Source organism: Gossypium raimondii, chromosome 3, assembly GCF_025698545.1.
Source record: "Gossypium raimondii isolate GPD5lz chromosome 3, ASM2569854v1, whole genome shotgun sequence".
NCBI lineage: Eukaryota > Viridiplantae > Streptophyta > Magnoliopsida > Malvales > Malvaceae > Gossypium > Gossypium raimondii.
In genome coordinates, this window is record NC_068567.1 from 45376244 (window position 1) to 45448332 (window position 72089).

Consider the following 72089-nt stretch of genomic DNA (forward strand, 5'->3'; position numbering starts at 1 on the left):
TGATGATGAGGTTTCGTTGAGGTCATTTGAGGTAAGTTCTGGTATGGAAATAGATTAGATATAAATGCCAAATGAATGATCAATTATGCATATGTTTTGGGTGAATTTGATGAATTGTGTTTGAGGTGCTTTAATGGCATATTGAAAGTGGTCTTATTATGCATATTTTGGTATGTTTTGGTGCTTTGTTCATAGATGCTTTTGGCTTGTAGGTTCAAGATTGATTTGGGTGAAAGGAATGGTTTGAAATTAGTCCATTTCTTGTCCACACAGCCTAAGACACAGGCGAGTGTCTCAGCCGTGTGTCACACACGGCTATGTGACCCTTGTAGTATGAATTTTCCTATCTTTTTCCATGAAGTTCTAAATGTTTTCGATTTAGTCTCGAATAGTTTCTAAGTGTTTTTAAGGCCTTGAGGGCTCGAAAAAGGGACACTATGCATGTGTTTGAATGGAATATGATGTGTTTTATAAATGATTGTAATCGAATGTTTTAAGTTAAAAGTTTCTAGTAATGCTCAGTAATCTTATTCCGGCAATGGATACGGGTTAGGGGTGTTACATCCTAGATCTGTTTATGGATATATTCACTTATGATGTTCATTGTCTGGCATACCTTAACCCTAAGGAGGTGATGGACTATGCATGCTTAACATGTATAATTCGATGTAAACGAAAGCTTGAGTTCAAATAGATAGGGAATCGAAAGTTGGTACATTGGGTATACGATTTTTACATGATGCAACATCACTCCACAATAGTGGAACTCATAACCCAATAAAGGGTAAATGATATTCTCTTATCGTCATTACATGAAAGATGAAAAGTAATGTGGCCAAAAGTTATTTGTCTTAGAGATAAATGATTGGATTAGTATTTGTTAATAATTGGCTTTTTATGAAAGAAGATGTAATGGTTACCATGAGATAAACTAGGATCATAATGGGAGAACAAATTTATCCCAAAAAGATTAAGGATATCTTATGAGGGTAACATGCTTATAACAAGAACATTGGACTAGCACTTGATAAATAGCCTTTGTAATGGTATATAATAAAGGAGAGTTCAGTGGTGATACTTTAGTAGAATGGTATATAATAAGCCAGAATTGAATTAATCACTTCGTACAAAGTACAAGTATAATTTCAATTAAGGGTTTATTGTTGTAAATAAAACAAAAGCTTGGTTTTAAGAAAATTTTTGAATTTCCACTATGCCTAAAGATACTATTTTCTAAACCTATTTTTCCAACACTAAATCGACTAAGCCACTTTTCACCTTTTTCTCTATAGAACACATCATATTCACCGCTATAACCATTATCTAAGATGAAATAAATAAATAACTAAAACTAGACATGTTTACCATTACCAACCATTATATAAAATTAACTAAAAATAGGCATAGGGACATACCATTAAACTTGTCACTAAAAAAAATGCATGAAGTTGAACCAATTTTTAACACTCCCCTTAGTGTGAACTTTTCGATAAATAACTAAAACTTAGGCTTTACCAAAGCCTTAGTGAAAATATTAACCACTTTATCATTGGTGTGAATACTTAATAACTTAACCTTTTCACTTAAAACTTTTTTCATAAACAAAGTGATATCGAACCTTATATGTTTTGTTCATGTATGAAAGAAAAGGATTTGATGCAAGTTTGATGATACTTTTATTATTACACTTGATTTGCACAACATAGTGAACTTTGCACAAGTATCCAATCAACCTCTTCAACCAAAGGCATTCTTGTACAACCATAGTTGTTGCCACATATTCAACTTCAGTGCTAAACAAAGCAATAATGTCTTGCTTTTTGCTACACCAAGAAACCTGTAACACCCAAAATAGGGCTTAGGAGTTTTAGGGGTATTTTAGGAATTTTAGTCTTAAAGTGTTCAAAATTTTGCGACACAGTTTATGGATAATATTTTTTACTATGGTTTTTAGAAAATTAAATTAATTTCTGAAAATGAGTTTTAAAGACTTTCAATTTTGAAAATAAGACTGATTTGAAAAAGGGTCAAAGTTGTGAGTTTTTAAGAGGCAAACTCTCCTTCGAATGACATGTAAATTAGATTATTTCATTATTAAAACTCTTTACCCCCTTCATACAAGTCTTTTAGGGAGACCCTGATTTATGGCAGAGACAAACTCTCCTTCGAAGATGTGAAGGGTCATTTGTTGAGTAGAGACAAACTCGACAATGAGTTTGGCTTGGATAGCAAGGCAGATAGACAAGCTTTCGTTTTGGTAGCATCAAATAACCGAGACAAAAGATGTCGCTATTGTAAAAAGTTAGGTCACGTCAAAGCAGATTGTTATAAACTACGAAATAAAATAGCTGCTGAGAGTAACGAGGAAGATGTAGCTAATGCTAATTTGACCGATGAAAGCTGTGATGATTTCTTGTTAGTGTCAATGAGAGATAACTCCAAGCTCACGTCCGAGTGGATCCTAGATTCGAGATGTTCTTTCCACATGTGTCCGAATAGAGAATGGTTCTCCACATACAGTTCGGTTGAAGGTGGAGTTGTGCGCATGGGAAACGATTCATCTAGTAAGGTAATTGGTATTGGTACTGTTAAAATTAGGATACACGATGGAACGATTAGGACACTCTCAGATGTCAGATATGTACCTGATTTACGAAAGAATCTCCTCTCCTTGAGTATTTTAGACTTGAAAAGATGCATAATCAACATCGAGTCGAGCGGCATTAAAGTATCTCATGGAGCTCTCGTTTTGTTAAAAGGTTAAAGAACCGACAATCTTTATATTCTGGAAGGTTCTACAGTGACCGGTGAAATCGGACGCCCCTCGTCTGTTATGGAGTCGAAGTCAACTCGTTTGGAGCGGAGGCAACTTGGTCATAGGAGGGAAAAAAGTATGACCGTTTCATTGAAGAGAGGTTCTTTTTTGGATGCAAGTTTTGAAAAGTTAGGGCACTGTGTTCGTGAAAATCAAACTCGGATTAGTTTTAATTTGGCAGTGTACAAGTCGAAGGCTAGAAGTCTTCCAGTTTCTAAGCACAGATTCGACTTAGTTAATTCCCTGTATAGTTCAAGATAGGCCCGTGGCGGGCTTTGGCAAAGATGGCATTGTGGAAATATGAGTCAAGGTGGAGATTTGTTGAGTGTGACTCCTATTTGAGAAATAATCTTTCAGTTCAACTCTGTTTATTTGTTTCAATCAAATTCTGATTAGTCTAGATTATTTTTTTTATTTGACCTATGAATTTAGCCTATAAATGGCTCTTTTACAACCTTAGAAAATACACCCATTAGAGATTATAACTCATAACACGTTTAGAGAATTTTGTGTTTATGTTTTGAGGGTTCTTTGTTTTCGAGTTTTCGGGGTTTAGTTTTTATCTCCATCTTTTATACTTTTCGTTCTTTTGCCATTATAGTAAACTTATCTTTGCCCATGATTTTTTATCCTCTTTGGAGGGGTTTTTCCACGTTAAATTTGTGTGTTCAATTTCTCAATTTCTCAATTTAATCGGGTTGATCCCAACACTAGCAAATGCCTCAAAGGTGCAGTCATTGATTCTCCCGAGAGGCCACACTTACCGTGAGCAAACACATTAATTTAATGACGAGGAGTGCATTTTTTCTATGCTACTAATACTTGTACTTGCTCTGCTATTCTACCCAAGCCTAGCTGAGGAAGAGTTATGGGGCGTAAAACAAAAAAAAAATATGCTTATTTTATTTTGTTTTGGCCAGTAATTCTATATATAAATATAAACTAGAAAAGTAAATATACGATAAATAATAAATAAAAGGCCACTCCATTTCGACAAAAGACCCACGCCCAAGTTCCATAGCTTTGGGTCCACTATCTCGATCATGATTTTCCTACCCTAGAGGGAAAGGTCCTTCCCTTTTGGGCCGCTTGTGGGCGAGGAGGGGTTCAAACCCCCGACACCATGGTTCGTAGCAACATGGTTCTATATTTTTTTAATTTTTAATTTTTTTTACTTTTTATTATTTTAAAAGCATTTGTAATTAAGCACATTTAAATCACCACACGGGCTAATAATGTTGACCGTTAATTAACTAATGGTCACAACAACAATTCTGTAAAAAAAAAACAAAAGATCAATTTGATTAAAATTGGAACAATGAGGGCTAAAGTACTTTAAAAAAAAAAAAAGAATAAGGGGCACAACTATTAATCAGCCAGATATTTTTGGTATTATGCAATAAGTTTCAACCTTTTTCTGGCAGATTACGAAGGAGTTATCATCAATTCTGAGGAGTCCTCAATGTCATCATTGCTAAATGCTAATGGACTCTATTTTCAATACCCAAATCAATATATTGTTACTGATTTCTTTACATTCACTGCCCACGATTCATCTTAATTTCATCTATAAATTAAAATTTCCCACAATTATTATTTAATATTTATATGTGTTGTTAAATTTTCATTTAATTTAAATTTTTGTGTTAAATAAAATAAATAGGTAGTTATGTTGAAAATTTTAAATTGTTATTTGATAAATTAAAACTTCCATCATTTGTTTCTTTATTATATATTATTTAAAATATTAATTTTCAATAGCATATGTCTAAGTTGACTATATTCAAAATAAACTAGCTATTTAGTTTTGTTAAAATTAATTATTTTATATAATTTTATTCCAAAATGATCTAAAGTAATATAAAATATTAATAAAATGAAAACAATAAAATAAATAAAATATATTATTTTTATAACATAAAATCTTTTTGTACTTAGAAATGCTATGAGAATAATTGTTGTATCAAAGGTCCCAACAAAGCCAGCGATATTAGTATTATCTTAATAATAAATTAGGAGTCTCATCAAATTGATTTGAATAATGTGGCCGTTTATATCCTTTTCATTATTGCAATGTTGATTTGAGGACATACAAAGAAATAATAATCATCATAATTTAATTGTTAAATCACTGCCTTAATCAACACCTCTCTCAGCAAAAGTCCTTGTCAAAACAAAACTAATGCAAGAAAATTCGTGGAGCAAAGGGAAGAAAATTAATTCTATTCAAATACCACAATAATTCCGATTCCAATGATTAATCACTTCCATTTAATTCAGTGGAAATTAGGGTAGGTACGAATCAATTATTAAACCATTTAATCATAAAATTAATTGTTTTATTTTATTTTATTTTTGATGTTGTTTAATTTCGAAATAAGATTACAATTTTAGATTCTCAAACTTATAATTTTGTAATTTCATTATTTCTTAAATTATTTAAAAGATTTAGTTCCTTTTGCTAAAAAAATAATTATAATTAAAATCCAGTTTTTTCTCTTCTCATTTTCTCTCCTTTGAAAATAAAAATCTCTAGCTTATTGCTACTTTTAATTTCAGCTCTCACCTCTCTTAAATGTTGTGAAGAGATTAGATTTAAACATCCATAATAAAAGATTAAGAGATTTTTTTATTTTTAAGATGAAAATGATAATATTTTAAATCAAAATTCTCGATTAAATTTAATATCGTACAAATGTGACACTAACGAAAGAAAAAAATTATCAAATTAAAGTGATTATATAACAAAGGCATGTCTTTTAAAATTTTAAAATTGAGTTTCCTAATATTCAATCGAATCAAGCTATGAACTTTTATTCAACCCTTCTAATGTTTTTACTTTATTTTAAAATTAAAATTATGTGAATCAAATTTAGAAATATTGATTTATAGTGGTCTACAGCAATATACCATGCTTAACAATAATTTATTTATCTGTTTATACTCTACTTAAAAGCTATGTCAAATGTTTGGGACAATAGAATTTTAAATTTGATTATTGTTAGCCACTTTGCATGATAAAACTTACACCACTTCTTAAATCTAATTTTAGTACATGCCATTTCTGTGGAATGAATGAAAAATATTATCAAATATATACAAGTGAGTAAATTGAATTTTAATTTGGTTAACATTGATTATTGTTGCCTATATAAGAGAATGAGAGTTTAAATGCGCTAAAACACATTTATCATCCTATTGAAAGATTGGGAAGGGATTATAAATAGTTGTAGGTGTTTGTATAAAAAAATATACACCAATAAAATCAAATTTACAAATAAAAAGAACCCAATCAATTAAGAAAAAAAAACTCAATTTTCTTAGACTTGTTCTCAAACCGCATTAAATAGAACAGAAAAATTGAAGGCTTATATCATGAATTTTAATTTCACTTCTCTTTAATATTAAAAGCAAATCAAATTCTCTAAAATAAACGGTAAATAAACCATATAAATAAATTATCATAATTAAGTTTCATGGTTGTTCAATCCAGGTGAAATAAAATAATTTTTTAGGTTGCTATAAATTTATGAGAAATTTGAGAATAAAAATGTGAAACTTATAAAGAAAATTCTATAACAGTGATACTTCAGAAAATTTATTTTAGGTAAATTTACATTCCGTAAATCACATATTTAAATTTTACATTTCAACCAAATGAATTAAACAAGATAATTTTATATTCTTGTAATCCCATTATGAAACGTAATTTAAGGGAACATTTGGTTCTTTCCCATGTTATGATTCCAATGGAATGCGATTCTTTAAAATGTGATTGATGAGAATGTCACTGCCAAAAAAGTTATTTTACGATGTTTGATATACTTGCAAAGTATTGATTAAAATCTCAAAGAAATTGCATTAACATATTTGGTACATCAATACCTTCCCTCGAATATAATGGTACATTACAAACTTACCTTTATTAAATAAAAGATAATATTAATATATTTTAACATTTTATTAGTAACAAATATTTGAATTAATCAAAAGATATAATTTGCTCATGTTTTGATCGAATTTGTTACAGGAGTACATTTGAAAAATAATTTATCTATTAACTCAATATAGAGATGCAAAATTTTCCTCATTGCATTGTACACATAACTTGAAATTATCTTGAAACTAAAATTTGATATTGATAAACTAATATGTTTAAATAGTTTTATAACAAAACAGATGCATTCATTTTAAATCTTCAACACAAACAAACAAATCTCAGTGAATGACACAGGCCCCAACGTGTAAACAAACGTCTATACTCTCAAGCTAGGCTTGACATAAACCTATATGAATTTGGTTCGATTATCGTCCAGTCAAGCTTATGAGTGACAAAAGCATTCAGCCGCTAGGCAAAGCGGTGAAGTGCTGAACTCTAGATGGCCATGGCCATAGTCCAATGGCTCTGACCCTAGTAGCATATGACACGGTGCAAGGCTGATTAAACTTTATATGATTACAAATTCAGTTGTTGAAGGAGATTTTGATTTGAGTTGTACAGCATGCTTTCTTGCTCTCTCTCTTTCTTTGATCGTTTCAAACTCCAATATTTGCCCAGCCCAACTTGGATGGCAACAATTAATAGTAATCTTCTCCATCACTTTTCCATGCTCAAGTAGATATGCAAGGAAATCCACATCGATTTTAAAACCTCTGAAGCCGATCACCTCTACCACTTTAAGACTAGGGATGGGTTTTCCGGTAACATTACTCGTATTATGTGCATGATTGTATGTCGAAGATCTCCAAATATTCAACTGCAAAATGATACAACATAATAAGAACAACCGTAAGGGAACAAAAGGGAAAGATAAGTGATCAACTGTGTTTTGTGTGGAAAGGCTGATGTGAACTTTGGTGACTAACGTATATGAAGAAATCGGAAACATTACCTCCAACGAGAGTTTGTTCAAAGAAGGAGATGCATCAATCAAGGAAGTCAAGACAAGAAGATCGTCATCATATCCACCATACGCACTTACTGCTAAGTGCCTAAGATTTGTCAATTCAGGGAAATTCGGAAATGTCATATTATACTGCAAAAGTAATTTATAATGAGAAACTCAAACAGAAACAAAATCAAAAACCGAAGGCGGCGAATATTGCAGCAAACACTTACAGCACTCATCTCCAATGTAAGACTTTTCAGCTGACAAAGATATCCCGAAAGGGGGCAAAAAGCGAAAGCTGGTTCATCATCTAAGTTCCCACCTATAAGCACATCAGTCAGAAGGGGAGCATTTTCGATATGTAATGCCACCTTTTGTCCATAATACAGAAATGACTGTAAATTGGGTGCAGAAATCTCGAGATTTTGCAAAGCGAGGCAAGCTCGTATCTCCAAATATCGCAACCGTAAAGGCGATGAACTAGCCACGTTAAGAGTCACTAAATTTTTTGACCACTCCACAACTAATTTTTCAAGCAGGGGACAATGCAAAAGGAAGTGCTCTAAAACCTCTCCGCTTACTTTTACAAATCTCAAACACAAGGAATCCAACAATCCTATGCAAGATAAACCCTGAGGAGTTCGAATGTAATTGAAACAACTTTTGGTTAAAGAATAGGATCTTAAACCTGGTGGCCAAGTTTCCTCTGCTACTTCTTCAAAGTCCAATTCAAGTTTTCGAACCCTCTTCGATATGGCAAAACAAAACCAACTATCAATATCATGTCTGCAAGTCCAATCCAAATCAAAACAAACCCTAAACTCATTTAGAGTGGAACCTTTATGCGATTCCAGGACGTGGTTAACCCAGTTTATGTACCAAGTTCTCTTTTTTTTCCTTAATCGCCCATTCCTCCGAAGCTCGCCTAATGTATTTGAAGCATCAAAGTTCAAAGCAACAATGTGTGGCCACAAAATTTTCAACCTCCTGGAAAGAAAGCATATGTTTGCTGCCTCTTTAAGGGTCAAAAAGGAAAGAACTATAAATAGAATTTCATCAGTTAATTCACTAATCCGATCCTTAGAATCCTCTTTTCCTTGATCACCCTTCTCCATCTTAATAAAACAAAAAACAAAATCATCAATACACAAATTGCAAAAAATTGTCATAAGCAAAGATCAGCCATAATTAGGCTAACCAAATAGCAACTTGAAGACTTACTTATAACCAAGATTCATGAATCACGATAAGGATGACAGAATTTTAATCCCATGGACTATGGTATTCAAATTTCACGACCAAGAAAACGGATAAAATCATCTTTCCTGAAGAAACAGTGCGAATTTTCATAATTAAAATTCGGCATCATTAGCCATAAAAAAAAAATAAAAAAGTGCATGAGATTTCACAATGAATGGCAAATACAGAAGAAAAGGAAAAGGTAAAAGAGAGAATTAATACCATTTTATTTAATCTGGGTCTGGCTTCTTTCGGTGGAAGAGATCAATAGTAGAAATTACAAAAAGGGAAATAATATATTTTTTAAGCGTGAGTGAAAAATGTAAAGAAGCGAGGTAACTTCTTTTCTGATTTTACATGCTTTCCTTTTAACCAGCAATGGCTTAATACCTATTTTCACCTCTGTTTTATACATCAAATTTCAATTTGATATTTCAACATTTTTTTTATCACTTTAGTCCCTGTATTTTCTTCTATCTATTATATTATCTCAATCCAAATTTTCGTTAAAAGACGTCAAGTAAACCAATAAAATGTTGCCATGTCTCAAAAAATTACTTAAAATTTTTTAAAACTATCACAAAGCAAAAGAATTCACAAAAATCCCCAAAAAGAAAATATCATGATTTTTTTTGGGTCTCCAACTTTACAAAAAAGTCATTTTAGTCTTCTCTTTAATTTTTCACCTCTTTTAACTCTTAAACTTGCATTTTTTTTGTCAAATCACCCCAAATGTATGGATATACACATGAATTGCTATGTGGATGACATGTCTATGTTTAACTAATTTTAAAAATTTTAAAATATTAAAAATATATTTTAACAAATTTTAATTTTTAAAAGTAATTTTATAATTTTTTCAAATTTAAAATTTTAAAAATTAATTAAAGGTTGACGTGTATGTCATGCCAAAAAGTTAAAAAATAACTTTCCATCCATTTTGAGTGATTTGATAAAAACACAAGTTTAAGAGCTAAAAAGGTAAAAAAATTTAAATAGAGGGCTAAAATATTTTTTTACGTTCAAGGCCAAATAAGTTAGTATGCCAACTAAAAACTTTGAAAATTCTAAACAAACTAAAAAAAATTCATAATTTATTTTTAAAAATATGAAAAATATTTTCAAAAATATTAATTATATAAAACTTCATAAAATCCAAAAGAATCATAAAAATAAAAGCCCTATTTGGCAATTGGCTGATAGCTGATAGCTAGTTGTTGATTGTAGTGATTGGTTTAACCAATTGATTTTATTAACTATTTATTTAAAAGTGTATGGTAAAACTTAACTGATAGTTGAAAGCTAATACGTGTAAAATGACAAATAAGGGCATGACACATTTTGTTGTTAAATATTTTTGTTTATAATACTTTTGTGACACTCTATACCCAACTCGGTTTAACGGATTCGAATATAAGATGTCACAATACTTACATAACAAAATTTTACAATCTATAAAAGCCATATTGAATGTACCTTTTATCTATATAAAATCCTTTCTAAGATAATAGGTTTGAATAATACATTTAACGTTTGTCACAAACTTTCTATGGTAAAAAACACCTTACAACAAATTGTTTAATAAAATAGACATATTCGTAGTTTATATTATTACTTGTCATTTGAAAAAAATATTTCTTTAAATGTCCCTTTGTATGCATAATATTGCCCTCGGTCTAGCACTATGCCGCATCCATGGCTTGGTCCCTCCCGGCGCACTGGTTCAGTTATTAAACCTACATACCAAAAGACACATGTAAGTTCAAAGGAAATTAGAGGGTCTCTGACCGCCTCCGGACGTACTAACGTCCAAAGTGTGAATACTGCAACAAAAGTTATATATAAATGAGGCGATATCAGTAAGTATACGGGTTAGGTTGTAATATAGTTACAATGGAGTAGGTGAGTAGTTCGAGGATCGTACCCAAGGGAGGCTAGTGCTAGATCAATTTCAACCTAAACACTAAAAGATCTAATTAGTACTCGAAATAGGTTATATTAAGCAAATACAAATAAAAGAGATTTTTAGGATTTTTATAATAATAAAATATAATAAACAAATAAATATCAAGAGATTAAAAAGTGGAATTAATCAAATTTGATTATGGGTGATTAGCTAGCTTTGAAAATCTTTATCAACTGTCACTTTGGGTCCCTCGTCAATTAACTAGTCGATATTTTAGCAGGATCTTCCGATACGTCCACTAAAATAATGAGTCAGCAAGGACTACTTATCTTCTGACCTCACAGTCTAGACCATACTAATTTTAGGTTAATTCCTACCTTGATGACTTCCTAAGGTTGTCAAGCCTATGGTTTAGGTTCTTCCTTTCCTAAACAGTTGATCCGTTGAGTAACCCTACAAAACAGTTAATAGATCATACCTCCACTCACTAATCCCCCATAGAGAGATTAGTTCCTCATGGTTTTCGTAAATAATATAAAATCGATATAAAGCATAAACATGATAATTGAATCGGAAGTATAAAATTTAAGAAAAAGCCTAGTTTGTATTATAAAGAAGATTGAGTCCACAAATTTTAATTTCATCCACAAATCAGATCTCCCGAGATAAAACAAAGAACAAACTGAAAGTAAATCTAAAACATAAGAAAAGAGAAAAAATTAAACAGAAATTAAAAGAAAGATTCTAAACTAAGTAATTGGTGTCCATAACATGTGACAAATGAGCCTATTTATAGATTTGATGTGAACGTCGTCCTTAACCCTAGGGTAGCTGACGTTCCCGGGCTTTAAGTTGGATTGTGCAAACCAAAATGCCCTCTGGCTCATATTAATTACTGGCCAGAGTCGATGTCACGACACATCAGAACCTGTGTCGCGACATAGAAATCAATATACTTTTCTTTGGGATGTAACACCCCAAAATTTTAATTTTGGGTATTGTGAATGTGTGACACAAACATCTGTTAGCTTTTGTGGTTATGTGTTTTAGGAGTGTTTGGGAGGTCCCAAGTTCAAGCCAGGACTTGGGCAAATTTTGGTATTTTTATGAATAAGCCCTATCTTTGGTCAATAGGCTTTTGAAGTAAAAGTTGACCAATAATTAATAGAATGGGTCTGTTGGTTTGGTGGTTAATTGGATTGTTGGTGTGAGGGAGGTCATGGGTTCGAATCTTTGGGATGGCAAATGTTGTGTTTTTGCTCCTAATTTCAGCAAGAGTTGTGCTGAACTGAGTTTCTGAGTGGTGGATGTGTAGTGGGAAATGAGGGAGCGATTTTAGGAGTGAATTAGGGGATTATGGAGGAAAATATCCAAAATCTGATCATTTTTTCCTTTTTCGAAAAAAAAGAGTCGTTTTTCTCTCCATGTAACAACTCGATTTAGGGCCTAGTCGGAACAGTGGTTTCGGGACCACAAATCTGACGAGAAAAAAATTTCTTATCATTATATTTTTATGGCCTACAATTTCACGGAAAGATTTCATAAAAATTTCGTTCGAAAATTTTGACGTTTGGGCACTCAATTTAGTCAAAAGGACTAAATTGTAAAAAGTACAAAAGTTGAGTTCTACATGTTAGAGGTGTCCAATTGTTATGAAATTTTAAATTGGAGGTCTTTAAATGGAAACTAGACCATTGGTTAAATTGTGGACAAAAATGAACGTGAGATAAGTGAAATAGGATATTTTTAAGTGAAGAGTATTTTAGTCATTTAGTTATTAAAATGAATTAAAAACAAAATTAAAAGCCAATTTTTGTTCATCTTCAAACTAGGGCTGAATTTTACAAGGGGAAATCCATATTTAGGGTTTTCAAGCTTCCATGCTCCATAGTAAGTGATCCCAAGCCCCGTTTTTAATGTTCTTTACGTTTTTAGAGTCCCGGTAACTTGATTTAGCTTATTCTAGCAATAATTTAACCGAGGGTTCATATTTGGAAAAATACCCATAGGTGAAATATGTTTGTTTTGATGTTTTATGGTAGAATATGAAGCTTGGAATTTTCTTAAACAACTTTTCCTAAGCGATTTTAAGTGAAAACGAGTAAAACGTCGTAATCGGTAAAAATACTTAGTGTTCATAAGTAAGTGTTAGAGTGGGAATTTGATGTTACCATAGAAGGGAAAATGTTCAGCATGTCATAAAACATAAGAATAAGAGATGAAGTTTAATTTCCGAGCTTTGGGACAAAAGTGGAAATATGCAAAAGTTTAGGGGTAAAATCGTAATTTTTCCAAAAATTGAGTCGAGGATTGTTTTGATAAATGTGAATATTAAACAAGCTAAATTTGATATTATAGATCAATAAGAACGTGGAATCAACCTCAATCGGGGAAAGGAAAATATCGTAGACTAAATTGCAAAATTACTATATTTTGCACTGAGGTAAGTTTGTATGTGAATAATGCATCATTTTAATTTTATTTAATATATTGTTGAGATATGATTGAATATAGAATAAATATTTGATGTAGATTACAAAAATGTGGTTAAATTTGAAAAAGTTGGTAAAATGTTGTAAAATAAGGTTCCCGATTGAACACTCGGATTAGACTGGGATTCATTGAATGTAAGGGGTTGCTAAGTGCAGATTACCTGAATCACTGATCAAAAAGGGGTTGTTAAGTGCAGATTCCCCTTAAAAATTGATCAAAAAGGGGTTGCTAAGTGCAGATTCCCCAAAACTCTGATAAAAAAGGGGTTGCTAAGTGCTGATTCCCCGAATTATTAATTCTAAAGGTGGTTGCTAAGTGTTGATTCCATTGTATCCTTGATTGTGAAAAGGGTTGTTATGTGCTGATTCCCCGTATCACTGAATATAAGGTGGTTGCTAAGTGCTGATTCTACCGAGTAACGGTTAATATTCCAAAGTGTTCATCGGGGAAATTGGACAAGTGAAAGTACATGTGAAATGGATAAGATTACGTGATGAATATTGGGTTCGATATTTAATCGACCCTTCAGTAAGATGATATGAAGTATTAAAATTATTAAAGAGTAAATTTAGAAATAAAATAGTTTTGAACAACAGCAGTTGTGTAACTTTGAAAAATCACCAAAAATGGTAGAAATTGAATTAGGGGTTTGATGAGATGTGAAATTAAATCTGAATGAGTCTATTTTCACATAAAGGAAATAGAATAAGCAAAACAGTTAAATATTTTGAGATATTTGAATTTTAGTGAGACAGGGTCAGAATGATTTTGAAATCCCCTGTTCCGACTTTGGAAAATAACTAACAATTGTACAAAAATAAATATGGTTTTTAATTTACATTCTTAAATTTATCAATGAGTCTATTTTCAAGAGAAACAAACGGGAACATCATTTGAAATATGTACAAAGAGATAACTAATTTTTAGTGAAGAGGGGTTAGAGCTATTGAGCAGTGAAATAGGGGAAACTTTAAAGAATAAACTGTACTAATTTGCTAAACCAAAAATTCTTAAAATTTTATGGTGAGAACATATATGAGTCTATTTTCAGGAAAAATTTAGGGATCCTAATTTGGAGTTCTGTATCTGCAGATAAAAATAATTTAGTGACTGTGACGCGAATAAACAGCTTGCTGGAACTTGAATAAATAGTGAATTTATGTGTGATTAAAATTATATTATCTATGGAAACATGCTAGAAACTTGTTTATTAATTACATACTTACTTACTAAGCTATATGCTTACTCCTCTTTCTTTTCCCTTGTTTTATAGTGTTACTAGTTCAGCTCGGAATTCGAAAATAGTCGAGAACTCATATACACTATCCACAACTTTTGGTATTTTGTAATCAATATTTCTAAATTATGGCATGTATAGAAGGCTTGATTTTGATGTTATATGTTACAAAGTATTTAGCCTAAATGTTAGTATATGTTATTTGATAAATTATTTTATACAATGCTAATGATGATAGTTAAAATGTTAAGTATGATTTAAATATATTTGAGAATATAAATGTTGGTTGAAACATTGGAATTGACTGGGTTACTATCTAAAAATTTGCAGGTGAGATTACATATTTATAAAAGGGGATTATGTCAAAATTTTCATAAAAAAAAATCTTAGTTGGAACGATAGCAAGTGTTTGTGTTCTAGTAATACCTTATACTCTGTTCCGGCGAGGAACACGGGTACGGGGTGCTACACTCCATCTTTCTGACATTTTCTCTCCCCCATCTCTACTGAATGTTTTTTCTTCCTTGCTTCTTACTCGATTATCTTTTCTTTTATTTCCTCTATTGTCAAAATTCCCTTATTCCCTCTAAACCATTCTTTTCTCTTGATTTCGTAGTGTTAAACAACACTTGTGCAAATTCAGTATGTTATTGGGTATAATTTTAAGAGATTATTTTGTGTTCAATAGTCTAATTTCGAGGTATTGGCAGCAGCATTTCACGAGGATTAAGGCTCTCCTTGTGATTTTCGTAAATATACCGATTTGAAGTTTTTGTGGTAAATGTTCATCGTTTTATGAGTAAGTATTTTAGTTTTGGGATTTTGATTAATCACGAGGTAAGACTGATTATGGTGTTATTTGTTCAATTATAGGCTTTGGAGTGTTCGGGGACTATTTTAGCATCAAACAAAACCAAGTGTGCTCCCGAAACACAAAAATAACGGATTCAGTGAAAAGCCAAAATTGTTTGTTGTTTGGACAGCAGCAATAGACTAACTTTGAAAAATCACCATAAATTGTGGAAATTGAATTAGATGATAAAAAAAATATGGGATTAAATATATTTGAGTCTAGTATCTCATAGAAGAAAGGAAGTAAGCAAAATAATTTCATATTATGAGATACTTGAATTTTAGTGAGACAGAGTTAGAATGATTTTGGAATCCCCTGTTCTGAGTTTGGAAAATTATTAAAATTGTATAAAAATAATTACGGGTTAGAATTTATATTTTAAAATCTTGAATGAGTCTACTTTCAGGAGAAACAAACAAGAACATCATCTGAATTTTGTATGAGAAGATAATTAATTTTTAGTGCAGAAAGGTCAAAAATATTAGACAGCAGAATAGGGGAAAATTTAAAGAATAAACTATACTTATTGGCTAAACAAATAATTCTGAAAATTTTATGGTTAGAAGATATATGAGTCTGGTTTAAGGAAAAATTTGAGGATCTTAATTCGGAATTTTGTAGCTTAAGATACAAATAATTTAGTAACAGTGACTCAGGTATACAGCTTTGAAGGATTATATAAGTAAATAATGGAAACACATATGAATAATTAACTAGCACGAGTTACATTAAAATGGATCACAAGGCCAAGGACAATTTGGGTCATGTGGACCACACGGGCGTTTGGGCCAACACGGGCGAACATCATGGGCTTGTAGGCCCATTTTCACTGTTTGACTGATAAGGTTGCATGGGTCGCCCGAGTCGACTGTGGACCTGCTGTAGGGTCGATAAGCTTACCTAGACCCCTAATTGACTGAAATGACTGTATGACTGATATGATTAAGCCTGATGATGTCCCACTGATTTGATACTGTATGCCCTATTTACATGCATGATATTATGTTATAGCATGTCATATCTGTATATTGCATTGCATTGGGTTGGGGGATTATAATGTTCAGAGGAAGTTTACTGAAAGGCCTTGAGCCTAATTTACTGGCAGCTCAGCTGCAAACTACTGTCTAGTGCCGTATTCGGTACTACTTAGAGTGTAGGGATTGGTGGGTTTATTATATCCCCACATAGAGTGTAGGGTTGGACGGAGATGGTGTGTAGAGGCTGGATGGGTAGGATTTTAGTGACTGCATATCTGTTACTGCTACTGATATTGTGATGGGCTAAAGCCCTACTGCATGACTGTTTTTATACTGAGATGGGCTAAGGCCCAAACTGGATTGATACTGATACTACAAAGGGCTTAAGCCCTAACTGTGATTATCTGTTTACTGTCTGTTCATTTGTATGGGGATTACACACTAAGTTTACGCAAACTCAACCCTTCTGTTTAATTTGTATAGGTAATCCCCAGATTTAGGCGGATCGGTGCGGCAGAGGACTCAGCGGTGGCCACAGGACTTCTTTTACACTGTTTACTACCTATTTATGATTTTACTTTTATTTGGGAGTATTTTGCTGTAATTATGACCTTTACGAATTTTGGTTTAAAATTATGGTTTTATACGATTTTATGATTTAAATCTGCTAGTGTTCGGTAAAACTCGGGTTTTCAAATGAATTTAATGTTTTATCAAAAATACCATGAATAAGCAAACTGTTTAAAAGCTTCCGCAATAAAAATAAAAAAACGTTTTGAAATTGAATAACGATTTGTAAATGAATAATATTTTGAAAACAAGCGACACGATTTGAAGTTAACATAAGATAATAAAAAATGGTTAAATAGAGAAGAGGATTTAGCGACGACATATTTTTCGAAAAGCACTATTATGTGACGTCATCAAATTCGACCATAATGTCTAGGCCGGGCTTGGGGTGTTACATGAGTTATCTTCAAGGGTATGTTGTGACACCCTTAGGCTATGTCGTGATGTTGAAGGCAGTCTCAGAATTTCTTCATTCTACTCTCTATGTTGCGACATTGAACCCTCTGTGTTGCGACATAGTGACCAATATTGGTTTAACACGCCTTCTAATGGTCTCCTGCAGACTTACAAAGTTCATTAGCTCACCCTTAGGCTTCATTCAGTCCTTGAGGTCAATAAAATACTCAATTTGCACATTTTATTGAATTAAGTTAAACTTATTAAAACATAATTATAATGATTGTTTTCAAACTCCTAAAATGCAAAAATTAGTTTATTCTGCTACACCGAATTACGCCAGATCAAACTCCTCCACACTTAATTCATTGCTTGTCCTCAAGAAAAATAAACAAAAACAAAAAATAGAAAAGACAACCCTTAAGAAAATATGATACAAATATTTACTTTGGAGTACATGACTAGGCATTTCATCTTTACGAATAATTTTGTCATGATGAATAATTGATTTACAACTTTTAACTTTAGACATCTAAGTTCAAGACATTACAAAATATACAAGCATTAAGGGTCTTTGATAACACGGAAATTTACACATTTTTACATACCTTTTTAACTTAAAACCATACAGTTTCGATAAAATTCTTGTCAAAAAAATAATTAATTTTTCCAAAATAAATAAAGTGCACTTAAAATATGAACATTTTTAATTTTAGTTAATTTTATAATTAATTTTGATGAATTTTGGTTATTTTTGACAGATTTGCACAAAGGGCGGAAAATGGCTCGGTAGACACTGCTAGAAGCACAAAATCGAGAAGCAATTTGAAGTATCGAGGTGAACTAAATTTCAGCCTAAGACGGTATAAAATTATATATATTAATTCAAAATATAATTAATTTTAATTTATATCCAATTTAATTTGGGTTCATAAATTATTATTAATTAATTATGAAAAAATGGTCCAATTAAACTGAACCGAGTGAACCGAACCGACCAAGAAATGGACAGCCCAAAAATCGTCCCAAGAGCTGACCCAAATAAGCTTATTATCTGATTATTTAAGCTTGCAAATAGTCCCTTGAAGACTTGTTCAAGTTGCATTCAAACCCCTCCACAATTGGTGGCTTTATAGATTTGCCTCAAGCCTAAATTAGCAAAGTTGAAACTATCAACCTTGCCACATGTGTGGCTGGCCAAGGGAGGGCTCTTTGGATAATTTTAGCTATTTTTAGCAGCCCTCCTCAACTATAAAAACCCCCTTAGTCTGGTCATTTGAAAAACACACCTTAAGCATTCACATCTGTCCTCTCTTCTCTCCACTTTCTCTCTTCTTTTCCATTCCAAAATTCTCTTGCTCTCTTGCCAATTTCTCCTTTTGGGAAAGGGACTTTCATCAGCTATTTAGAGTAGTAATTAAGTGTTCATAGCAGCCTTGGTCGACGAAGGACAACGGAGAAGGAAGAACGGACCAACTAGTCAAGCCACTGAAAAACACCGGATTTGATTCTTGTTCCGTATCTCTTTAATATTTGTTGTTGTTATGTTGAACATATCTATGAATATTTATGTTGTTGGAATGGTTAATTTAATCAATTTAGCTTGAATTTAATTCCTGTTAGTTTGATTTCATTTTGTTTGTTAAAATTATTGAAATTGTGTGTATGTTATTATAGGCTTTGGGAAGATGCTTGATTAAGTAAAATCATGACTAAGTTATTCTTGCACTACAATTGTTAGGTAACTAATGAATTAATTATTTAAATGGATTGAAACTGTAATTAATGGACACAGTACTTAATCAGTGTATGTTTAATCATCTAAGGTAGTTGAGGGTTAGATTAGGAACGGTATCTGACGATACATTTGCCTTGCATAACTTGCAAGATTATTGTGATTAAACTGTTTCAAGGTACGGATACTTTGTTACCTCACATAGTCTTTTATGTGCTTATTAAATCGGGTTAATTGTTTGAATTGACATAGGGATATGTAAAAGAGATTATTTCGATTTAATAAGTATGTATGTGCAATAACATATTTGCCTATTAAGATTTGTTTAATCAGTTGAATTGACATAGGGATATAGTCAAGAGATAAATGGATTTTGGTAGGTGAGTATGTTCATAAGTTAGCAAATTCCTGAGTTGCCGTGAACTTATTCGTAACAATATAAACATGAGTTTAATAATTCTAAGTTAAGAAATGTAATTAATCTAACACAATTATGTCATCTTGATTAAAATCGTATTTTGAAATCGTGCATTTGAGATTTATTTATTTAGTTCACTTAGTTTAAAATCTTAGTTTTTAATCACCCTCTTCAAACAAAGTATTTTTTCACCAAAGTATTTTAAATAGCATTCATAAATAATTCTTTTCACAGTCCATGTGGGTACGATAACTCGACATTTACTTGTCACTTTATTACTTGTTGCGATTCTGTACATTTGCACATTTCCGTCATTCCAAGTTTTTGGCGCCATTGCCGGGGACTGTGTTTTAAAAAAGTCATTATTTGTAAAGTTGTTAGGTTTGCATTTTGGTTTCTTTTTCTGTTCAAATTTTAACTTAGTTAATTTTTCTATGGTTATTTCAGGTGTTTATGAGTATTGACCAAATCATCGATTTACTCCCTGCAGACCCTGAGATTGAACGAACTTTTTGACAGCGAAGAAGACAAGCAACTCAGAGAAGGACTGAAGAGATGAACTTCGAAAATCTGAATCAAGAAAACGGAGCAAACCTTGCTGATAATCCTATCCTTATTGCTGATGATAGGGGTATGGCTTTGAGACAGTATGTCGTGCCAGTATTTCATGATCTTAATTCGGGTATTAGGAGACCCAAAATTGTGGCACAACAGTTCGAGTTGAAGCCAGTCATGTTCCATATGCTTCATACAGTGGGCCAATTCAGTGGAATGCCTACTGAAGATCATCACCTACTCTTAAGACTATTTATAGAGGTCAGCGATTCTTTCAAGTTAGCCGGAGCACCCGAAGATGTATTACAATTAAAGTTGTTCCCATATTTATTAAGGGACAGAGCTCGAGCTTGGTTGAACTCATTACCACCAAACTCAATTTCAACATGGCAAGAGTTAGCAAAAAAATTCCTTATGAAGTATTTCTCGCCTAGCAAGAATGCTAAGTTGAGGAACGAGATCACTGCTTTCCAACAAATGGATGATAAGTCATTGTATGAGGTATGGGAAAGGTACAAAGAATCATTACGGAAGTGCCCTCATCACGGAATCCCATATTGCATACAACTTGAGACATTTTATAATGGTCACAATGCTCACACGAGGATGGTAGTGGATGCTTCTACTAATGGTGCTCTCATTTCTAAGTCTTATAATGAGGCTTAGAAATCATTGAGAGGATTGCCAACAACAATTATCAATGGCCAACCAATCGAGCAGCGTCAGGAAGACGAGTCACTGGAATACATGACGCTCTTACTTCACTAGCATCTCAAGTATCACCAATATCCTCAATGTTAAAAAATCTTACTACTAATGGGTGTAATAGTTTTACAGCACAACCACTAAATTAATTTGAAAATGCAGCTTGTGTTTATTGTAGGGAAGGACATTTGTTCGAAGAATGTTCATTGAACCCAGAATCTGTGTATTACATGGGTAACCAAAACCAAAATCAAGGAAGACAAGGGCTGCAATCCAATTCTATAACCCATCATGGCGAAACCTCCCGATTTTTTCTTGGAGTAACCAAGGGGCAGGAACCAGTAACAATCATGTCCAACCTAGATTGACCTAGCCACCTAGTTTTTCCCAACAAGCTCAGAAACCAACCCAAGCTGAACCATCCAATAGCCTAGAGAATCTATTGAAGGCATACATGGTGAAAAATGATGCCTCTCTAAGGAATTTAAGGAATCAAGTGGGCTAGTGATACGGAGAATCTGAGGAATCCAGGGAAGGAGCATCGTAAAGAGTTAACATTGAGAAGCAAAAAGACTTTAGAGCCCAATTCCGTCGAAGTTGAGAATGAGCCAGCTGATGCTCAAGACTCGGAGGAAGTTCACCCGAGTGTTGAAATTCAAGTTTCATCGAAAATTGAATCTGTAAAATCAGACAAGGTAACTTCTGAACTAGCTAATTCTAATCAACTAATAACTCTATTAGATGAAGAATTTCCACAGAAAATGAATCAACCTGTTCCAGTAAAGAAACCTCTACCACCCTACCCTCAAAGACTTTAGGAGAAGAAACAGGAAATTCAATTTAAGAAGTTCCTAGAAGTACTCAAGCAACTTCATATCAACATCTAGTTGGTTGAAGCACTTGAACAAATGCCAAACTACGTCAAATTTATGAAGGATATCCTGTCTAAAAAATGAAGGCTTAGAGAATTTGAGACGATAGCCCTAATGAAGGAATGCAGTGCATATCTTCAAGACAAACTACCCCTAAAATTGAAGGATCCTGGGTGTTTTACCATACCTTTCAATATTGGAGCAACATATTGTGGTAAGGCACTATGTGACTTGGGTGTGAGTATCAACTTGATGCCCATGTCAATATTTAAGAAGTTGGGGATAGGTGAAGTTAGACCTACTACGGTTACACTTCAATTAGCAAATCGATCCTTAGCATATCCAGAAGAAAAAATCGAGGATGTATTGGTACGTGTAGACAAATTTATCTTTCTTGCTGACTTTGAAGCAGACAAAGAGGTGCCAATCATCTTAAGAAAACCATTCTTAGCAATCAGAAGGACCCTTATTGATGTGCAAAAGGGTGAGCTTACTATGTGTGTTGAAGATGATCAAGTAACATTTAACGTTTTTAAGTCCATTCGATTTCCTGACACAATTGATGATTCTTCTACAGTGTCCGATTTGGAGGACTTAATCATGGAGAAGGAATTCAATTATGTTGAGGACCCATTGGAACAAATTTTGACATCAGATCTTACAAATGATGAAGAGGACGATGAATACTTAGCTTTGTTAGAAGCTAATCAAAGGGGATTTAATTCGCAATCCTGCTTTGAATCTTTGGAGTTAGAGAAAAGTGATTATGCCCAACCAAAATCATCAATCGAGGAGCCACCTAAATTAGAACTGAAGGTACTTCCCTCACATTTGAAATAGGTTTATTTAGGTAACTCTTCTACTCTGCCTGTGATTGTTTCAGCAGAATTAACTACTGAGCAAGAAGAGAAACTCATCCTAGTGTTAAACAATTCAAGAAGGCTATCGGATGGACCATACCCGATATCTGTGGAATTAGTCCATCTGTATGCATGCACAAGATTATCTTAGAAGATGGCGAAAAAGGGACGATTGATAGACAACGAAGATTGAACCCCATCATGAAGGATGTAGTTGAGAAAGAAATCATCAAGTGGTTAGATGCGGGTATAATTTACCCCATCTCAGATAGTTTATGAGTAAGTCCGGTCCAGTGCGTGCCAAAGAAAGGAGGTATCATGGTCATTGAAAATGAGAATAACGAGTTGATATCGACTAGAACAGTTACGGGATGGAGAATTTGCATCGATTACCGGAAGCTGAGCAAGAAAACTAGGAAAGATCACTTTCCTTTGCTATTTTTGGACTAGATGCTGGATAGACTCGTAGGGCGAGGCTATTACTATTTTCTCATTGGATACTCAGGGTATAATTAGATTACAGTAGCACCAGAAGATCAGCACAAGACAACATTCACCTATTCGTGCGGTACATTTGCATTTAGGCGCATGCCATTTGGTTTATGGAATGCACCTGCTACATTTCAGAGATGTATGATGTCTATTTTTACTAACATGGTTGGGAAATATTTGGAAGTTTTTATGGATGATTTTTCAGTATTCGGAGATACATATGATGATTGCCTAGCCAATCTAGCCAAGGTACTAAGGCGATGCGAAGAAACAAACATTGTACTTAACTGGGAAAAGTGCCATTCCATGGTACGATTATTCTAGGGCATCGGATAACAAGACATGGAATCGAGGTAGATAAAGCAAAGGTAGTTGTTATTGAGAAACTCCCACCTCTAATATCTGTAAAGGGTGTTAGGAGCTTTTTGGGACATGTCAGTTTCTATCGAAGATTCATCAAGGACTTCTCCAAAGTTGCTAAACCCTTATGCAAATTATTGCAGAAGGACACATCGTTTAAATTTTATGAGGAATGCTTAAGAGCTTTCAACGATTTGAAGAGTCAGTTAGTCTCGGCACCCATAATAGTCACACCAGATCAGGATTTGCCATTTGAATTGATGTGTGACACAAGTGACTTCGCGATTAGAACTGTCTTGGGTCAACGAAGGAACAAAGTTTTTCATCCCATCTACTATGCGAGTCAGACTCTGACAGGAGCTCAACTGAATTACACAGTAATAGAAAAAGAGTTACTTGCTATTGTGTTTGCTTTTGACAAGTTTCGATCTTATCTTGTAGGTACCAAAGTGACTGTTTATACGGACCACTCGGTAATTAAGTATTTACTTGCCAAGAAAAATGCTAAGCCGAGACTGATCCCATGGGTACTTCTACTTCAAGTGTTCGATCTAGAAATTCAAGATCAAAAGGTAGTGGAAAACCAAGTAGTAGACCACTTGTCTAGATTGAAGCCGTAAGAAAGGAACTCTCCTCATATACCAATTCGAGAGACGTTTCCAGATGAACACATACTGAAGGTAAATCATGTCCATAAACCCCTTGGTTTGCTAATATTGCTAACTTTTTAGCTTGTGGTTTGATGCTGGTTGATAAGACGTATCATCAAAAGAAAATGTTTCTTCACAATATGAAGCACTAGTTTTGGGAAGAACCGTATTCGTTTAAAAAGTGTGCAGATCAAATAATCAGGAGATGCGTGGCAGAAGATGAAGTACATAAGATTTTATACCATTTTCACTCAGCTCCAAGTGGGGGAAACTTCAGAGGTACACGTATTGCAGTCAAGGTATTGCAAGCCGGGTTCTTTTGGCCAACACTATTGAAAGATGCGTATGCTTACGTAAAGAGTTGTGATTGATGTCAAAGGGTCATAAATGTCACCATTAGAAATGAGATGCCTCGAACAAACATCATTGAGGTAGAATTATTTCAATGTTTGGGGTATTGACTTTCTTGGTCCTTTCCCTCCGTTTTTTGGTCATAAGTACATATTAGTAGCAGTAGACTATATGTCTAAATGGGCTGAGGCAGAGGCATATCCGACAAACGATGCTAAGGTTGTAATGAAGTTTTTGCAGAAACATGTGTTCATAAGGTTTGGAACCCCAAGAGCCATCATCAGTGATGAAGGATCCCACTTTGTGAACAAGTGATTGAAATGGTTATTAGATAAACATGAAGTGAAACACAAGGTCACTACAGCTTATCATCTGTAGACGAATGGGCAAGCTGAACTGGCAAACAAGGAGATCAAAGGCATACTTGAGAAGGTAGTTTGCCCGAACAGACGAGATTGGTCCAAAAGACTGGATGATGCTTTATGGGCTTACAAGACAGCATACAAGACACCTTTAGGGACGTCACCTTATAGGTTAGTCTTTGGGAAAGCCTGCCATCTACCCTTGGAGTTAGAACACAAAGCTTATTGGGCTGTTGACTTTCTCGGTCCTTTCCCTCCGTCTTTTGGTCATAAGTACATATTATTAGCAGTAGACTATATGTCTAAGTGGGCTGAGGCAGAGGCATATCCGACAAATGATGCTAAGGTTGTAATGAAGTTTTTGCAGAAACATATGTTTATAGGGTTTGGAACCCCAAGAGCCATCATCAGTGATGAAGGATCCCACTTTGTGAACAAGTGATTGAAATGGTTATTAGATAAACATGAAGTGAAACACAAGGTCGCTACAGCTTACCATCTGTAGACGAATGGACAAGTTGAACTGGCAAACAAAGAGATCAAAGGCATACTTGAGAAGGTAGTTTGCCCGAACTGACGAGATTGGTCCAAAAGACTGAATGATTCTTTGTGGGCTTATAAGACAGCATACAAGACACCTTTAGGGATGTCACCCTATAGGTTAGTCCTTGGGAAAGCCTGCCATCTACCCTTGGAGTTAGAACACAAAGCTTATTGGGCTCTCCAACGACTCAACTTGGATCTTAAAAGTGCCAAAGAGAAACGGATGCTTTAACTTAACGAGTTAGAAGAAGTCCGAATGTCTTCATACGAGAATGCCAAATTACTTAAGGAGGGACTCAAGAAATGGCATGACAAACACATTCGAGTTCTAGAATTTGAAGCAGGTCAACAAGTCTTGTTATTCAATTCCAGATTAAGGTTCTTTCCAGATAAGTTAAAATCATGTCGGTCCGGTTCATTTATGATTCATCGAGTCTATCCATACGGAGTTGTTGAACTTTAAGGTAAGGGAGGTAATTTTCGAGTGAATGCTCAACGCTTGAATAATTATTGGGGAGATAAAATTGAACGGAATCAAATCTCGTTCATTTTATCAGATATTTAATTTTTCTTGTTCTTCTGTTTGAATAAATGATTTAGGGTATATTTTCGGGATTAGTATGTTTAAATAAATTTTTTCTAGGAGATTGGAACTTAAGCGGGATCACTTCTGACCTCTCCAAACTTTCCTGTGAATTGATTTTAACATAATTTCCAAAGAAATTATTCCTAAATGACAAAATAAATTTTAGTTTTTCAAATAAAATGGTCAATTTTGATCCAAGTTTTATGTTGCAACTCAATTTTAAATTTTCATTAAGTCTATGAACTTAATTGAATTATTTTTAAATTTGGTTGCTCTTTTGTAAATATTAAAAATTAGATGCCTCTTTTGTAAATATTTTGAAAAAGCATCTAGAATAAATGTTTTAGTTCAATAAAAATGATAATTATTAATATATAATTATATTCATTATAATATATATTAATTATTATCACTTTATTTAGAGTTAGGGTTAGTTTTAATTTAATCATATTTTATTTGATAAGTTTTATCTTAATAAATTAATAGAAAATAATAATTTAATATGCATTATATTAATTATTAATTGTTATTTAGTTTGAGTAGAATTAGAGCTTAGAATTTTTAAGAATTCTACTCTAGCTCCTACTCCTTTCACTATAAATTCCACCCATCTATTCCTTTTTTTTTTCATTCATACACCATTCCCTCCAAAAACACCAAAACCCTTAAGTGCCGAAACCTCCTAACAATTTCCTAGCCACAGCATCGCCCAACTAATCGGTCATCAACACCCCACGCCTGCCCAAACCAGGCCTGCTCAACGATCCGCACGCTGCTCACATCCATCCCCTGCTGCGCTATTGCCTTGCATACCCAAGCGGCACACTAGCCTTTCACCCATTCTTAGCCAAAACCCCCTCAACCTATTTTAATTTGCCATCTTTTGATTCAAAATTATTTTTCTTAAGAGCTGTTAATTTTTACAGAAAATAGGTTTTACAAAAAAGAGGTGGTAAGACCAATTTTTCTCCTAAATTTTAATTTATTATCTAATTTTTCAATTTATTGAATTATTAATATTTTATATTAATTAAATTTTTGAGAAAATAATTGTTACCATCTTGTGATCAGGTTAATCATGCCTCGCAAGAAAACTCGTGCATCTGCCTAAATTGACTAATCACAAAACAAGTTCCACTGTGAAGAAGCCAAAGCAAGATACAAGAGTATCTTCAAGAATCAACAGATGCATCCAGAGAAAGGTGTCACATTGAAAGAAAGCAACTATATTGGTTTTATGGCACGTATTCGTCAAGTTGCTGAAACTCTCAATTGGGAGTTGTTTTGTTAAAAGAGATCTAGTCTGGATGAGAACTTAGTGCACGAATTCTATGCGAATTTAACCCCAAGCGAGTTGACGGAAGTTCCAGTTCACGGAATCAAGGTACCAATAACTTCGAATGCTATTAATGAGTTCTTTGAATTGCTTAATTTCAAAAACGATGAATATTCCTCCTTGATGAGCAATATAAAGCCTGAAAATTTGCAAGAAATTCTCAAGGAACTTACAGTTCCAAGTTCTAAGTGGACTGTGTCAAAGCAAGGAATCCACACTTGTCGAAGAGAATACTTGACACCACTCGCAAAGGTATGGTTCTACTTCATTCGATTCAGCCTTATACCTAGCTCACATGGGACTACAATCTCATTAGAGCGAATGGTCTTATTATACTCAATTCTAACTGGAAAGACCATTAATGTGGGAAAAATAATCTTGAGGGAAATGCGGAATTGTTCCGTTAGACGTTCACGTTCTGGTCCAGCTTACTTTTCATTTACGATAACAATTCTGTGCTTGGAAACTAAAATTCTTGCAAACGTAAAGAAGACAGGCTATAGCCAGGGCACAATCACAGATTGGGACCTCTATCAAATAGCTAGAGAATCTATTCTACAGCAACGAGTTGAAGAAAGTAAGGATCCCGAAAAAGAATAAGAAGAAGATCCCACAGAGATTGAGCCAGTGCAATCGGCTGAAGTCCCTGATAAGGTGGAACTAATGGAACCAGAAGCTGAACCTGATATCGAGACTTCAATGTTCAGAGCTCAACCACCTCGCCCAGATCTTCGAGATGAGCTATCAAAGTTAGTGAACATAATGCAACATATGCAGTGGCAGCAACAAGCTTACTGGAAATACTCAAAAATAAGGGATGACTCGATGAGAAGTGCTCTTACGAAAATTTACAATGACCCATTTATTTTTGTGCCTGTGTTTCCAGATTACATATTTGAACAATGGAGCCCATTATCGAAAAAGGAGTGAAGCAATTAATGCAAAGACAATAATGATGGAGCAAAAGGTGAGTCGAATTCGGAAGGATCTGCAAAGAAATAAAGGCTGGGATCTCGACTTTATTTTATTTATGTTCTTAGGTTATTTTAGGATAAAGTTAATTAGGAATTTTTGCATAATAAAACAATAGATGGAAATCATTAATAAAATTGAACAAGTTGCGAAGTATAAAGTGTGACAATAGATATATACATGTCTAGGATTGGATTTAGAAAGAGCTTGGAACTTAAGCAGTCAAATTGACTCACCTCCTCTTTTCTAGAATCCTACCTGGTGTATAGTATCTATTCACTTTAAACAATGAGGACATTGTTCATTTTAAGTAGGGGACCGAAAAATTGAAATTATTTCCACTCAGAATAAATAGTTATTTTAATTATGATTAGGATATATTTTGTTCAATAATTTGAAATTTTGTTAAGTATGCTAAAATTTAGTATAAATAAAGTTCTATTATTTCAATAAATTGTTATGTTAGTTGAATAATAATATAAATGTATTTTTAATAAAGCATGCAAATCGTACCATAAAATTTTTAGTTCCTTAAGAAAGGTAGGCATGCATGAAAGTTTAAGTCTCTAGAATTGACTTAGTAGTTTCTTGAGGCAAAATCATAAGAAGTATGGAATGTTGAAAATGATTTAGGCAACTCTTATTTGGACCGTTTGAGCCTTTCAAGCCAACCTTGATGAAATTTTATACTTTGAAACCCAACTTTGAAACTATATAGCCTAATTTTATTTGAACCCTTGCAATATTTAACCTTCACTTCTCTCTTAATTATCTTTAAATTGTTCCAAATACTAGACTCAATACTATTCAGAATATTCTTTGAAAATAAGTTTGGGGGAGTTGAAAGAAGTATCAAATGCTCTAAAAATTGTAGTACATACAGTAAAATGCTTAAAAAAATAGAGCACATGTACTTGAAAGAAAATAGATGTACAAAGGAGCATGTGAAAGCAAAGTAAGTTGGTGTATTGAGGGAAATTATTCCAAAGGTCTGATTGAAGCTAAGTCTAGGGTTTAAAAGCCTTAATTTATCTATCTTTTACCTACCTTTAGCCTACCTACGTTACAACCTTTTTAAAGACCTATAGATTCAAGTTTTCTATGCTACCTACATTAGTGGAGAGAAATTGCTATGTTCAACATTTGAAGACATAAGTTAATCTTAATTATTGCAGCTTAATCTTGAATAAGGAAATAAAATCAAACTGGTAAGGGTTAACATGTCTTGTTAAGGAAGCATTTAGTCTAATTGTGCTATCATAATAGTTGTTGAGATTAATTTGAACGATATCTATACTTAAGTAGCATAACTATAAAATTTCTTGTTTTTGAGCATAAGTATATTAAATTCATAATTTGGGGAAGAATGTTATTCTAAGGAATTTTTCAAAGGTGTTTTCTGACTAATTCTTTTTAATTTGTGCATTACTCGGGACGAGCAATGAATTAAGTTTGGGGGCGTGGAAACACGAAAATTTACACATTTTTACATACCCTTTTTAACTTAAAATCATACAGTTTCGATAAAATTCTTGTCAAAAAATAATTAATTTTTACAAAATAAATAAAGTGCACTTAAAATATGAACATGTTGAATTTTAGTTAATTTTATAATTAATTTTGATGAATTTTGGTTATTTTCGACAGATTTGCACAAAGGGGGTGTAAACTTCAAACCTACCCTGGGGAATATACCTCATTGTGTGCTCTGGTTGGGCTTTCTATGTTGACCTAGGTGATTCGTTTTAGAATTGCGATCTCTGTTGCCTCTCATTTTGCACACGCAAAGACTGGTGAGGTGGCCATTGCCTGTTGCGAGCTCCATCTCTATTTCTAAACTTTCTGTCCTCCCTCTGAACTATGCCATATGCAACCCTTTTGATCTTTTTTTCCTTTGAGAACTTGTGGGCCTTTTCATACAAATCTGCCAAACTTTGGGGTCTATTTTCAGTGAAGGAGTACTATACTTGCTCATTTTGTACCCCCATAATAAAGGCATTGATGACCCATTGGCCTTCAAGGTTCTTTGTGTTCAGTGTTGCTGCATGAAATTGCTTCACGTAGTCTTGGAGAGACTCTCCCACTCTTTGCTTCACAAACATTTATCCCATAGGAGTGCTCATAATGGTTCTATGTGCTTTGAATCATCCCAAAAACATCTGACCTAGATGAGAAAAACTTTGAATAGATCCTTGGGGGAGAGACAAGTATCAATCTTTTGCACTCCCCTTAAGTATTGTGGAAAAAGCCTTGCACTTTGCAGCATTTAAAGCCTCCAAACCATTCATGTAGTCATTATACTGCATAAGATGAGCTCTAGGATCCCTCCTTCCTTTAAACATGTCCTTGGGGACCTTGAAATCTGCTGGTAAACCTATTACTACCACCTCTAGGGCTAAAGGATTGTTGGAGAAAAAAAGCCAATCCATGTCTTGAGACTCAAGGCACAAAACCCTCACATCTCTTCACAATGCACCTATATCAATTTGCCACTCCTTTTCATGCATGATCGGTCCTTCTTCCTGTACAACTAGATTGTCCTGAAAATCGAAAATATTAGATTGTACCTTTCTCTTGAATTCATCGTTCTACTTCAATAGCTCCTACTAGATAGTCCGTTGTTGTTCAAATCATGTATTCCGTAAGGCCATTTGTTCCCTCATCAATTTCATCTGCTCCTGGAGGGAAAAAAAATTGTTGTTCATGTGTTAACCGGTTCATTACCTTGTGCTCACGAACAACCAGAGATATGCAAACTGAGCTCATGAGGTGATCTCACGAGCTCTCCCCGCAAGCCCCTTAACGACTCCACTTGTTTAGGGTCCAAACTCGGGTCACGCGTCGGTAATCTGGGTTGTGTTCGAGTTTTAGGTTGGTGATTGGTTGTCTTATAATAGGGTTTATACCTGAACTTGTATAAGTTTTATTCTTTTCTTACTCATTTAAAATATTCAATGTAAGAAATACAACATTTTTTTATTTAATTAAACATGTTAAAAATTTATTATGTAAATATAACCCTAAACCTTAAACTAATAGAAAAACTAATTATAGACCTTAAAATCTATACATAAGCTTATCTAATTAATGTAGTAAAAAATATACAATTATTCATCGTCTATTTGATGCATTTGAGTCTCAGGCGAGCTCACTATATTGGCCATGAGTTGCACAAAGTCAGGATTGATAATTGACGAATCCAACACTAAAGTGCTTATCAGATCATGAGCTAGATTTGGAGGGCTTGTAGGTTCATCTAGTTACACAAGTTAGGTTGCTTAGAAAGCCTGACTAGCTTCAAGTTCAACATGTATAAAAGCTTAAGTAGTTTAGTCGAGTTCGAGAGGTACGAGAGCTTAAGCAGCTCGAGCAACTCAACCTCATACATAAGGTCACAAATTTCTGTGTCTATTGAGTTGAGTAGCTTCACCACACACTTGCATGTTCCTCTTCCAAGGTTAGGACATTGGATGCTCTCTGAAAATTGAGGAACCTCTTCTAGCCAATATAGATAATGATTACCATGGACTTTAAACCATTCAATATGAATCATGGATGGTGCAAATTTACCACCATTGGTCAATGTAACTTGCGAGATGTGCTAAATACAATTAGGCCAACGCACGATGCTCTTAACATGTTTAATCGCCTAATCGTGCTCTATCCCCGAACGAAAATTCATATAATGACACTCATCAATGTTCTCTAAATATATTGGAATTTATCAAAGCATCTCAAACTACCGTAAAACTCGATCCTACTGTTGCCACTCTATGTAATAGAAGCATATAAGCAATATGCACACATTAAACACATGGTTGTGCAAATGTGCATTTGTTGATAGTATGATAATAATACCTTCCACCGTATAACCCCATCCAAAATGTAAAAAATAAATTAATGTATTTAAATTCAATTATAATAATTATATTAATTAAATGTTAGTATAATAAACAATTTATTGAATCATATGATTGAACATCAATAGATGATCACATCACTACAATATCATCTTTCCAATAAATTGTGTCCCCGGTCATCTATTAAAATAGCAAATATTAGTACCAATATAAAACATTTATAATGTGATATCTTTTATAATATATATTTCTAATTTTACCTTCTAGCAAGAGAAAAATTAAAATTAACATAAGGGATAGGTGCTATCCATGATAGTCAATACCATCCTTATGATTTAACAAATCACAAAATAGTAATTTACTTTCACGTCTTCACTTAACGTGCCTTCTATAGCATTCTATTTAGGCATGCCAAAATTATAGACTCCCAACTATATGTTTTAGTTTTTTGGAAATAAGTTAACAACGGGAGAAACATGGTATGAATCTTTTTGCCAAACTTTCTTAGCACCAATACATCTCCAATCAATTGAAGGATGTAAGCTCTAGCATGGCGTTTAATATTGAGTGGAGTTCAATCCTCTAAAGCTTGTTAAAATGAGACATCAACCGTGTTAAGTTAATCTGAAGCTTATTGGACTCAGACTTATAGTTGGCACCCCTTCTAAATACTCCAGCAAGTAGTATTACTAGATTGTATTAAAAACTTCGTGTTAATAGATGTTTGTCAACTAGAAGGCCTGTTAATAAAGCTACATATTCCAACATTATTGTAGCTTCATCTAATAGAAGATGAAACATATAGGTCTTGAATTTTTATCATTCAATCAAAGAGGAAATGAATGTCAACACGAAAGTAAAATCCCAATTTAACTAACGTGATAGAAACTGATTAAATGCTAAAATTACATATTTTATGTAATTAAATTAGTTAATTTATGAGAGTGCACCATTGATTTTTTCCATGTTTATATTGAATTTTCTGCACGGATGCAATTTGGGGCTAAATAGAAGAAAAAGGAAACAATTGTGCTAGATTGAAGAAAGGAGCAAAGAAGGCGGGCTAAAGCAAAATTTTTCCAAGATGTAATTAGCTGAAATTTTATGTTGACTTAATGGGAGATTATGTAGGGATTTTTATATCATGAAATATTTTATTTCCTTGATTTTCTATGGCTAGTGGCTCTTAATTTAGCAAAGCCACTAGTATAAATAGGGGACTACTTTGTTCATTCAATCATCAAGTCATAAATCAAGTTTTCATCTTTGGAATACAATTCCCCTTCCTACTCACGAAATTATTTGTTGATTTTAGTTTCCTTTACTTTCAATTCATTAATTTTCAGCTTGTTACCAACTTAAACCATTTACAATTTCTATTTCAAACTTTCTTTTCATTTCCAGTAGCTAAACCATCCCACTCTTATACCCAACCAAAATTCCAGCCCCCATACTTAAAACACGCCACCCATTCTTTTTACATATTTTAACCTTATTTAATTTATCCAACTCCAACATGCCCCAAACCTTAGTAAACTAAACCCATTTCAGCTTTAGGTCGGTGTTAACTTCGTCAAAACCCATGAGTTACGAACCCGAGCAATTTAACTCCTAAATTCCAGTACTTATTATTTCTCCGGATTAAGAGTATGATTTTGTCAACTCACAAAGTCAAATCAACACTAAGTCAAAAAATACGTCGTTTGAGTTAGTGTGGTTAGACGTATAGCTGGAATTCCGAAAGGATCGATTGTCTAATCGAATTTTCGTGAACACATTGGCGTGCCAAGTGGAGATTGTTGTTTGGTTTCGTCAAGGGAAGTAGTAACCGGATTTAAATGTCCCACACGGTTGAGGGCATTGGTTCGAGCTAGGCTCTTCTAGAACGCAAAGCTGCCGCAATTTTAAATCACGAACGTTTCGTTGGTTGTTCGAACGGTAAGGTTTAGTTATAGGACATTCCATAACTAATTTACACAGGGAAGAGTTGGTGTCCGATGCGTCCTTGGTAGCTATAACTAGCTTATTGGAAAAGAGGAGTTCATCTAATTTCGAGGATCGATTCAAAGACGAGGAAAAACCCATGCCTGAAGCTGAGCTTAGTTTAATTAATTTTTCTTCAGATTTATTTAACTGTTTTTATTATTTTATTTTCAGCTTTTACTTTTCAAGCATTTTTTCCCTGTTTATTTCAGGTTCCAAATTTTCAATTTTATCCTCCCCTTAAATTTCTTGGTCACAACAATTGCCCAGGCACAAATCTGGTCGAGAAAGAGAAACAATTTTCAGTAAACCTAGTTCCTGAGGGGTCGACCCTACTCCCTATACTGCTTAAATTGCAAATTAGGCGTAGGTTTATATTGGTGGACTCGACACCCATCAAAAACCAACATCTCTTAAGTAAGGAATAACAATTTATGAGGCCGTTTATGTTCATATTACCATGACATCAAGACTTTAAAGATTCCTCCATTATTTTTGCATTCTAAGTGACTTGTTCTTCCAATCTTGATAAAGATATGGCCATTGTAGAACTTCAAAATTCAGATTTAAAAAATTTTAAGAATGTAGGATAATATACAAGATAGAGTTTTAGATTTTTATTAAAAAAAAAGTGGAATATGCTATTTATAGTTTTTAGGATAGGAGTTCCATCAAGGTTTTTTTTTATAAGACCTCGACATTCAAAAGTGACGCAATTACTTCAAAGTTTTAAAATTCTCTCCTTTTCTTTAATATCATTAAACTTAACAGCTCAAAAGATGGAAAATTTATGCGTAATGAAAACATATTCTAAAAATTAAAACCTATTACACATATATATGTATAGAAATTACAAATTTATTTTTACAAATAGCATATGGTAGATAATAAAACGTATGGTTTTGAAACTAATTAATAATAACACATTAAATATATGCGTTATATTTTTTAATAATCTCAATATAGGTTCTTATCATATATTTTTTAAAAGATAATATTTAAAATTACCCATAACCCCTCCTCAACCCATAAATAAGATGATAATGCGCTTCAACGCTTTCGAACTTACATCCTCCTTCATTAACAATAATACCAATGTCAATCAAATTAAGACTCAATCGGCAAACATGTGCATTATTAAAATAAAAAAAAATAGATCAAATTATTTATCATAGTAATGTCATCAATCTTAAGTCGTTGAATTAATTTATGATACAAACTCAATCAAATACATTGCTAATATATATAATTGAATGGAGTAATTTACATAAGTTCATATCTCACCAAATACGTAATTTTAATTTTTAAGTGAAAAATCAATTTATCAAATAATATTACTTATTTTAACAATAAAAGACATTCTCGTAGCTGAATTGATGATCTAATTAAAAGTCACACCAGATGATAGATAATATTTTTTCCCCACCAATAAATCACAGTAAACTTAATAAGATTTTACAAATACAAACCAACCAATAAATCACAATAAATAATACTGCAATATACTGTATAAATTCAGACTCGGCATAAATAAAACATATAAAATAATTAAAACACCAATAAAATAAAATAAAATAAGAGCGCACAAATCCATAAAATTCATAATGATAGAAGCGTTTATAGCTAAATACCTTAATTAACCCCAAAAAGCAACGTGCTGAAAGTCAAATTTATTCTGTATAATAATATAGCTCTATGCCTCGAATAACCTCAAATAAAACTTAATAACCTAATTTACTTGTCCCTAAACACAAAAATCAAGCTATCCCATGCAATTTGGGGATGAACTTTGCAATAATATCTTGAAAAAGTGGTGGCACTGATTTATATAGCTCAAGTAAACAAAACAAGTGGGAGAGAAAGAACAGAGGGTTTCCCCTTTTGAACCGTATGTTTACAATTTCGTATTTACAGAATGAAAATCGAGGAACTAAAACAATAATGTTCTCTGTAAGCCTGTAATTTGGCTGCCATATGAGTTTGATTGCAAGGCAGACATTTGAGAATTTGTAAGAATATTTTGGGGTCAGCTTCTAGCACTTAACTGTACCAAAATGGGATAGAAAAATGTGTAGGAGGAAGTCATGTCATTGTCGCTTTCTTTGGTAAAGTGAATAACCAATCAGAGCAGACATCAAAAACGTCCAAAGCACCTGCAATAAACACAAAAGTAGATAAGTGATTGGTTCCATCAGCTACAATCAAGCAGGGGGAAATAATAGAAGGAAATGGTAGGGAGAGTACCGTATTTATGGTATGCCATCGTTCAAGCCTTCGAATCCGGCATTGCATGTCTTCTATTATGCCATCCATTGGAGAAACCTCCCTACTCTGTGACGATTCTGATGGTGTACTGCCACCCTGTTTGGTCCACTAAAACATTATTAAATATAAAGAGAATTGGTACCAATCTTAATTGGAGCAAATTCTACCGCATAAAAACTAAGATTTTTAGTAACATGTGGACTCCAAATTATCAAGAATATGCAAATAAAATTTACATGTCAGTTATCTGATTTTCAAATCATATCCTTCCGATGCTATTTCGTAGAAATCAAATCTTTGTTGAGAGGCAGATTCTAAATAACCATGGATATGTAGATTGCCATGGTAACTCTGATTCTTATCCGGCATAAACATTAGATGAAGAAGCTTACGTTAGAGGCTATCTAGAATATCGACATGTGATGATAGCTTAATTTTGTTTAACAATAAACACCTGGGATTGTATAGACTCCACAAGTTCCTGCAACCTTGCAGCTTGATGAGTGTGAATTCCACTGTAACTTCTTTCCACAAGAGGTAATCTTTCCAAAATTATTTGGAGATAACTCTACAAGATAAATATGAGTCCTATCAAGTTTAAATAATAGACAAAAATGGAAGAAATACAGAAATATCTTACACAAACAAAGGCCAAACCTTTGTCGTGTATGACCCATCCAGTTTCAATGCTGAACCCGCAGCTGCCACAGCCTCTTTATTGACCCCTTTGATCTGTAGGTAAGGGCTAGGGGCATCTTGTAGATGGTCAACCTCAATAAGAATCTAAAGCCGGCACCGTTAAATGAGTGCATAAAGACAAGAGCTCATATATGTCAGAAATAATTGAAGTTAAAAAAATCCCACACCTACGAACACTGATTGACTCGTGTTCAAGAATAGCCTTTATCCAAAAAAAAAAAAAAAAAAAACAGATAAATAAAATATAAATGGTTAAGAACAGTGTGGTTTTCAATGGTATTAGATACAGGTATAGAAGATTGAAATAATAGTTTGGCAACTAAACCCTTCACACATTCAAAGTGAATCAATAAAATATACTCACCACAAGAAAGCAATACTCAGAGCTAGCAAAGACAAACTAATCTAGAAGACCCACATCATATTATTTTTCATTTTAATAAAAGACAAACAGGATATAGTTTTGTCCAGAGTTACTCAAATCAAGGTTTAAAGACAAAATTCAACTAAATTGAAGTAGAGGCAAACTTCAAAGATGAACCAGAGTAGAAAGGAAAATTCAGCATTAAATCACAAGTTAGAATGAAGTCAGAACATTGAAAAACTAGAAGACTACGCTTTTGGTCACAACTAATTTTTTTAATTTAAAAGCCACTCATGTTAACACAAAATGAGTATTATAAAACCCAAACTAATATTACCTTGCCATCTTGGTAGATCAGTGCAGATGCTTCAATGTAGGCTACAGCTTGATATCTGCCATCAGGGAAGGAATAGAATACCCAATCAATCAATCATGAACTTATCAGTGAGTAATGCATGAAGGAGGTAAAAAGAAAACTGAAAATAGCAGAATATGCCTCATATAAAAAATTTCCAAATATGTAGGGTCTGAAAATCAAAACTATAATCTATACCAAAACAGATGATGTGAATGTTTGAACCAATCATCAAGAATAGCAGTGTCAGCAGATAAGACCCAACAAGTTGAATATTTTATGCCATTTTTTCATAAGTTACCACTCGTAAAACTACACATCCATTAGAGTTTGCAAAACTCATACGGAAGAATATTGACTTTGTTGAAATACGTGAAACCCTATATATTTTGGGGATATTTTTTAAAGCTATTTAAATCTTATTTAGGTAGATAAGAAATTTTTTAAGAATATTTTATTTTATCTTTTAGTAGTTTATTAGAATAAGAGAATTATTTACCTAGTTAGGTTTTGACTCTTTCCTCTATTTAAATTTAGTTCTTCAATTAATAAAATACAGAACAGTTTTATTAAATACTCTCTTGAAAACTTTCATGGCATCTAAACTAGATTAAATCTCCAGTAGCATCATGTTCAAAACAACTTTCACTGGAGATAAGAGATCTAGCAATCAAATGGAGGTAGAAAGTTTTACCATTGAAACAATTATCAAGAGTGCAATGACTCAAGGGACAGAGGTGTCTCACCTCTCTTTTCAGTTGACATCTCACAAGTTGAATGGCAAGAATTATCTCGAATGGCCGCAACCCATAAAGTTAGCAATTGATGGGCATGGTAAGCTAGGTCATTTAACTGGAGAAATCAAGCAACCAGAGGTAGGCGATCCAAAGATGAGCAAGTGGAAGTCAGAAAATTCTATGATAATTGCGTGACTTATTAATTCCATGGAAGCATCCATAGATAAACCTTTTCTTTTTCTCCCGACTATTAAAGATGTTTGGGACGCTGTGAAAGACACCTATTCAGATTTAAAAAAAGCTTCACAAATCTTTGAGTTAAAAATAAAACTCTGGAAGGCTAGACAAGGGGAAAAGGAAGTTGCTTTTTATTATAATGAGATGATGTCTCTTTGGCAAGAACTGGATTAGTGTTATAATGATGAATGTGAAGGTCTCGGAGATAGTGTAAAAGCTATTAAAAAAAAAGAATGAGCGAGCATATTTATTTCTGGCTGACTGATTTAAATAAAGAATTTGATGAAGTGAGATCTCAGATCCTAGGAAAAAAATTGCTTCCAACACTCCGTGAAATTTTTTTTGAGGTTAGAAGAGAGGAGACAAGGAGAAAAGTAATGTTAAGGCCAAGATTTAAAGCTAATGATGATAGTTCTGCTCTTGTAACTGTTAAAAATAATGATGATAGTGATAAAAGAAAAAAAACTTGGTACGACCACTGCAAAAAATATTAGCACACTCGAGAAACATGTTTGAAGCTCTAAGAAAAACCGACGAATGGGAAAAAAAAGGGTGGCAATGGTCGTGGTTCACAATCAGGGGATACAAGAGCTTTCTAAACGACTAATGAAAATCATTAGCAGCAAAGTTCTCTAGAAGGGTCTCCATTCACTAAGGAACAATAAGAGCATCTACACAAGCTTTTTCAATCACCACAGTTTCGGATGAACTCTTTTGTTCCTGACTCATCCAATAATCCTTCTTCCTCCTTTGCCCAATCATTTACTGATTTCTCTGGTTTTTCAAGTGTTAAGCCTTGTAAAACAAGCACGTGGGTTGTTGATTCTAGAGCTAGTTATCACATGACTAGTAGTCATTTTCTTTTCTCAACTAAACACCTTGTACAGGAAACAAAAAGATCAAAGTAGCAGATGGGTCGTTCTCGGCAATAGCTGGGAAAGGCACTATTAAAATTTCACCTTCCTTGGTTTTACATGTGCCAGATCTAGCTTGTAATCTCATATCGGTCAATAAATTATCCCAGTCTTCAAATTGTTATGTTATATTTGACTCCTCTGTGTAAATTTCAGAACATGGTCTCAGGGAGAATGATTAGCAATGCTAAAGAATCTGATGGAATTTACTTTCTTGATGACAAGCATCTAAGTCGACCAACAACTACTCTATGCTTAAAATATGTTTCTAGTTTTGATAAAGTTAAGATTTGGGGACACCCTGATTTTTACTATTTAAGATATTTGTTACCTAATCTATTTAAAAATAAAACTCCTTCATATCACTGTGAATTTTGTGAATTGGCTAAACATCATCTGTCATTCTTTTTACCTCAAAAATATAAAGCTTCCAAACCTTTTTTGTTAATTCATGGTGATATTTGGGGATCTTCGAGACTCTCAACTTTTTCTAGAAAATGTTGGTTTGTCACATTTATTGATGACCATACTCACATTTGTTTGGTGTTTTTATTAAAAGATTAGTTTAAAGTTAAAAATGTGTTTTAATATTTTTATGCTAGTAAAAAAACAATTTGGTGTGAAAATAGAAATATTTCGGAGTGACAATGGTGGGGAATTTTAGTGACCAATTAGGCGTTTTCTTAACCAAACATGGAATAGTCTACCAAAGCTCTTGTACAAATATACCACAGAAACCGCCATCTTTTGAAAGTAACTAGAGCCTTAATGTTCACCAGTCAGGTACCACATTATCTTTGGGGTAAAGCCTTGTTAACATCTACATATCTTATTAATAGAATGCCCAATAAAACTCTAAACTATAGAACTCCTTTCAGTCTTTTGAAAGATAATTTTCCCAACTCCAAATTGATTATAAATTTATCTCTCCGAGTTTTTGGGTGTAGTGTTTTTGTTCATCTTCACAAAGTAAACTAGATCCTAGAGCAAAAAAATGTGTCATTGCTGGATATGCTTCTAATAAAAGGGGTTACAAATATTATGATCCAATTGATAGGAAGATTATTGTTACCATAGATGTCACATTTGTTAAAACACAATCTTACTTTGATTCTAATCTTCAGGGAGAGAATTATATTAAATAAGATTTAATAATTAATCAAGAAAAGACTAGAAATATACAACATAGGGATTCTAATAATAGGGAAGGCAAATTTATGATTAACACATAAATTAATGATATTATTGTTGTTAATAGAAAGGAGTATGAAGGTGTAGAGTCTGATCATGAGAACAAAGAACAAACAAAGGAGTTATTAGTTTACTAAAGAAGAAACTGAAATCAAGAAAGTGAAGTCCACCAGATTCATCACCAAGAATCCGACACGCAAGATCTTGTCAAAAAGTCCAAGTAAAACTCATAATGCAACCAATGAATTTTCTGATCTAGATATTCCAATTGCTAAAAAAAAAGTGTTAGAAATGTTGTCAAATATCTCATGTCTAACTTTGTGTACTATAAAGCTTTGTCTTCGACATTCTCATCCTTTTTTTCATGTCTCGATACTGTGAAAAAACCTAAAAATGTGAAAGATGTTTTACAGGTTCCTGAATAGGAGGCCGTTTTAGAGGAGATGCGCACTCTTGAAAAAATAGATACATGGGAAACAGTGGAATTACCTGTATGAAAAAAACAATGGGTTGTAAATAGGTGTTCACAACCAAATTCAAACCGGATGGATCTTTAGATAGATACAAAGCTCGGTAGGTGGCTAAAGGGTACACTCAAACATATGTGATAGACTATCTTGAAACATTTGCTCCAACAGCCAAGTTAAATTCTATTAGAATTCTTTTATCAATTGTTGCTAATCTTGATTGGTCTTTACAGTAGCTAAATGTAAAGAATCCTTTCCTAAATGAGAAACTTGAAGAAGAAGTTTACATGGATCCTCCTCCAAGTTTTGAAGAAAAATTTAAAACTCGAGTATGTAAGCTCAAGAAATCTTTGTATGGTCTAAAACAGTCTCTTCAAGTTTGGTTCGAACAATTCACTCAAGTTGTTAAAAAACAAGGTTACTCACAAGGACAAGCCGATCACACAATGTTCTAACACTCATAAAGAGGTAGAATAGCAGTTATTATAGTTTATGTTGATATTATTATTACAGGAGATGATATGGATGAAATAAGGCGTCTCAAGGAGCATCTAGCATTGGAGTTTGAGATCAAAGACTTGGGTCCTTTAAAATACTTTCTTGGAATGCAAATTGCTTGATCAAAAAAAGGTCTTGTGGTCTCTCAGAAAAAATATGTGATTGATCTTGTAAAGGAGGCTGGGATGAGTGGTTGACGCCTAACTAACACACCAATTGATCCAAATGTAAAATTCGAAAATAAAGAAGGACAATTAGTTGATAAAGGGTAGCACCAGAGATTAGTTGGTAAGTTAATTTACTTATCACATACAAGGCTAGACATTAATTTACTTATCACATACAAGGCTAGACATGGCTTTTGCAGTAAGCTTTGATTGATATATATGCACCAACTTGAGGGAGGGTGTTGAAATACGTGAAACCCCATATATTTTGGGGATATTTTTTAAAGTTATTTAGGTAGATAAATCTTAAAATAAATCAATTGAGATTTTTTAAGAATATTTTATTTTATCTTTTAGTAGTTTATTAGAATAAGAGAATTATTTTCCCAGTTAGGTTATGACTCTTTCCTCTATTTAAATTTAGTTCTTCAGTTAATAAAATACAGAACAATTTTATTAAATACTCTTTGAAAACTTTCAAACTTAACTTCCTCTCCCTTTAATATCCAAAAGTTTTGTTCAACAGTACCTCTTAATCCCCCTCCTTTTTTTCCAAGAGAAGAAAAAGAGAATTGTGAGACCTTTGGATTAATCCTAGGAAATGACTACTCAAACCTCTTTCTAATTGACAATAAGAGGCATTAACATCACAATACAAACCATTTTTATTCAATACCTATCATAAAATAACATTCCGTTATAGCAAAATTCTAGTGAACATCAACATTAATATCTGACTTACCCAAGGTTAAGAAGGCCAGACACTGTACTAATGCTAATGTCAAAATCCACTTTGGGCTGAATGATGAAATTCCCTTCCCTAATCGGCTAAGAGAATAGAGAAGGAATCAAAATATCAGCTATTTGCTACAGTTTTAGAAAAAGCAACTACATTGCATAGGCTAAAAGGAATTTTACATAAATATTACTACTCACCTCTCGTATTAGTAACGCAAATCTGCCCTCACATATTCTGACACGTACACAGTCACTCTCAGCTATGTGCCCATTTGCAGGAGTTCCAGGAAGCCTTAAATATATATCAATGAAATTCTGAACAGAACTACAGAACTTCGCAGAGTCAAGAATATTTAAAATATCTTGATAGGCCACCTGATACCATGAATAAGTAGGAATGGCTTGTCAGTAACAAGGCTGGGCCATGAGTTTTAGATCATAGTCTTTATAATACTTACTTGTTTATTACTCTTCAAAACGAATAGTGAACTCTCGGGAGAAAGAACAGGATCAAAGTCATTTCTAATTTTGAGCTGCAATAATATGAAAAACCATTGCAACACACAATTAGCTTTGTTGTCAGAGTTGCTGCTCAAAGAACCATACCTTTACATGCATCTATGTAATACATATTGCCATGAGTAGGTTAAATACATACAAACAGTAAAATACTTTACCAACATGTGTGCCTGTTCAAAAACAGAAAGAAATACCAAAAGTTTTCTGATATGTCCAAGCACGTGTACTAAAAGTTTGAGTTATTCATAGACTACTGACATGTGCATGAACAAGATGCGGTTCAATATGCTGCTGGAATATTGGAAACACCGTCATCATGATCTCATTTTGGGACATAAAACACCCCACTCTGCTTTTGTCTCTTTGAACTCGAGAAATCAGGTGTGAATGAACACCTCCAACCTGGTTTTGCAGCCAAAAACCAACTTAATAGCCCATTTTTCCCCAAAGAAAACAAGATAATACATCACAAGAAAATATCAAGCCCTAAAGGAGGATTAGGGAAGTCATCTTACAACAGCAATCCACAAGTCAAGGGATTTCCTGATTTCAGGATGCAAAGCATAAACCCCCTCAAAAATGATCTGGTCAACGGAAAAAAATAAATTTGAAAAGTTATACAAGTATTTAATCCAAATAAAGAGAACAACTCAGAGTTTCAATTGCAGAAATATCAGTAATACCTATTATAAAGAAATCCTTAAAAACAACTATCAGGCATCTTGGATAAGAAAGAACAAATAGTTCACCTTAGCAATCCATGTTTCATATTCTAAGTAATTGATTATTTTAGCTTGTTATATTTCAATAAATATAATCATTAAAAAGAAAAAAAAAAGAAAAAAAGCAATCTTCGACAGCACTGAAATGAACATGTAACAGACCACACCACAATCTTCAGAAATTTCAAGCTCTTTGAAACAACTACGAGAACCAGTCTCCAAGTTGAATACAGGTATTTTTGTCTTTCGACCATGCTTTATGTCACCAATGTTCTGCACAAGACAAATACAACCGTGAGGCATTACTGATCAGTGCAAAACTTTCGGGTCAAAATCACACCCACAAGGTATGCAAAATATTAATAATATGCATTTCTTTCATCTATATCAACATCTGGATACCATCAAGCTCTCCTTGAATGAGTTAATTTCTTATATTTTATATGGTTTTTACTATTTTTAAAATGAAAACAAAAATACTCTAGGTGACTGCTTTTATTTTCAGAAAAGTAAAAGAAAACACAGTTTTCACAGATGCTGGGAACAAGAGTTTATTGCTTCCAATGATTTTGAAAACAATGTTTCCACTCCTGCCGATATTCATAAGAGGAATGACATTAATATAACATTTTTTTATGCAATAACAGTAAAATGAATGTTTTAAATTTATAAAAAGCGGCCAATAAAGTAATATAAATATACTACAACAAATATATAAAGAAATGAAATATATATAAGTATAATCAATATTCTAAACAGAAAAATAAACTACAATAGAAATTATATACTTCCTATAATAATAACTAATTGTTTGAACATATTCAATTCAATCTGAAATGTCAAATTAAAATCTGTCTACACTGAAATTAATATGGTACTATATAAATTAGACTTCTATATTTTTATATGTAAACATGGATGTTGTTTAGATAAATTGTACTTTATTATCATTACAATTTACTATTCATTTCTACATGGTAAAAATGACTATTAGAGATAATATTTTATGTATAGTATACACATTAACTAGAAGTATTGAAAAAGTAGTACTTGTCAAATGCATTTCATAATTAAAAGAAAGAAAAAAGAATAATTAAACACACACATATGTAGGTACATATACATTATATATATGACAACTTTTTCTTAATGTCCTACATCTGAAATTAAGTAATACAATGTTTATTGATAGAAATAACAATTGGTGTTACTAAATGATCCTTAAGCTCATGAAAATTAAGTGAAGCCAGAACTGCAATTTAGTTAACCACGTAATCGTAATCTTTACAAACCTTTAGTTAAGCTTAGTTTCAAGCTGCATCATTTACCACTATAATGGTTCAACTGAAGTTCAATGCCTCATTCAGCCCCAATCCTTAAGACGTGTATTATAATTTAATCAAATTACACAAATATAGAAATTTACCTTAGAAAGCAAAGGCAAATCGAGAGAGTTAAAATCATCGTATTTGAAATCCTTAACTTGCTCTGGTCTAAAATAGCTTTCAAGGGAAACTACTTCACAACCAACAATATTTGCCATTTTATGTGCCAAGCTAGTCTTTCCGGATCCACTAGGACCACCTGCAAAAGCAGGTGAGATATCAACAGCATATGAGTTTTGCAATCAGAAGGAAATAGCAATTCTGAAAAATGACATGAACTTATTTCTTTCTTGTTTCATAGGTCAAGAACTTGCAAGTCATTTACATAGTTCAGAATTCACATAGTCTGCCAGGTAAACCAAGAAATATGAAGAAGAGTGGATTAGATTTTGAGACGCTAATTCTCACATTTAACCAAGGCACTTAAATAAAAAAAATGGGAAGAGAGCATTAGATATCAAAATTGCCAGAAGATTTACACTACAGGAATTAAGATTCATAAAATGTGACAGTGGCAAATAAAATTCTAAATCCTAGTGAAAGCATACTGCTTTTCATATTTTATTTAGAGCTGATAACGTAACAACTATCAAAGAATTTATCATGCGGTAATCTAAAGAGAGCTAAGAAAACTGTTTGACCAAAAAGTATCCCACACACTTTCAAAAGTCAAGCCAGCCAGACTCTAAGTTAATGAAAAGAACCATCCCTGCTAGGACTAGTTTCACACACTCAAAACATTATTTGAAACTTCATAGAAGTTCATATGAACAAGCAACTAAACTAGAGAGACATAGGAAAGGAATATGATAAACCAACCAAGAGAGGGAGGGAGGGAGAGAGAGGAGCATTTTTTTAATATTACCAATTCCAACTATAACTGGAACACTTTTATTCTCCAACAAAAACTGAAAATGAAAACCAAAAGAAATGGCATCAGCTTTGGACATGACTGGTATTCTGATCACAATTTAACAGTACAAGCCTTTTCATTATAAGAGCTCTTCCTTCATTACCTGGATTCCCTGCACAGCAAGGAGCAAGCCTCGGTCCAAGTCATATGAATCAGGCATTGGAGCAAGTTTCATTGTATCCCTGAAAGCAGAAGAACCTGTAGCTGCTACATGAGAAAGTCTACGCATGAAGTACATTGAAACTCCTCCATGATGTACTTGAGGAAAGGAAATACTTAAGTTATCGAGCTGTCCACATAGAGGAGGCATACCTACTGAACCACCATGTGAACGATCTGATGAGGCAAAATGCCATGTTGGTAATACAGGCTCCATTTTTGATTTTGTTGGAGAGCGAGTCCAAGGTTGAGCTAAATCCTCAAGCTGGGAAACAAGGTTTGGAGTGGTACGAATAGGCTTTGGTGCCGCAATGTCTTTTTCTTGATTATGAGAGACAGATGTGGCAGAAACAAGTGGAGGAGTATTCAGGCGTGGAACACCTGAAAGTGGAATTGACTTGAGAAAAAAAGATAACCAACAATAGTAGCATTGACAGAGAAAAGTTTGATGGGGATCATGTCTAATGAACAACCTTTTCTTTCAAGAATCATTTCCAGATATGATTTAGTTAGCCATTGTCCAGTAATTCCCATCCGTAATGCTTCTGCTCCAACTGTCTATGCAACAGTATAACAACCAAATCAAACATAAGTTTTTCATCAACTGTTTTTACATGGACATGTGAAGATGGGAGTTTATATTCACTTGCTAACCCAAATTCTTACCACAAAAAAACAAACACAACAGATAAAGATTGGAATTTTGCAAGAAGATAACATGCAATATATTAGACTTGGACAACATACATGTTTAAAATAAAATCTTGGAACTGAAGCTAAACAGTAAAGTTGACAACTTGACATCTAACAAACAGATAGAACATGAATACAAACATACAGCAAAGAAGACCTCTGAGAATCAAAACACAGTAGATATAACCTATATCAGTAAAATGGTAGACTAGTAGCAAAGCCAACGAATTTTGGTTCAAATAAAACAAGAAACATTTTAAGTACATTATAGATGGATTGACTGATTGCATTTTGGCATTTCAAAAACTGTTTAACATCTTTGAATTGAGAGATGTCATGACAGAATAATAACCCAGGTCATTTCAGGCAAGGACAGGGATATAAACAAGCACCCCAGCTTAGCGGGAACCTCCTAAGCTTTCAGACATATAAATGGATGATATTGTTTGACACCTAAGCAGAGGTAATTTCAAGAAATACAGAATCCCAATGAAATTCATATTCAACAGTGCAATCTATATTCCACAATTGTGTATAATCCAAAAAAGAATTAATTTAAGACTTTGCAAGCAAAAGCTTCTAAGCCATCTAAATTTCTTCCAGTTTTCATAATGTTCTTGTTTTCTTGCAATAAATAGAGGCATCAAATTATTACTTAAAAGAATCAACGCACAAAAATGAAAGAAAATAAAAGGAAAAGGGGAAAAAAAAAAACAAAAACAAAAACAGAAAGAAATTCAAGGTCAACATACAAAGAAGACAAGGAATGGCTGCAGTAGAAGAAAAAGAAGGAATAAAGCATGTAAAAGTCAGTCAAAGCACACTGCAATGCTGGTTCTCATTTTGAGTTTTCAGTATGATACTTAAGCAATTGCAACTTGTCACTCTCATTTAAAGCTGAACCAAACAAAAGAAACACTTTTTTGACTGGTCATTTTTTTTACATATATCACTTATATCAAGGTCAGCTCTCAATGAAAAGCATCTAGAAGATAGCCTCGATTATTAAGCATGACTAATGGACATCTCTTCACAATTATCTCATTTATCAAAACTTACCTAAAATCAAAAAGCAACACATATACAGACATGGAAGTGTCAGTTATAATCCACAAATAACTGACAAATAAGCAACATACGTTGAGAAAAGAACTTTTTGCTGAAGTGTCTTCCAATCAATGCAAATTATATTAATATTTTCTGAAGGTAAATCGGGAATACTTGACGAAAATATAACGCACTAAAGAAAATCTGAAATGTTTCCTTCTGGAAGAAATTAAGTTCATACTTTCCTATCTGTGCCCCTAAGCACCAAGAAGGTTTCCCCAAGCGTATCAATTGTTTCAAGTGACAGGGAAAGACTGCCAATATTAACTGATGTTGATGCCCTTTTATAACTGACTACAACATTGTAGCCCAAAGCCAGGAGTCCACCAAGTGTCATCCGTCCAACCTGTTCAAAATTAAATATAAGAATGGGTAAAAAGAACCACATTAAGTTAGAGCAAATGAGCTAACGATGAGATGATTTGCAACATAAGTTTCCACCACAAAGAAGCATGTCTTTTATATAATTAGAAAGATACAAAGTAACAATCCTAGAATACAGATTGAGCTCATTTTTTGATGGTTTGTTACAAACACTCCTAAATCAAAATGTCATATAATATCTTTTTAAATGATACAGAAGAACAAGATTGAGGACCAAAAAAAGGTGTTTTGATCACCAGAAACCTTACTTTTAAATCATATTGCATATTGCTATTGTGGCAGAATACTAGTTGTATAATATTGCTCATTTCACAAAAAACAATTAGCGTCAGCTACTTATTTCATTCCATAAGAAAAAACACATTTATTTAATTGATTAAAAAGCATCCTTAATTTAAAGAGTTGAAAACTTGAGTATAATAACACCTATAATAAAAGGAATGAAGAGAAAATAAAGTTATTGGATATAAAATGGAAGAAGTTAGCGACTTATAAAAGCTACTGCATCAATTACAAAATTAGTAATTTTAAAAGGGAAACACATAACCATACAAAGTTTCAACAGCCAAGGGAAGACATGAACCCTGCTTCCAACCCAACCCCCTTAGCTACACTACTGCATGTAAAACCATTTCGACAGTAACACAGAGAAAGAAAACCTCAATGACAAATTAGAGAGCAGAATTTTTCAGTTTGACAACAACTACCACACTACAACTGTAATCAAGGACAGAAAGCCTGACCTCAAATTCAGCTTTTGGTCTGATGATGAAATTTTTGTCCACAATTCTCTGATCCCCAAGTGACAGATAATATCGAATACCAGATTGTCGCACCTTAATCCAATCATTTATCCGTGCCTCTTCATTAGCTGATGGGGGTCTAAGGTACATCTCAATGAAGCTAAAGCAAAATGAAGTTTTCATTTCAGTCCCAAAACTTAAAAAGAGTAAAACCCGGAGAGACATATATAACTAACACTCTGCAAATAGATGTTATGTGATAATAGTCAGAACCACTCACTTATCAGTTTGTGCCTCATCTTTAAGGAAAAAGGTAGACTGTCCATCAGGTGACTGCCACGGCAATATAATGTCCAAATGAGACTTTAAAGGGCGTAACTGATTAACAATGCAACAAAAACTAACTCTCAATTTTTACGCATTAAAAAAGAGGAATACCTATAGGTTTGTTCCAGTAACAGTTCTCTCAAGACAGCCACAGATAACCAACTAATCAATTTTTTTGTTCATTTCTTTTTTTCTTGGGCAGGGGGAAATATATTTAGAGTTTTCTATGTTGTTGTGTCCACTCCTTCCCATTTTTTTCTCAATGACACCTTTACTTTGTCTTTCACATATGTATCATGAAAGAACTTGTCTGACCTATAGTAATATCAAAATGGCTACAAAACTTTAGTTACACCTAATTGCCATATACAGCTCAGTTTTTAAGCCGAACGCAAGATCAAGAAACTTTAAGGCAGCTCACATATTCACCACTTAAACTGCAATAGCCAGTGTCCAAAGTACAAAACTTTGCAAAGAGAAGATATCCAAGGTCCAAATATGAGCTTGAGAACAAATTACCAAATAAGTCTAAAGTCAATCAAGATAATTTCAGTGTTTATGACAATGTGCATTCTTTCTTGACTCCAAACACATCTATGAATTCTCTATTCATCTTTTATGTATGGCAATGCTGAGAATTTTATGTGACAATAAGATACAAAGTATCACATACCTCACTTCGGCATTTCAGCTTGTAGATTGCTTCTCTGAATGATGATACAAAGCTGTTGTTAATTCTAATCTGCATGATAAACGCCATTAATGAGGAATTGCCAGTTAAATTCCAATAAGTAAGAACATAAAGAAAAACAATGAAAACAAAAGAAAAAACCTGTGCATGATGAAGGTCTGGCTCAATGTGCTTTCTAAACAAAGGGAAAATGCTATCAATAAGGTAATCCAGTGAGCAAGAATCTCCTATATCGTATCGAACTTTGGAAAGAAGACTAAAATGAACACCACCAACCTGATACACAACGAAATATTCAGAAGCATTATGTCAAAAGCTGATGAAAAAAACTAATAACTCCACCAAGGCTTTCTCAAACCTAGTTCTTAGGGAAAGAAGACATTACCACTGCAACCCGGATATCAAGCAGAGAGCGCAATTTTGCATGCAGAGCATAAGTACCATCAACTATTACCTAAAAAAATGTATGAGCCTTTTAAGTCCAAAGCAGCCATAATATGAGATAGATCCTATTTTTACACTTTCTTACCACACCAGACATAGCACTCTTTATAGCTTTGGAGCCAACACGTTTCTTTTGATGAAAATCAAATACTGGTATCTTAGTATCTTTCCCTTCTGTCAAATCCTGTGTTAACCAAAAACAGAGGGCAAACTTTAAGATATATGCATTTAGAATGCCCCAAACATACTGAGATGCAGATAAAATTTTACCTAGACAATAAATTAGATGAATATGTCAGCAAAAAACAATTCAGTTATATGTTAACTTAAACAAGTCTGCAAACAACAGCCATTCACTGAAAAATTGCATTTACCAGCAACTGGCCGTTTCCTTATGTGCTCAACATATGAAGAATCATGTGGTCAATGTCAACATTAAAAGCAATACTTTTCAATATACAGAAGTGAAAAAATAAAACCTAAGTTTTAAATTTAATTGATAAATGTTATAATAGGATTAGGTTTAAAAGCAAAACCAAACTGGTCTGCTACTTTAGAAAAAAAAAATTGCATGACCAATTAGTTATTTTCAATATGACTCATATGTTACGTGGAATCTAATAAAAAAATACCAGAACGTATAAGTTGTTTAATATTTTAAAATGAAAAAGAAATAAGTTGACTAAAACTAACGAACACATAACTAAATCCAAATTACAGTTTTATCAGCCAGAAACTGTCAGTATGGTTATAAAAGGACAGTTTAGGAACACAAGCATTCATGTCCTGTGTCCAAATTTTTTTCCAAATCCTATATATATACACCACGGGTTACAGAACACTTTCACATACTTATCCATCCATCAAAAATATTTTCCCCACATCTTTAAACATCAAAAGGATGTTGAAGGACCTGTAGAATTTCTAAAATGGTTCAATTTAACCAAATAAATACATATTGAACCATTATAAAGAAATGTACAAACCTCAAGATTTCGGATCAATGCATCAAAATCTATTGAATCCAAATCAGTCCCTTCATCAGCTCCACCCCTGTAGTTCTCCATTGGTATAACAGTGCAACCAATAACAGATGCTACCTTCTCTGCTAAGCTTTTGGAAATTGGAACCACCAAATAAACCCAAAAACATTATTATAAGAAAAGAAAAAAAAGCATGCAGCACCATTTGTCCTGCTTCTTACAAGCTTTCTTTTGAAAAGCAAATAGATAGATAATTAGTAGAGGGAGAGACGCCAGAAAACTAAACAGAATCAGAATAGCATGCATACCTAGTTTTGCCTGAACCACTGGGACCACCAATGCCAACTGTGACAAGACCCTCCTTTTTCTCTCTGAGTTCTTGTATGGATTTTACAAGCAAATAATAGCCATGATCAAATGACTGCATCATTCCAACCCAAACAATCATCACTCTCAAAGTAAACTTTCAAAGAACATTAACAGATAAACTCAAACAATAAACAGAGTGCAACTAAGAAGTTCACATGAGACCAAACACTAATACTTCAAGATCATACAGGATAAACTTGACATAGAAAATTTTGAAGACTAGGATTAAGAGCACCACAATATAAAACATAAGCAACCAACACAACAATCAAATATGCTTACCAAAAGTCATTAACCGAGTTAATCAATGTTCAAGCCATACACGTATATATATATTGATACCAACAATATGGTTTAGCTTTGCCAATGGAGTTTACCTTAACAAAACCGGAACCAGTGAAGGACAAGAAAAAGAAGGAAGATAACAACTTTCAAACATGCAAGAAATTTGACGAAAATTTAGGAAAAGAGTGTGTGTATGTGTGACATAATTAAGATGCAACTGATTTTTGCTTAAGTAGCATATTCAACCCTAATCAGCACAACCTCTGGATTGATAATTGTCAAGTTTATTCAGAGACTTCCACACTTGTATCAAGAGTCGAAGCCAGAAGACACCTTGGATGATATCATCTAGAGTTTATAGTTTTCTAATAATAGGAAAATCATCAATTTATCAAGCAGCAAATTGGGCAATCATCAATGACATAGAGGCAGAATAAAAAGATTGAAATACTAGGTTGACATACCATAGCTAAAAATGACATTAAGTAAAATGAGACACTGTGAACAATCACAAATTCCAAACATATTTACAAAACAAAAAACACTTAATAAAGCACAAATAAAGCAAATGCTGATCATGATTCAATAACATAAGTAGAAAGAACAAAGGAAAACGTATTTGTTTCATAGATTACCCAAGATTCAGTACTTGTCTTTTGAACCTAAAAAACAAAAAAAAAGTCTAATAACAGAAATTCTTCAGAACCCAAATTTCATTGAAGAAATAAAAATTACCCAACAACCCAGAATTAAAAAACTAAGAACAACTAGAACTATTTTCTTGAAAACAGAAATTGAAGGGGGACTGACCACATGAAGAGGGAGAGATTGGAGAATAGAAGAAGAAGACGAAGTTGAAGTTGAAGGTTGTTGCTGGAAATAGTCTCGTCCTCCTTCTTGGAATACTCTTTGGACAACTTCATCATCCATTAATTTTCCTTTCTTTTTTTTTCCTTTTTTTTTTTTTTTGCTCCAAAAGAACAAAAAAATTCAGGGCTTTCCTTTTTTTTCCCGCAATGCTAGTCTGCACTGCAGTTTTCTTTGCTTTGCTTGGGAGGAATCGATCATCAATCAAATGAAATCTTTCTTATTAAAAAGGAGAGAATAAAATTATGAATTTTTGAAAAAAAAATTGTTCTCTTTCTTGCCTTTAATTTTTTCTTTTTACGCTTTTCGTTGTCTAAGGCTACTTGCTCCCGCTTGTTTTCCTCACCGTTTCCTTTTTCATTTCCCTGTTCTATTATTACAAGATTATGATTTACTCGTACACGAAATCTATATAAATAATTTAATTTAATTTTTAGAAAAAAAATTTAATTAAAATGTTAAATTAAAATATTTAAAATTATAATATTTTGGTTTCGAATACTATCAAATGTGTTTTTTTAAAGTTTATATGATTTAAAATGATAAAAATATCTTTGTAATAATGTTTATTATTTTATAAGAGTTTTTTATAATTATTCAATTGTGTTTGACTTGTTTGATGGATCAAACAAACTTAATCAACTCTTCTCATAAACATTATAGAATATAAATTACAATTTTTTTAAAAGAAGAGTTTCATTTACCCCAACCACATTTAAGTATAAACAAAATGGTCCAAAGCTCAGAAAGATAATACATTAAAATCAACGACACCATGCCCAATCCTAGTAATAAAAAAAAACCATTTGTCGCCACTACTGTTAACAACAATGAAGGGTTGAGACGTGGTCAAAAAAATTCGATCAAGTGAGACAACTCTAGTCTCAACCAAGGCAGCCACCACCAAGAGCGAGCATAAATCAGAGCAATGACCTAAAGAATGGTCATCGTTGCCACCATGGACATCGTCAGGAGTCACTGACATAAGGAGATTCGAATCCTTCAAAATGGCATCAATATCTAGAAACAATAGTTTGGTGTAACCAAATCAAAATCATCATGCACAAGCCATCGAGGCTTGTCAGAGACAATGCTCTGCCAAATATGGGGACCTTGCTGGAGTGGAAAGAAACATAGGCCAAGAAAACTCTTGGCCAAAGAAAAGGAGACAAGCTTTAAGGGAAATCGTGAAAAGACTAAGAGGTAGCCGAGATTCTCTTGTCCACCATTCCGATGACTAAAAGCCTAGGGGGATGGGGGAAATCTTGAGATTATTCTTTCGAAAGACAATAAAAAGCATAAAAGAAAATAGAGGTGAAGGGAAAGAAACCTATGATGGTTGACCCTAAAAGTAGTTGACCCTCATTAGTTAATTATTAGATAGTCCCTTAATTTTACACTTTTTGTAATTCAGTCCCTAGAATAGAATATTTAATTTTCTTGCAAACTTATCTTATTATGAATTGTCATACTATAAAATCGTATTAGTAGTCATTTTGACTCTATTGTGTAGGCTAGTTATTGTTCAATCGCATTTTCCTTTATGTTTGACCCCATGGAATACTTCGTGTTCTATCAGAACTATAAATATTAAAACTGACACTACACATTTGCAGTAAAATCGGGCTTTCAAAATTGTTATATAAAGTTTTTGTTTTAATGTGTACACGTGCAGCCGGTCAGTGTCCTAATCGCTTATGCCATTGCATTATTTCTTGATTGATAACCTTATTACCTCCAAAAAAAAAAAGCTTGAACAAAACCACCACTACTCTCCAACATATATAAGCCATCATGCAAGTTACCATTGCCAATCTTCCTCCCTCTTTGAAGGTCCTGAAATACACAATGATCAGGGAAAAACTCAGTTTTGCAATTTAACGTATTTGTGATGGCACTAACAAATAAAAGGTTAACCGAAAAAAGAGGAACATGTAGTACAAAGCATATTTTAATATTGCGTGTACAATTGACAGAACCTAATCCAGTTACTGGAGTAAAAGACCTATCGGCTATCCTGACACTATCTTTTGTTTGACCTAGGGAGTATAAAAAACTTTTAGAGGAACTTGTCATGTGTCTATTTGCACTAGAATCAATAATCCATGAGTCAGTATTACTGTGAGCATTAAAGACATTGCTTGACTTGACAAAATTGGTTGTTGGATTTGAAGAAGAGTCAAGTTGGGACAGAAGACATCTGAGATGTCAAATTTCATCCAAAGAAAATATTCCAATAGATGCAGTTTCTGTAGATGGCTTTGTAGCCTCAAACAAGTTTGCTTGACCCTGATTTGACTTATTTTGTTTTCCTCCATGGCCTCTGGTGGGTCAACCATGTAATTTCCAGCACTTGTCCCTAGTATGTCGTGGCTTTCCACAATAATCACACTATAGATTATCTTTATTAAGGTTACCATCTTTCTTTGGCTCTTGAGAGCCACTAGGCATCAACCCAGCCTTCTTAGTTGGTGTTGTATAAAGCATAGCACCTCTTCTTCTTTCTTCTTGCTGAACATTAGAGTATGCATCCTGGAAACACTAATATATAGTTTTTTTTCAGCACCTTTTGAACCTTAATTCACGTAGTTTTTAAGTAAATTCTGTCAAATTTTATACTTTTATTATAAAATAATTAATTTGAACTTAATTATGAAACATTTTTAATTTTAGTTATTTTTATACTAAATTTTCTTAATTTGGTTAATTTTTGATAGTTTTGCACAAATGGTGAAAGATCAGTTCGGCAGTCATCTTGAAAAGACTGGATTAATAAATCATTCTTCGGAGCATCTAACACGTGAAGATGGGTGATTATTTTGTATACATGGATACCCGAATTTAGCCTTCTTGTGCCCATAAAAAATATGTAATTAATCCAATAAGAATTGGGTTAAAGTTACTCCTAGCTTGGTGCAGAGAAAGAGGTCAAATTTTGCTAAATTAAAGAGGACTGATCCATTAATGGAAAGTAGCCCAATGCCAACCCAATTGCTGCCCAAATCAGCTAATTAAGATAATTATAACAATTGCAAAATTGCCCTTAAACCTCTCTTCAAATCATGGTCCAACCTCTCCCATTTTCGTTCATTTTCTTTCTAGCCACAAGCTAAAAATAGTAAACTATCCCAACCTCTCCTTCCACCTAGCATGGCCAACCATAAGAAGGGGGATTGGCTACTACTTTTAGCCAATTCAAGCTGCCATTTTCAAGTATAATTACCCCCTTCACCTTCTCTTTTCTCATCCCACACACATTCACTCATCCATCTCTTCATTCACTCTCATCCTCTTCTCTTCTCCCACTAGCTTTCCCTTTTCTTTTTCCATCCCCTCTCTTCAAATAGAACTTTGCATAAGTCTTGGGAGCATCCTTATTCGGTGTTGTTGGAGTAATTTGCTTGGTTGTAGTGGCAATCCAAAAGAACAAAGGAAGGAGCGAACGAATCTTGCCTCGAGAACGACCAGAATTAATTAGAGTTTTCTCATCCTTTTTCTCATCTTTTGTTTTGTTCAATTCATAAACATGATTTCAATTGAGCATTTGATTTTCAATAATATCATGTTAACTTAAATTTATTTGTGTTAGAATGATCTGATCTCCATGGTTTGTTTCATTTAATTTTGTTAAATGATGTTCTGCACTTTTTGATCCATTTATTCATACAGGTAAATCAATATGAAATTTTTATTGCATGATTTATGTGAAAGAATGTTTGAGTTAATTAATTAATTTAAACAATATTTTAATTAATCGACACAATACTTGTATGGTATAATGTTTAATCATTTAAAGATTAAATATGTAATAATACCAAACCTACTATTGTCTTACATAACCCTATAAATTATTTTACTTATGAAACTATAAATCTATTAAGCATGGATACATGTGAGGTAGGTTTAATAATTAAATAAGTAAAATATTTTACTAAGTGTGTTGAGGTTAATAAATGTTCGATTTAGCCACGAAATTGCCATAACATCTTTTAAAGAATTAAATGATAATAAGCTCGGAAGGATGATTATTCTAACACTTTTATGCTAATTGTGGTAAACTCTTCAAGATTTGCAATTTTGTGTCATTTTAATATTTTACTTAGACAATTGTTAATTTACTAAGTTAGATAGTAATTCATTTAATTTAGATGCAGCACATTTACAACTCATATTATTTTACTTCCACCAATTTGTTAAATTATAATTTTTCACAAAGAATTAATTAACAATCTCTATGGAGACGATAACTCAATATACTTATCACTTTATTACGTGTTACGATTGTGTACACTCGCACATTTTTGTCGTTCCACTTCCTTAAGAGAAGGAAAAGGAATTTTTTTGAGAATTTGAACCCAAGTTTGATCATACTTAGAGTTTAACTCGGCCAAAAATTCGTAAATCCTCTCTTTTTGCACAAGCTTCTAAAACTTTATTGCATCTCTAATATAGTCAACTTGGAAGTCTTGGTAATAATCTAGCTCCTACCATAAACCACTCTGTTCAGAAAAATACTAAGAAATTGACATCTCACCTTGCTTAGTTGTAACAGCCCGTTTTAAGTGGAATCAGAATAGTGGTTTTAAGACCACAAATTTGACATGGAAATGTTTATTTTATTAATATTTTAATGTCTACAGCATGTTAGTTGTGTTGTATAAAAATTTCGTTAAGAAATTTTATCATTTGCAAACTTAATTTTATAAAAAGGACTAAATTGTATAAGGTGCAAAATTAGAGTTCCATAAGTAAAAGGTGTCAAATATCCATGAATTTTGAAGATAAGTGGCCTTAAATGGTAATTAGACCATTAACATTATTAGTGGACAAAGATGGACATCATTTAAGTGATTAATATTTAACAAGTAAAATCAAATTAAGTAAAAACAAAATTATTATTTTTGTTCATTTCATCTTCTTGCCAATTTTTCAAAGGGGAAACAACACCATTTTTAGGGTTTGAGCATTCGAAAAGTTCATCCTTGTGTATGTAAGTGATTTTTGTCTCGTTTTTAATGATTTCTATGTTTTTGGAGTTGTTGTAGCTTAATCTAGCTAGCCCGGGGACTAATTTGAAAAACTATTAAAAGGTTAGGGTTTTACCATGAATTTTTATGTGATGCTTGTGATGTTTGATGGAAGAAAATGAATGTTTTTTTGTTAGTTAAACAATTTTTGTAAAGTGAATTTTGATGAATTTGTTAATTAGAGGTTAAATTGAAAAATGTGTAATATTCATGGTAAATTTTGAAATTAATGTAAAATGTGAGTTACTAAGGACTTAAGTGAAATTCGGCTAGCTTAGGTTAGCATTAAATTTGCATGAATTTTGTTTTATAAGCTTAGGGACTAAATTGTAATGAATTCAAAATTGTAGGGGCAAAAACATAATTTTTGCTAAAATGTGATTTTTGGATTGAGTTGATTAGAATGATTATTGAATGGGCTGAATTTGATTAATTGATCAAGATAAGAATCGTACGGATTTAGATTAGGGAAAGGAAAAAGTATCGGATTAGTTGGTCGTATTTCTCTATTGGTGATCGAGGTAATTTCGTACGTTTAAATAGCGTTTTAATATGTTTGATATAAATGCTATTTCATTATATTATTATATTATGTTTCTACAAAAAAATCCAACAAAGTTTCAACGACGTTCGGATCCCGTTTGAACCTTAGGAATATATAGGATACAAATGACATGTCATTAGGATTACCGTGTTTCAGGTGCTGGTCCCGAACGTCTTACCAATGGCTGAGTTCTAGCATATGTTGCGGATACTTGAAAGTTTGTCTGAGTAATACCGTGTAGCTACGTTCTGATCAATAGCTTGTGTGAGCGGACCCATTTGTGGCTCGAGATAGAGCATTTATATAAGGAAAAAGGAAGAAATGATTCCGACCATATGTTAGCACACATTGTGTGAGATTCCTGTATATCCAATATTATTCTAAGTGGTCAATGGGTATACAAAGGGAAGGAATGATAGATATTTCAATTAGTAATGCCATGAAAGAATGAAAAAGGTATGAGTTGTTGATGATTAAAGTATGCATAGCCATGTACATGGAAGTATAAATGCTTATATGCTAAGTGCATGAAAATTATATTATTATGTGATGAATTGGCTAAGTTATGTGTTTATCACTAACTTGAGTTATTGTTGATGCTTAGGCTTGTGCCAAGCTATGTTGGATTATTTTATACTTACTTTTAAGCTTATATATTGAAATGGTCAGCATTGTTTGTGATTTACGAACTTATTAAGCATTATATGCTTACTTTGTGTTATTTCTCTCACGTTTTTAGACAATTGAAAGCTTGTTCGGGTTGGAAGCTTGTCGGAGATCTATCACACTATCCATCAGCTATATCAGTAGGTTTTGATGATTTTGAGTTATGGTTATAATGGCATGTATATGTGTTTTGTGGTTTGATGAAATGGTCATTATATATATGACTTGTAAATTTAGGACTTTTGGTTGATGAATAGGTTGTTGTGTTAGCATGTAAATGTGATATTTTAATTGTTAAAATTTTGGCATTGTGATGCTTAAATGGTGAATGATGGATTGGAAAATCAAATGCATGCTATGGAATTTGAAAGTAAACTTTGAATTGATAAATGGCTAGTTGGCATGTTTGGAGGAATTGTCATATGGTCAAGCTTGCTAAGGTAGTAATGATAGGTGTTGAATGGTCATTTTGGTGTTTGTGAGTATGATAATGGTGTATTAACATTAGGGAAATGGTTAGTATAAAACTAGTTACATTGGTTAGTTGATTTGTGGATAAATTAGCATATGTATAATCATGTTTGAATGTTGATATCGAGGTGCCTATTGGGCATATTGGTTGTATGAACTTACACCATATTGTTTTAGCTTGATTATTCATGGTTTAGGTACAAATTGAATGCATGAAATTAGGTGCATTTGGTTTGTGTAAGTGACTAGGCTTTGGGTGAGAAAAATGGCTTGAAAATGGTCTATTTTTTGTCCACATGGCCAGAGACACGGGCGTGTGTCTTAGTTGTGTGTGATACACTGCCATACGACACGGCTGTGTGTCCCCTATAGCTTACAAAGGGTTACAAGTTAGGCTATTGCATGGCCTGGCATACAGGCATGTGAGGTCACTTATACGGCTTGGCACACAGGCGTGTGGCTTGGCCGTGTGACTCGAGTCAGAGAGTTACACGGGCACAAACACAGGCTGGGACACGACCGTGTGTCCCTACTTCGAATGCCCACACGGCCTGAGACACAGGCGTGTGTCTCAGTTGTGTGAATCACATGGCCGTGTGACCCCTGCAGTATGAAAATTTTGTGATTTTTCCCAAAAATTCTATATGTTTCTGATTTAGTCCCGATTCGTTTCTAATATGTTTTTAGGACTTTAAGGGCTTGTATAAGGGGCAATATGTATGAGTTTGAATAATATTGCTATGTTTTATGTTACATTTGCATTATGTTGAATAATTGTTCGTTGTGAGATGTAAACTTCTGGTAATGCTCCGTAACCCTATTCTGGCGATGGATACGGGCTAAGGGTGTTACATTTATTGGTATCAGAGCTATAGTTTAGTCGATTCTCGGACTGAACGTAGCGTGTGTGAGTCTAGAAATACATGCCATTATATAACTTGTGATAGTGTGATAACTCCTGACTCATTTTGATATATGTTTTCATATAGTAATAACTTCCAACCGAACCGACCCTGATGAAGTAGAAAGTAACATGCAAGCCTCCGTTCACGGAGCATCGTCAAGTAGTACAAGGGTTGTATCTGAAGGCCGGGGAGGAGAGGCTAAGGAAGCCTTCTTCCAGATGATGAGCGTATGGTTTACTGAGTTTGTTTGAACAAACCCGGCTGCTCAACGACCTCCACCCCCACCTGTTCCCCAGCCATTCCCCGTAATTCTTTAAGGTTTGGAACTTTTGTGAGTTAATAAGCCGCCTGTTGATAAAATCCATAAATATGGGGTCGAAGAATTCATAGCCACAGTTGAAGATGATCCAGAGAGAGCGATATTCTGGTTAGAAAACACGATCAGGGTTTTCAACGAGCTATCTTGTTCATCAACTGAATGTGTTAAATGTGTTGTATCTATTGAAAGACTTAGCTTATCAGTGGTGGAGCATGTTAATTTTTGTTGTACCAAGAGAGCGTATAGATTGGGAATTCTTCCAAACCGAGTTTAGAAAGAAGTATATAAGTCAGAGGTTGCTTGATCAGAAACACAAAGAGTTCTTCGAGCTTAAGCAAAGTCGTATGTCAGTGTCTGAATACGAAAGAGAATTCATCAGATTGAGCAAGTACGCCCGAGAATGTATTCCAATCAAGGTTGCTATGTGTAAGCGATTTGAATATGGGTTAAATGAATATATAAATTTGTTAGTCGGGATTCTGGAACTGAAAGAATTCATTGTTTTGGTTAATCGAGCACACAAAGCCGAAAAACTTAGTAAAGAAAAGAGAAAAGTTAATTATAAATCTTGGGATTCGAGAAAGAGATCTATGGGAAAGTCGTATCAGTTGACATCGAAGAAATTGAAAGAACACCATAACCGTTCGACTGCTTCAATGGGATATCCTAACAGAGATCGAGGTAAACAACATCGGAGTTCTAAAGCTCAAGCTACATTAATAGAGAGTGTTGGTAGCGTTAAAGCCAATACGCTTGATTGTTAATGATGCGGACGTCGACACTTTGGTGAATGCAGGATAAAAGACGAGGCGTGTTTCAGATGTGGTTCATATGAACACTTTATTCAAGATTGTCCTGAGTTACCTAAAAAAGAAAAGATTCAGACTATTCGACCGAGTAACACAGCTGCAAGAGGGAGACTGCCGAGAAACCTGAGAAAATATTCAGACTGTTAAACGAAGGCAGGCTACACACGCCAGCGCGTGGGCAGGATGTCGAAGGTATGGGTGGCGCGTGAGGGCCACACACAATGAGTTTCGGTGTTAGGTTTTAAGTTTTCGTCAGAGATTGAATTGCGACTTTATTGAATATGGCAGTGAAAAAAATTGGCTAGAAGAAGAAGAGTAGAAAATTGGATTTTCTAGGGTTATGGAATTTTGAAAAAAAATAGGATCCTAAATCTGGATTCTCAAGCTCTTGATACCATGTTAGAAATAGGAATTCTTTTTCCTTTTCCATTAAGTATTTACATGGATATATATACACAAACTATGTTGAACTACTTAAGGAAATACAATTTTCACAATAAATAGAATAAATAAAATCCTAATACTTTGGCCTTAAGAAATCAGATCAGCCTTGATTAACAAGTCTGTCAATAGTCAATGGTCAACACCTAGATTGCAAACTAGATTTTTTTCACTTGTATCGAATTGTTCAAACTAGGGGGTTGGGTCATAAAACTTCCTCAAGAAGTTCCCCATCTAGGAAAGCATTGTTGACATATATTTTCCTTATCTAGTAGTGATGATTGATAGCTAAGGCAATGATAGTTCAAAAAATATATGCTTTTTGCAACAGAGCTAAAAGTATTTTGAAAATAAAAACCAACCTTCTAAGCATATCACTTGGCCACCAGCCTAGCTTTAAAATGATCAACTATCCTATCATCTCATGTCCTAACTTCAAAAAGCCAATGAAAACCAACAAATGTGTGATTTTCAGGTAAAGGGACCAAATAACAAGTTTTGTTTGTTTGTAAGGCAACAAGTTCATCATTCACTGCCTATTGCCATTAAGGTTATCTCATGACTACATGAATATCTGCAGGATTAGAAGGTATATTGGTTGCTATATATGCATTCAATTAAGGTTTAACAATACCTACCTTGCCACATGTGACCATAGGGTGTGTATTAGTTGGTATAGAAATTGGACTTTGAGGAACAGGTATAAAAATTTAATTTTGTGGTGAAGTTATAAAAACTTGATTTTGTGAAGAAGTTATCTGCAGGATTAGAAGGTATATTGGTTGCTATATATGCATTCAATTAAGGTTTAACAATACCTGCCTTGCCACATGTGACCATAGGGTGTGTATTAATTGGTATAGAAATTGGACTTTGAGGAACAGGTATAAAAATTTAATTTTGTGGTGAAGTTATAAAAACTTGATTTTGTGAAGAAGGTATAGAATATTGATTTTGTGATGAAGGTATGGAAAATTGATTTTGTGAAGAAGGTATAGAAACTTGATTTTGTAGTGAAGGTATAGAAACTTGTGAAGGCAACTGTTGTTGTACTCTTATATGAACCCTGTTATGGAGACATTTGCACATTCTCAGAAAAAGAATTGGATGGAACTATATAATTAAAAGTGTGTTCTAAATATGAAACAACAAGAGATACTATTGACGAGGGAAGAGTGCCTATTTAGAAGGCATATAAATTATTGGAATTGTCATATTGATAAATGGGATGCGAGTTGATGAACTGCTGCTGGAAGACATATGATGAAGTTTTTTTAGCAAATGGAAACTAAGATTCCCTAAAATGAACATGTCAAGAGACAAATTCTGCCACTCGAGTCCATGCATTTATAACCCTAATGAGCCTTTTCAAAGCCTAAGTAGGTACAAGGAGGAGATCGATGCTGCAACTTGTGCTTGTTGTATGGGGTGAGTAAAGGAAAACATTTCCATAGAAAAATTCTAAGATCAATATAATTTGGTTGCTTATTGTCTAATTTTTCAAAGAGAGACACATTGTTAAGAGCTTTAGTGGGCAAAGCATTAATCAAATGAGCAATTGAATGAAAAGCATCATACTAATATGTAAGAGGCATTGAAGCTTGGCAAGCAAAGTTAAACTAAGCTCAACATTTGACGATGTTTACGTTCAACCAATCCATTTTTTTCTAATGTGTGAGGGCATGTGAGCCTATGTTGGATGCCATAAGTTTGAAAATATGGAACAAAGAACTTGATCTCCCCTCCACTGTCATTTTGAAGGGACTTGATTTTTCTTTCAAAATACAAGTCCACACATTTTTTAAACACAAGAAAGGATGATAAAGCCTCTAATATTTTCTTTAAACAATATAACCAAATATGTCAAGAAAACGCATCAATAAAAGACATGTAATATCAAAAACCATAAGAGGAACAAGGAGCAGGACACACAAATCATATTTTATTAGTTGTAGAGGATATTCATACATAGTAGAAGATCATAAAAATGACAATTTATGACTTTTCGTTATTGATAGGTTGTTCACAAAGGAAAATTTTTCTCAATCGTGATAGGTAATCTACACTTGCTAACTATTTGTGATAAGTTTTGTCTAAAAGTGTGCCCCAGTCTGTGATACCACAACTTATTGGTAGACAAATTATTACAATTTGAACACTTATTATGAGTAGACTTAGAACTAGTAGCAAAACATGTATGATTAGAGATACTCGAGAGATCTTAAACATCAAGGTTGTACATTCCAATTACTTTAGTGCCCTTAGCTAGAATCACATGTGTTTGCAAATCCTTAACAATACAATGATGAGGAAATAATACAAAAGAAAAGTTGTTATCTTTCGTAACTATGAAACTAAAAGCAGATTTTTGGTAATTTGAAGCATATGAAACAACTAAATTAAAAATAGCATTTCATGTTTATTAGGAAAAATAACTTGTCCAACACATGTTATAGGAATAGTAGACAACTTGTACCATACTTGAAGTAGCTATTGCATGATTTAATTGTGGTGCATTGTGAGTGAGATGGCTTGTTGCTATAAAGTCAGGATACTAGGCTAGACTATTCACAATAGCTGGAGTAGTATGAATAGGATGATCTAAAGGGTATGTTGTAAGATGTGAAGATGAGAAAAGATTACTATAAGATTGGATATATGAAGGAAAATAAGTTACTAGTTTTTGATGTATATGATCTTGATGTGAAAAAGTCTGTGTAGATACAGGTTAAGAGGATTGTGTTATATGTGGCAGTAATGATGCAAGCTGAACATATTGGGATGTGTGAGGTACAAGAGAGAAATAGGTAGGAGAAGTAAAGGTCTAGATATTGGAATTTGCTTGAAAAGTTGGTCTTTTAAAGGTATTTGCTCCTACAGGATCGTTAAGCAAAGGTAAACCAACAAAAGAGGCATCAAACCGATAAATACATTTTGAGACTGTATGACCTATTTTGCAACATAATTGACACTATGGCCTAGAAAGTTACCATATCAACCTCTACCTTGAGGCTTAAATCCACTTGAATGACCTTGCTGAAAATATGGTCTTAGAGAGTAACTTTTCTTGTAACACCCCAACCACAACCGTTCATCGGATCTAGGAGTGGGCACTGCAACAGAACTGTTTATCTTTCAAAATAAAATCTTACTAAGTTAAAAACTATTTGTATTACCTATTCACAAATTAAACTTATATTAGAGACATAAATTTCCAAATCAAGTTTTTTGTCCCAATTACAGACTCTAAGGAATCTAAATGAAAACAACATAATCGCCCTCTTGGTGAAGTTCCTAAATGTGCCTCATTCCTATGTGCATGACACTTTACTACAAAGTTCCTTGATTCTCCACAATCTGGCTTGGTCCCTTCCTCGAGTCCTTTATTTCGCAGCTCCTACAAACACATGCCACATTTTGATAAGTCCAGATGACTTAGTGAGTTTCTTCATTACATAAAATGTTCCCCACCTTTTTAGGGTTCAATTAAATAACAATACAACTCCCTACTCGTTTGAGACCTTTCTCTTAAACCATCGTAGTGGACATTTCCTATTCCCGATCTTATCCACTATTAGATTTATCATTGAGCGATTTCCTTTCGGACATTCTCTCAACATTCATTCGGCCTTGACAAATTCCTTGAATGTCTCGCCACCTTTATGGACTCTATCCTTTCTTTTACTCCACTTGTTTCTTCCACTTATCCTTAATGTGGACTTCTTCTTCCCACCATTATGCCCTATTAATGCAGCCTTCTAGTTTACCCTCCTAAAGACTCTTGGAGGTTATTCTAAACCTATTTAGTCCATGGCAGAATCTTTCCTTATCTCAATCATAGACTCATAGAATTCATTGAATTTCCCTTCGTTGAGTAGACTAATGGGGTCTCTAGCTACTTTGGCGAACTATGTCCTGCTTAGATTAAATAGAGATTGGATTATTTCTTCATAATCCGCTTCTATCGCATGAACTTACCCTAAGTGTAACACACATTTCTACTACAGCCCACTATGGCCCTCAATACTCAGCCAACTTTCATTGAGTGGCCCATCTGGGTTCATAGTATCTCTTTCATTCGACATCCCCGCCTAACTATCTATTTGGCTTATGCTTCCTCAATGGTTCTCTCCTTTAAGAGAAGTATTCTTGACAGATACTTCTGTCATCCTATGTATCCTTCTTGTTAATGGGTTCTAACCATCCATCCCTTCCTAAGGGACTAACCAGCGTACATATGATACACCACTAGTTTATTCTTAGAGTACCCTCGACGTTCTTTAATGAAAAATCCTTATCTACGATCCTTGGTTAACCATTTCTCATTCGCTTGTACATTAGGCACCACTAACATGTTAACTTCCATAACTACTTCCTGCTGGATTAATCTCCTAATGCCCTGTAGGTTGCACAACTACTATTCTCGCAGTCCTTTCTCATTTCCATTACATTCCCATTCATTGGCAGATTCTTTCAACTCGCTGCTCAACTATTGCAGGTCTATGCATCTATTTTTAACCCTTTTTCGTTATTTGAGGGTTGTCCCACGCTTTCTGTTTGATTTTTCACCATTTTATTATCCCAACAGGCTCTTTATGTTACCATAGACGATCCATGGTCTTTCATAGTATACCCCTCTAATGTTTAATGTCCCAACGGATTCAATTAGTTGCCATAATCTAACTATGGTACTTCACTACAATATTCCCATGTTTATCATCCCGATGGACTATCTACAATGTCATAGCATCTTTATACTATAGTCTTACACGATATAACCTTGTGTTTACTGTCCCGCTGGATCTTCCTATGTTTAGGTCTCGTTGGACTATCCTGTGGTTAATGTCTTATTGGACTATCCCGTGTTTAACGTACCGTCAGACTATCCCCGATGTTGTAGCATCATTTAGCTAGGGTCTTACACAGTATAACCTCATGTTTACTATCCTAGCAGACCATCAAGGGATGTCATAACGTTTTTCAGCCATAGACTTATTCCTATTTAGCCATTCTGGCGTGATTTCACATGATGTCATAACACTTGTCAACTATGGTATTAAGCTATGGTCTTACTCATTTCTATCAGGATGGCAGAGCATCTTTCAACTATGGTTTTACTCATCTTTATGGTGATGCCATAGCATCTTTTAGCTATGGTCTTACACATCTTTATGGTGATACCATAGCATTTTTCAGCTAAGGTCTTACTCAATTTAAACGTATAGCCTTTGATTTGTTTCATGGCCTAGCCATGATATTTTATTTACTTTCCCCATTGCCTTCTATCTATCCTTCAATTTGTTGTTCTATACCTTGATGCTTGAATACCGCAGTGTCCCCTTCATAAGGCCTAGAGCTTCGCACATCACGGGTGCACACAGCAACACCGTGTGGATGTATCTAACAGAGTTACCCTTTTTCCTAGATCCTATCTTCTTCTATCCCTTTTATAATTTCCCTCCATATCATGCATGTAACAGCTCGTTTTTAGTGGTGTCAAAAATTGTAACAGCAGGGTTTAGACCCTAGACGGATAGTGGTTTCGAGACCATGAATCTGAGTCAAAAAATATTTTAAAATTAATTTTGGTGTTTACAATATGTGAATTAATATGTGTGAAAATTTCATGTGAAAATTTTATCGTTTGTGTGGTCAATTTGATAAAAGGACTTAATCGCGTAAAATTGAAAAGTAGCATGCTATAAGTTAAAGTGCTTATTTGCTTTAGTTAATTAAAGGTGAGGTCCTTATGTTGTGATTTGACGATTGAATAATTGAGTGGACAAAGATGGACAACCATTAAGTGTTTTATTTATGTTTTATTAATGGACATTTTGGTAATTAAATAAATAATGGTTAATTAAATAAAAAACAAAAAAATAGCCATGCATTCTCATCTTTTTAGCCAAAAGTTGAAGGAAAAAGAAACCACAGTTGCTTAAATATTTCAGCACCTTTAAATCTTGATTTAGGTATTATTTTTGCTCGGTTTTTGATGATTTTTATGTTTTTGAGATCGTTGCTTCATATTCTATCTAGCCTATGCCCTAATTTTTGAAATTTACGATGAATTTGTGATTTTCCATTGATTATAGCTTGATGTTTTTGTTTTTCGATGATGAAAAATAAATAATTGCTGATAAATTAATATGTTTAATTAAATGATTTTTGATAAAAATGTGTATTAAGGATTAAATTGTGAAATTTGTAATTTGAAGGGTCAAATTGTGAAATAAATTGAATAAATGGGATGTTAAGGACCTAAGGTAAATTCGGCCTAACATGGGTTTGTGGAAATTTTGGGTAATTTATGTTATTTTGAAATAGGGACTAAATTGTAAAAATATGAAATGTTAGGGGCTAAAATGAAAAATGCCGAACCTATGTATTTTTGGATAAAATTGAATGAATATGACATGAAACAAGCCAAATTTGAATTAATTTAGATCAAGAAAAGAGGAGATCGGATTTGGATCGGGAAAAATCAAAAATTTTCGAACAGTCGTCCGGTTCGTTCGTGTCCATACGAGGTAATTTCATAAGTGAATAAATGCCGTTAAATTTAAATGTGTATGTATTAAATATGTCGAATTAAATTACTATGTTTATATGTATTCATGCCGAATTGATATAAGCATGGGAGAATTAAATACGAGCTTGAATTGTTCAAATTACGACGTCCGAAAGTCTCGTACGAATCATAGGAATAGTTAGGATACTTATGTCATGACATAGGATTCCGTTATGTGATTTTGTGTAAGACCATATCTGGGACGTTGGCGTCGATTTGAGATTTACATGTAAGACCATGTCTGGGACATCGACATCGTATACGATTTCGTGTAAGACCCTGCCTGGGACAGTGGCATCGATAGTTGATTACATGTAAGACCACGTCTGGGACGTTGGCATTGTAAGAGCTTTTGAGCTATCTGGGTATCCTTATTGATTCTGAACGGTTCAACGGGCAATATCGAGAAATGAATGACTATGTGAAAGTATATCCGATTCAGGTACGTACAAAGTGTATTCGATATTCAAGAATGAAAGGTGAGTATGTTTCAAATGACAATATGTGAAATACATGACAATGAATGAAATTAATGTATATAAATGAACGTGGTGGTACATATGCTCGTTATATGAAATTGTAATGAAATAAGCTTAATTATATTCAAGAGTTCAAATACCATGAAATTGTGGTCCTATGTTTCAAACATGGGATTTATGAAACATGAAACATGGTTTGAGGTATGTTAGTTTGGTTTGAAAGATGATTAGATAAATGTTATTGATAAGGTTAAATTATTAAATATGTCATGTATATGTGAAAGAGTTAAATAAACATGTTTTGATTTGTTGGTTATGTGTGTTTGTATGACCGAATGTGATATATATTTGAATGAGGAGTATATATGGTTTGAACAATGGAATTATGAAGCATGTGTAATATAAATTTAATGTATGTTATTTAATTTGAATTTTAAATTGATAAATGAGATTGAAATGGTTGAATTTGAAAGCATGGTTTATATGTTCATTGATAAAAAAGATAAGTGAAGTTACTTAATGTGGTCATAAGAATTTACGAGTATGATGAATGTATATGTGGTTGAGATTTGCTAAATTCGGCCTAGTCAAATTGAATTATAATATCATTGAGATGATTTATTTGATTATGGCTTACTAAGCTTTCAAAGCTTACTTTGTGTATTTTTCCTATGTTTATAGAGTTTCAGAGACTTGCTCGGGTTGGAAGTCATAGGAGACCTCATCATACTATCCAATTATCGCTTCGGTAAATATAGCCTTTGACTTTTTTGTTATGCGGCATGTATAGGCTAGTTTTGAGATGTTTGGTTTTGAAATTTGTATATATGTATATAGCCATGCGAAAATGGCTTGATCATGATACTAATGTTGGTATACATATTCGGTCATGTTATAAGCTTAATTTGGAGGTATGTTTCATGTTAAATATATTTGTGATGTTGGTTATATGATTCGGCAATGAGAAATGTTAATGATGATGTATAGTCGTCCATGAAAGTAGCTCATTTTGGATGTATAATTTGTCTTGTGTAAAGGTTTGAAAGTGGTAAATGATGTGTTTTTGACATAATGCATCTGCTCACATAAGTTAAGTTATGTATGTGTGATAGCTTGCATATTGATTGTTAAAGTACAGTTTGTGATAGTAAAAATATGAACATATATTGTAATTTATTTGATGGTCATTTAGGCACGGTTATAAATGGTACAATTAGCTTTGATTTGAGTTGTGAAATTGGTAGTTATTATTTTGGTAAAATGTGCATAATTTGGTAAAACCAAATTTTATACTTGACCATTATGTGAAGTTGTTAATGTCGTATATATATATATATATATATATATATATATATATATTAATGTTTAGTAAATCATGTGGTTTGGCTTGACTTAGTAAAATGTGAAGAAGTGCATAATTATAAATAGTGCTTTTGGAAAGTATTTAATGAAATAGATTTATATGAATAGATGTCTAATTGTATGATCGGTATATGAAATGAATTATACTTGGTTATAAGTTAAGTATTCGATTGTTATGATTCATTGGTTATAATGTTTAAATATTAAATTGGGTAGAGTATGAATTATAGTATCGAAGCATGTTAGTTTAGTTTAAAATTATACTAGATGAATAGTATTGAATTGATTACATTTTTTTTGGTACTTGAATTGAAATGAATGTCTGTTCTGAGTTGTATTTTGATCGGTAATGCCTCGTAACCCTAATCTGGCGACGGACACGGGTTAGGGGTGTTACAAAAATAGTGGCTTCGGGACCATAATTCTAACTAGTGTGTCAGTGTTTTATTAATTACTTATTATTTATAGGGTTATTAGAAGGTCGTATTAAAATTTGGTTACGAAATTTTAATGTTTAGTTAGTTAATTTAGTAAAAAGGACTAAATCGTAAAAGTTGCAAAAGTTAGTTTCTTTTAGTTAAATGTGTTAAATGGCTATGGACAATGTTTTGTTAATTATTATATGGTAAATAAACCATATAGATAGATAGTGGACAATTATGGACAACGTTTTGTTAATTATTAAGTTAAAATCATAAGGGTAAAATAGTAAATTTATAATTAAATAAATAAATTAAACAAAAAAGTGATGGAAAGCCATCATCTTCTTTATTTTACATTGTTAAGAATCGAAACCACCATTTTAGCTAAGGGGATATTTGACCAAGCTTCAAACTCATGCATGGTATGTAATGTTTGCCTAATCTAGCTAACCCAGGGGCTAATTCGTAAAAAAATTTAAACATTTTAGATTATTCCATTGATGAGTGTGATGATTGTGAATTTTTATGGTAGATTAATAAGCTTGGTTGAGAAATAAGACTATTTTGTAAAGTAGTTGTTAGTAATTTTAATGTTTAGGGATTGAATAGTTGAAATGGTAAAATTATATGAAATTCTTGTGAAAATTTGATAAAGGTGAACTGAATAAGGACTATATCGAAATCAACTAAATAAGGACTATATCGAAATCAACTAACTTGTATTTTTCTCAAATGTGATTAATTCATAAGTTTCGGGTTGAGGACTAAATTGAAAAAAGAAAAATATTAGGGTAATTTTGTAATTTTATATTTAAAAAGGTTATAAGCTGAAGTT

The 72089-nt window shown here is 33.3% G+C and overlaps 2 protein-coding genes and 1 non-coding gene across 8 annotated transcripts; all 3 read right to left on the reverse strand.

The window, feature by feature from the left end:
- Nucleotides 1-6929: 6929 nt before the first annotated feature.
- Nucleotides 6930-9305, reverse strand: LOC105794420 (putative F-box protein At3g29830). Its single transcript, XM_012623575.2, has 5 exons — nucleotides 9166-9305; nucleotides 8926-9029; nucleotides 7935-8819; nucleotides 7708-7851; nucleotides 6930-7572 (listed from the first exon to the last, which is right to left on the reverse strand). The coding sequence occupies exons 3-5, from the start codon at nucleotides 8817-8819 to the stop codon at nucleotides 7264-7266; spliced, it is 1338 nt and encodes a 445-aa protein (XP_012479029.1). The 5' UTR covers nucleotides 8926-9029; nucleotides 9166-9305; the 3' UTR covers nucleotides 6930-7263.
- Nucleotides 9306-20527: 11222 nt separating this feature from the next.
- Nucleotides 20528-20634, reverse strand: LOC128040214 (small nucleolar RNA R71). The gene has a single exon (XR_008194872.1). It is a non-coding gene; the product is annotated as a small nucleolar RNA R71 (small nucleolar RNA).
- A 15183-nt stretch (nucleotides 20635-35817) lies between these two features.
- On the reverse strand, nucleotides 35818-53607 carry LOC105794422 (uncharacterized). Of its 6 annotated transcripts, none has more exons than XM_012623583.2 (26): nucleotides 53182-53607; nucleotides 52026-52138; nucleotides 51721-51847; nucleotides 50820-50918; nucleotides 50676-50744; nucleotides 50432-50566; nucleotides 50273-50341; nucleotides 49553-49605; nucleotides 49273-49432; nucleotides 48327-48491; nucleotides 46819-46903; nucleotides 46499-46726; nucleotides 46290-46393; nucleotides 46139-46181; nucleotides 45315-45472; nucleotides 44051-44161; nucleotides 43682-43750; nucleotides 43425-43568; nucleotides 43106-43180; nucleotides 42846-43022; nucleotides 42652-42737; nucleotides 37681-37735; nucleotides 36938-37063; nucleotides 36735-36848; nucleotides 36260-36388; nucleotides 35818-36168 (listed from the first exon to the last, which is right to left on the reverse strand). In XM_012623583.2, the coding sequence occupies exons 1-26, from the start codon at nucleotides 53299-53301 to the stop codon at nucleotides 36103-36105; spliced, it is 2880 nt and encodes a 959-aa protein (XP_012479037.1). In that variant the 5' UTR covers nucleotides 53302-53607; the 3' UTR covers nucleotides 35818-36102. The 6 variants fall into 6 exon arrangements, with proteins under 6 accessions (XP_012479037.1, XP_012479033.1, XP_012479032.1 ...); XM_012623579.2 differs by having other exon boundaries at nucleotides 46290-46384; nucleotides 49553-49650; XM_012623578.2 differs by having other exon boundaries at nucleotides 46290-46390; nucleotides 49553-49650.
- Nucleotides 53608-72089: the final 18482 nt, after the last annotated feature.

Coding starts and splice junctions, on each gene's coding strand:
- LOC105794420 (XM_012623575.2), bottom strand. CDS start 8,819: ATGGAGAAGGGTGATCAAGGAAAAGAGGATTCTAAGGATCGGATTAGT. Junction 7,852..7,934: donor TTACATTGGAGATGAGTGCT/GTAAGTGTTTGC, acceptor TTACTTTTGCAG/TATAATATGACATTTCCGAA. Junction 7,573..7,707: donor TGAACAAACTCTCGTTGGAG/GTAATGTTTCCG, acceptor ATCATTTTGCAG/TTGAATATTTGGAGATCTTC.
- LOC105794422 (XM_012623577.2), bottom strand. CDS start 53,301: ATGGATGATGAAGTTGTCCAAAGAGTATTCCAAGAAGGAGGACGAGAC. Junction 43,751..44,050: donor TTTCTGAAGATTGTGGTGTG/GTCTGTTACATG, acceptor TCCGTTGACCAG/ATCATTTTTGAGGGGGTTTA. Junction 43,569..43,681: donor TTGACTTGTGGATTGCTGTT/GTAAGATGACTT, acceptor CTGCAAAACCAG/GTTGGAGGTGTTCATTCACA.